General features: G+C 41.4%; 3 protein-coding genes across 3 annotated transcripts; all 3 read right to left on the bottom strand.

Annotated features, from left to right (window-relative positions):
• Nucleotides 1–53,315: 53,315 nt before the first annotated feature.
• Nucleotides 53,316–58,177, bottom strand: LOC124265361 (hybrid PKS-NRPS synthetase pytA-like). The gene is made up of 2 exons (XM_046700134.1): nt 55,122–58,177; nt 53,316–54,703 (listed from the first exon to the last, which is right to left on the bottom strand). The coding sequence occupies exons 1-2, from the start codon at nt 58,014–58,016 to the stop codon at nt 54,662–54,664; spliced, it is 2,937 nt and encodes a 978-aa protein (XP_046556090.1). The 5' UTR covers nt 58,017–58,177; the 3' UTR covers nt 53,316–54,661.
• Nucleotides 58,178–58,220: 43 nt separating this feature from the next.
• On the bottom strand, nt 58,221–62,450 carry LOC124265362 (mycoketide-CoA synthase-like). The gene is made up of 2 exons (XM_046700135.1): nt 62,275–62,450; nt 58,221–61,021 (listed from the first exon to the last, which is right to left on the bottom strand). The coding sequence occupies exon 2, from the start codon at nt 60,389–60,391 to the stop codon at nt 58,307–58,309; it is 2,085 nt and encodes a 694-aa protein (XP_046556091.1). The 5' UTR covers nt 60,392–61,021; nt 62,275–62,450; the 3' UTR covers nt 58,221–58,306.
• On the bottom strand, nt 60,619–65,333 carry LOC124265360 (6-deoxyerythronolide-B synthase EryA2, modules 3 and 4-like). The gene is made up of 6 exons (XM_046700133.1): nt 65,176–65,333; nt 64,831–64,991; nt 63,249–63,452; nt 62,616–62,765; nt 60,790–61,021; nt 60,619–60,628 (listed from the first exon to the last, which is right to left on the bottom strand). Exons 1-6 carry the CDS (start codon nt 65,247–65,249, stop codon nt 60,619–60,621), a joined length of 831 nt encoding a protein of 276 aa, XP_046556089.1. The 5' UTR covers nt 65,250–65,333.
• Between the last annotated feature and the right edge of the window lie 6,756 nt (nt 65,334–72,089).

Genomic DNA, 72,089 nt, shown 5'->3' with positions numbered 1-72,089 from the left:
CAGGCCGTGCCTCGAAACAACCCAAACTGTCATCACCAGAACCCGATGATGATGATGTAGAACAACAAGACGGCGACAAAGAACAAGACGACGAAGACGACATTTCCCCTACCATTGATGATGACGACGTTTTGGTCATTGCTCACAACTACCGTGGGTATGATGGACACTTTCTCCAACAGTACTTCCATCAACATCTCGTGAAAGCACCCCAGGTCACACTTCGAGGGAATCACATCTTGCAAATGACCGTGGGACGTCTTGTTTTCAAGGATTCACTCAACTTCCTCACGATGGCTCTGAAGCAGTTTCCAAAAACGTTTGCATTGACGGAACTCAAGAAAGGCTACTTCCCTCACTTCTTCAACACCGAAGCTCACCAAGGCTATGTGGGTCCATATCCTCCCGTGTCTACCTACGATCCTGATAGTATGTTTCCTGCTGAACGTAAAGCTTTCTTGGCCTGGTACGATGCACGGGTGGCTGAAGCGACTGTCTTTGATCTGGATGAGGAATTGTTGACCTACTGTCAGAGTGATGTGGACATTTTGCGTCGAGGTTGTGCTGCATTCCGCAACATATTCATCCAACAGAACAACGTGGACCCTTTCTATGAAGCAGTGACTCTACCCATGGCTTGTATGCTCACCTTCCGAAAACAGTTTTTGGAACCCCGTACCATCGCCATCATACCTACTCAAGGTTATCGTCCCCAGCGTCGCTACTCTCTTCAGTGTCTCCACTGGCTCAACTGGGTCATGCATCAACACCCTGGGGTCCACATCCAACATGCTCGGAATGGTGGAGAAGTAGGCTTTGACTGTGCTGACGGTAGTAGCTACATGGTGGATGGCTACGACGCCAAGACACGCACCGTGTATGAATACTTGGGCTGTTTCTGGCATGGATGTACTCGCTGTTACAAGACGGGTCGATGTGAACACCATGCTAGCTTGGGTACAGCACCTTGGGAACGATACCATCATACCATGTACCGACTGGGTGTGTTACGTCAACATCCCGACATCGACCAAGTGGTGACCCTCTGGGAATGTGATTTTCTGAAACAACAGAAAGACAACGCTGACCTGAGAGCCTTCCTGACCCCACTGCAAGGACCCCATGCCTACATGCCTGACCCATTAGATCCCAGAGATGCTTTCTTTGGAGGTCGTACCAACGCCACCAAACTGTACTACGAAGCCAAAGAAGATGAAGAAATCAAATATGTGGATGTTTGCTCGCTGTACCCCTACATCTGCAAGTATGGTACTTTTCCCGTGGGACATCCCGAGATCAAAGATCATCCTCCCGTGTCTGACTTGTTTGAGCTCCACGGCCTGATCCAGTGCCGAGTCTTGCCACCCACCGACCTCTATCATCCTGTTCTTCCTTACCGTGTCCAGGGTAAGTTGTTATTTCCTCTGTGCCGTACGTGTGCTGAAGAGCAGTTGGATGCTCCCTGCCCCCACGGGGATGAAGACCGGGTATGGATCGGTACCTATGTCAGCAAGGAGCTTCAGTTTGCTGTTGAAAAGTGTGGCTATCAGGTGCTTCATATCTTTGAGGCTTGGCACTTTGACACGCTCGCCACCTACGACCCTGACACTCAAGAGGGAGGGCTGTTTGCCAAGTATGTGAACAATTTCTTCAAGATCAAGCAAGAGGCCAGTGGATACCCCGAAGGCTGCCCAGACCCAGACGCCTACATCAACGAGATACAGCAAAAAGAGGGAGTCACCTTGGATCCTGCTCACATTCGCAAAACCCAGGACTACGTGCCTTAGCCAAGGCCTGCCTGAACAACCACTGGGGCAAGTTTGGTCAACGTGTTGGGTTTGCCAAGACGGAATATATCAGTTCCCCTGAGAGGTACTTTGCCCTCCTCCGGGATGAGCGCTGTGTGGTGAAAGACATTAACATCATCAATGAAGACCTCATCTGTGTCACTCACGAACCTCAGGCAGACTTTCATGACCCTCATCCAGCCCACAATGTGGCCATTGCAGCCTGGGTGACAGCGCAAGCCCGTCTCAAGTTGTATTCTTATTTGCAACCGTTGGATCGTTGTGTCCTCTATTTTGATACGGACAGTATCAACTACATTCACCGTCCACGAAGTTACAACCCGCCACTGGGAGATACCTTGGGGGAGCTGACTGATGAACTGGGAGGGGGCAACAGCATTCAAACCTTTGTCTCGGCAGGACCCAAGAATTATGGCTACAAGCTACGTCATCCTCAATCTGACGGTAGTGTGGGCATCAGCAAGGTCCGGGGATTTACTTTAAATCACAGGGCGAGCCAACATGTCAACTTTGACAGCATGAAGAACCTCGTCTGTCAGAGGGATCAAGCCAACATCACGGTCCCGTACCCACACCGCATCATTCGCGGAGGACTTCGCCAGGGGAACGTGTTGCTGTCCAAGGACACCACCAAAAGCTATCGCTTGGTCTACACCAAACGCCGAGTGCAGTACGACCCACAAGGTGTCCCCAGGGAAACTCTCCCCTATGGCTATAAAGAGTGAACACATCCCTCCCATGGACTTTTGTTGCAGATATGCTCTGATCTATTGATGTTTAACCCATAATATGTGATTGCCTTGTTCATCTGTTGCTCTATCATTCAATAAAATGTGATTGTATTGTACTCTTGTGTTATGACGTCTCTCTCTTCAGGGCCAGACCTGGTGGAGTCCATGGTCACCCTCAACCCTGTTGTACCCTGTTCTTAGACTCAGACCTGGTGGAGGCCATGGTCATGTTTACCATGTCATAGGTACTGTCACAAAAAGGGAAGAGAAGGGAGAGCAGAGTGGCGCAGTGGAAGCGTGCTGGGCTCATAACCCAGAGGCCCGTGGATCGAAACCACGCTCTGCTCTGTATTTCTTTCTATGTTGCGAATACAACCCCTTGAAGTGGGTTGGCGTCGTCACACACCCTATGACGTCATCACGACCCTGTGTATAAATAAAGAGACGTTTCTGTCAGAGTCATTACAGATTCTGGTGTCTAAGAAAAAGGATGGAACCCGTTCACCGCGATAGGCTTAGGGAGAATCGCTGTGGTCTCGTGCTCGCTATCAAGCAGGTCGAAGCCGTGGTCGACAAACTGATGATGTTTAAAGTCCTGACCATCCTCATGAAGGCAAAGATTATCGAAAAACCTCGGACCTCCTTTGACCGTGTCAGAGAATTGTTAGACATGCTTCCCCGACGTGGACCCCAAGCTTACTCCCTCTTCTGCAAAGCTTTGGAGGAATGTGGAGAAACAGAAGCCATGACCTTGCTGGGTCTCAAGACTCCAACTGACAAGGCACAGTCACAAGTGACAGTCCACTGGCTATTCTTCTATGGAATCCAGTCACCGTTCAGCAACTTTCATCCAGCTGTGTTTACCTTGGATGGCGTTACATTTAATCGTGTTGAACAGTGTTACATGTACTCTAAAGCCATGTACTTTGGAGATTACGACAGTGCGACGCGTATTCTGCAAGAGGCTGTTCCAGCAAAGCAAAAACGTCTGGGGCGATGTGTGAAAGGTTTCACTCAAACAGTGTGGGACACGGTCAGTCTTGAGGTGATGACCAAGGCGATCACGGCTAAATTTTCCCAGAACAAGGACTTGAAACAGAGATTGATTCAATCCTACCCTAAGTCGTTAGCTGAAGCTAGCCCCTACGATCAAAGATGGGGAATAGGAATGAGTGTATCTCATCCGAATATTGACAAGCCCTGGACATGGTCGGGGAAAAAACAAGTTGGGAAAAGCGCCATGCATCTTCGCGACACGCTGATGTTGTGAGTGACGTCATCCATGGACAAACTCCGATGACGTCATCCATGCACGAGCCACGTGACGTCACCCTGTGTATCTATATAAAAAGACTCTGGCCCCATCGTGATTCGTCATCATGCTGTTCACGCTGCTCTTTGTGCTTGCCACCTATCTAGAAGAGAGACACTTTTTAGAACAGTTCAGAGAAGCGGTGCAAGAGGCCATCCAGAAACAACACGATCGTGACGTCATTTGAAGTGACGTCATAGCTCGCGCTGCTGGTGTTGACTATAAAAACGCAGGATCGATTGAGCGGGTCATCAGTTGCATCAGTTCAGTCATTGAAGATGGCATCTCCAGGCAACCGCCCTTCTTCCTTCGTCAACTTGGCTTCGCAGGCAAAGGACCTTGCTTCTGACATGGCCCATCTCCACAACAACATGATGGCTCAAAGTCTGTTATACAAGACCAACTACATGGATCTCCAGGACCAGTTGCGTGTGATGGAACAAAAGTTGCCGTCGATCATCCGCAAGCTGGCAGGTATTCATCCGAAAAGAGAAACACTGTATGGAATGATGGGTCGCTTCTGTGAGTTGACTGAGGAAGACTATTACTGGATGGCGTATCACCAAGACCACTTAGAAATCCTCTCCGACAGCGCCAACAACTCTGTTCGCTTGATCCTCATCGGTATCAACGATGCACATGCCAAGGAAAATGCAGGGGAGACCTTCCTCAGCAAGCTGTTCCACATCATGTTCAAGTTGAGGAATGGGCGTCCTATGACCTATGACCATGGTGTACTGTACAGCAAGCTGCTGGACAAACTCCAGGTGAAACTCTGGCCTCACCCACCCAGCTATGATCTTCGATATGCCACCTGCACTCTACCTTTGTTCTCCAATGATCCAGAGGTCACCGACATGACGCCCAAGCCCGTGCCTCGAAAAAGAATACCTCCCAAGACCACTCCTGCCAAGACTTCTCCAAAGAAGAAGAAGAAGGTCTCCACCCCACCCCTTCCCAAGGCACCCACCAAGAAGACGTCACCACCCCAGGTGACCCTGGCCACGGGTTCTCCAAAGAAACAGAAGAAGAAGAAGAAGGAGGAGGCCCCCACCAAGACAGTCACCAAGAAGACGTCACCTCCCAAGACACTCACCAAGAAGGCACCCCCAAAGCCTAAGAGTCTCAAAGCACCCCAGACTCCCAAGAAACAGTTGGAGATGACTGACTTGTGGGAGAACTATCCACAAGCCAACCAGGCTAGGGTTGAAGAGAGCGAGAAGGGTCAAGGGATCAGTCCTGCTAGCCCCCAAGAGATCCCCCAGGCAGAGTTACCTCCAGATCTTCAAGACTTGTATGATCTACTCCCGATGGCTGTCACCATGGAAGCAGAGCAGACAACTCCAGAGAGGGCTCCAGAGACGACTCCAGTGAGGGCTCCAGAGACGGATCTGGTGATGGCTTCAGTGAGGGCTCCAGAGGATGAGGAGCCAGAGGACATCATCGACATCCCCATGTTTAACGATGAAAATCATTTTCATCCCGGTCAGATGGACTTTTTACGGTGTTCTACCTGCAATCCCGATGATCACCTGAACTGGTGGTGATCTGTGGATGTACTGTTGTTGTTGATCTGTTGATGCATCATTATTGTTGATCTGTTCGCCATGTTGATGTTGTTCCTCAATAAAATGTGAATTCCATTTCAAAGGGTTACGTCTTCTATATCTTCAGGGATCTTAGCTCTTGGAGGTCATTTCCGGTGCAACCCGCAGGGTGGTAAGACGATGTGTCAGTATGTCAGGGACACTATCAGGGGACACTGTTAGACTCAGACCTGGTGGAGGCCATGGTCACCCCACTCACGTTACGTCATCCCTTTACCATGTTAATTGCAGGCCCTACAGGGTCGGGTAAAACATCGTTTGTCAAAGCCTTCATGGAACATGTGTTTCAACCGGGGATCCTTGATCTTCCACCTCAGGGGATCGTGTGGGTGTACAGTGAATGGCAACCCATGCATGAGGACTTGGAAGTTCTGACCTCGAGGTTAGGGATACCCTGACGTTTGTGCAAACCATGGGGAAGCCAACACGCAGTTACCTGCAGGGTCTGGGGTAAAGGCCGAGAAGGGTTTGCCTACGCCCCATTGGTTGATCATTGATGATTTGCTGGGCGACAATACCAAAGAGGAAGAAGCCGAGGTCCTGCGATGGTTTACCAAGAAAAGTCATCATCGCAACACGTCCGTGTTGTACTTGACGCAAAACCTCTTTGCTTCATCGCCTCATCATCGCACCATTAGTCTAAATGCCCACTACATGGTGTTGTTTAAAAACCCGAGGGACGCCTCGCAAATGGATCACTTGGCCAGACAAATCTTTCCAGGACAGACGGCCTTCCTTCGGGAAGCCTATGAGGATGCCACTTTGGCTCCTTATTCTTATTTGTTTCTGGACTCTTTCGTAATCCCACCACCCTTTACATTCATGGTTGCTCATGGTTTGTTTGTTCTTTTGTTTCAGAACCCGATGATGTCGAAGCCATTCTGCATGAAGTCGTGCAAACGGTTCCCAAAACGCTACAGGCCAAGGCCAGGCAGTTGATGGCTCGTATTCGTGCTCATCCCGACTTGGGTTGGAATGAGACAGGTCAATTGTGGTGGAAGGGGAACCCATGCCTGGGACGCACATGGTGGATCTCATCAATGATCTTGTTCGACAACGTACCAAATTAGGCCCTCCACGGGGTTGGAATATTCTTGGCCAGTATCTCGCTTCCAGCAACGTACCCCATGAACTGATTGGTAACCCTCTACGTTGGTCCTGGATGATGAAAACCAAAGGGTCATCCACCCAGGCTCCTGACACCCCCGTGAAGCGTCCACACCCTCGACCCGCTGACTTGTTTTTGACACCACCCGCATCCAACCTTCCTCTGGAACCCCAGAAGAAGAAGAAAGCTGCAGAGGTCCCCTCCTCCCCTCTCAACCGGGTTCGTCAGTGGATTCACTTTTAATAAAAAGGGAGCAGAGGGTGATGTCAACGACAGTGTCACCATGAGACGTCCAAAGAGAAACAACAACATCAGCAAAGCATCATCGTCTCTGTCTCCTGCGTGGACACGATGGCTCCACCACACCTATTATGATCCCAAACACCCAGCAGGCTATGGAGGGTGGCTTGCCTTGTGGCAAGCAGCAGGACATCAAGCCAAAGCAGGACCCAGGAAGGGGGGACCCAAGAAGGGGGGACCCAGGAAGGGAGGAAGCAAAACGGGGCCAAGGCCCACACAACGTCAGGTGCGGCAATGGTTGAAAACCCAGGACACGTACACCTTGCACAAACCAGCCCGACGCTCGTTTCCCAGGGATCATTACCGTGTGGATGGCGTGGATGAATTGTGGCAAGCCGATCTGAGCGATCTCCTTGCATATCAGAAAGAGAACCAAGGCTACTGGTATTTGCTGTGTGTCATCGATGTCTTCTCCAAAATGGCTTGTGTGCAGCCCATGAAAGCCAAGACCGGTACCACTTTGATAGAGGCCTTTCAACGGATCCTGAAACAAGCCAAAGGACGTGTCCGTCCCAGTTACAGACAGACAAAGGGACTGAATTTGTCAATGCACCTTTTCAAGCCTTCCTCAAGAAGCGGGTATTCATTTCTACACCAGTCAAAACCCAGAAACCAAAGCCTCTGTGGTGGAGCGTTTTCAAAGGACGTTGAAAAACCGTATGTGGCGTTATTTCACCCAACAGGAACACGACACTACCTGAAGGCATTACCCCAACTGTTGCATTCCTACAATCATCGCATCCATCGTGACGCATTGGACAACGCCCGTGGATGTGCGTCCCTAACGCTCCCTATGATGAAATTCGGGTGTTGGATCACATGGAACGACAGAAGAAGCTGAAGCAGCGCCAACTCAAGACAAAGAAGAAGAAGAAGAAGCACCCTCTCTTGTTACCCGGGACCCGTGTCCGTTTGAACAAGACCAAGGGCACGTTTGACAAAGGGTACCTTCCCAACTGGACCACCGAACTGTTCACCGTGGATCGGGTGGTGAAAGGGCGTGTTCCTCCTGTCTACCAAGTGAAAGATGATCATGGAGAAGTGCTGCAAGGCACCTTTTACCCGCAAGAACTGCAACCCATTCAGAAAACGAATGATGTGTACAAAGTGGATCAGGTCCTGAAACGACGACGTCGTCAAAAAAAGGATGAAGTGTTGGTGAGATGGTCAGGATACCCTGCCAGCTTTGATTCATGGATCCCTGCGGCTCATCTGGTCTTTAAATAGCGTGGCCTCCAGTCTCCCACCGTCAGTGGAGCCTCCACCAACATGCAGAGTGAACCGATCTCAAGGTGCAAGGAGGGCGGCAAGTCATCCCCACGCTGGTGTTGCTTTGGCATGGACTTGCCACGAAGTGAAGTGGTGTTTTTCTCCCAAGTGTTTCTGATATATGGCGTGGTCATCATGAGCATGGTTCAGTTGGCATGGACAACGGTGAAAACAGTTGTGGACAGCTTTGTTGGCCAGTGGCTTGGGGTACTTGCTCCCACAACCCACGCTGGTGTCGTCGTCGTCGTCGTCATCCCCGTTGCCTCCCTCCTCGACTGCATCTCCAGCCCCCTCTGTATCCAGCCTGGTTCCCTAAGAGAGAGAGAGAAAGATGTCGGTGTCTGTGTTTTCCAAGCGGGACGTTTACGTGACCTTACCCAGCGATGCGTCCATGGATGTTCATCCCAACAACAGAGTGAATCATTACGAAGTCAAACTACCCTTTCCCATTCAAGTGAATCGCCAAGAGTGGGAAGTCGCCGTCAGTGAACTTCATTTCCCCATGACATGGTACAATGTGTCGTACCCCTTCAACTGGTTTGTCCTTCATGTGAACTTGGAACGCATGACCCGGATTTACAGTTTAACAGCACACGATGCGACCGTGACAGAAGAGAACCCAGGCATCGTCAGAGCCGTTAGCGAAAAGGTCATTATTCCTGAAGGAGCGTATACCAGTCGACAATTGGTCCAGAGACTGAACATCTTGCTTCAACACACCTGTACACGTCTGTTGGAAAAGTATACAGCAAATGTTCGAGGAGTATACCAACAGGATGATCGAGGTCGTTTCACCGTCACCGCGAACTACCCCAAAGAAGACCTCCGATTTGACATGCGTGGCAAAACGCATGTCAACTTTTATGCTCCCACCCCGAAAGACATGTGCAGAGCCATCACGGGTTCCCCCTGCAGAACCTCAAGCCTACCTGGCCACGATGCCATCAAGTCTGCCTACACCACCCGATTGGTGTTGCCTGCTCCTTTAGTAAGTATGCTGGGATTCATACAGCTGCCCATGGTGGACGAAGCAGAAGAAATAAGCCAAGTCTCTGCTCAGCCTGTCCAGGTGGCTGTGTTTGACCGTCCTCTCGTCGTGGGTGTAAAGGAAGCACACCATCTGGCTGGTTTTGATACCGTGTACGTCTACTCGGATGCGGTGGAAGATCAAATCGTCGGGGATACCATGGCTCCCTTACTGATGTATGTCCCCGTGTCGCGCCAGATGATGGAAGACAGCGTCGCCGATCAAAACCCCTCAGCACCTACGCTACATGGGATTGCGTCCAGGGAACCCACGGATACCATTCGAATCTATTTAACGGATGGCGTAGGGCGTCTTGTGCCATTCCAGAGTGGGAAGGCCATCGTGACACTTCATTACCTTCCCGTCGCCTGGAGTGCGTACTGAGACTCAACATGGTAGGACACCAGTGTATCAGATACCGTGGCGGCAGCGGTTTGGGTGGACAGCAGCGAGGAGGCAGCTTAACCGTGTACCCGAGGACGCATTCATCAACGAGGGAGAGGTTTCGTAACATCTTGGGAAACTTGGGACGTTCAGCACTCTCCATCCTCAAGGCGGTGGGAAAATCCGCTCAAATCAGGCGTCAAGATGTTGCGGGATTGGTGCAAGATATCAGTTCAGGACACCGAAGTGTGGGGGACAGTTTGAAACATCGTGGAAAACAAGCCTTACTCGCCACCTTGCGACAGCACCCACTACCACCACCAGGATCACCCGCTCGCAAACGAAAACGGAAACAGGGTGTGGGATTCACCAAGAAACGTAAACCCTTGTTTTGAGAGAAAGAGATAAAGACCCACCCGATGGGAAAGGAGTTCAGTTCAACACCAGACACCGTACGGTCAAGACCTGTTGTGCAGACCTGTGGTCCAGACCTGTAGTCCAGATCAGCGGTCAAGATGATGCGTCAGGATGCCTGTGAATGTTCCAAGGCCCAACTGGATCTCTTTTCTGTGCCCCCTGTGGTGACGTCCGTCCAAGAAGGTCAGTGGATTCGATACAGCCCTCTGGCACCCCCTTCGGTCGCGGGTCCCCTCCAATTTAACATTGCTAACCCTGTGAATGCCTACATCGATTTGAGCCAGTGTTACCTCCGCATCTGCCTCAAAATCAAGAATACAGATGGTACGAATGCAGTTCATGATGGCGATGGGGCACTCGCCGTGTCCACGGTGAACAACATGATGCATTCCCTCTTTAAGTGAAGTGCGTGTGCAAGTGGGACACAACCAACTGGAAATTACTCCTTCCATGGGTACCTATCCCTACCGAGCCTATTTGGAAACGTTGCTGAGTTATGGGAAGGCAGCCAAAGGGACCCATCTCCAGTGTCCAGGATGGTACACCGATGAAGCTGGAAAAATGGAGCACTTTAATGCTGTCGCCCAGAATGCCAACGCCGGACTTGTCGCACGACGAGGGGTCATTCTACCCACCAGAGACGTGGAACTGACAGGGCGTCTCCACTGTGACCTGTTTCTCCAAGACCGGTACCTGGTGGATGGAGTCCCCATGAAACTAGAACTGATTCGCAGCCCGAGTGATTTCTACTTGATGAGTGCTGGAGATGTCGAGTGCCGATTTGAACTGACCAAAGCCGAATTTTACGTGCGCCAAGTCAACATTGATCCTGCCATACGGGAACAACACGTGAAACACATGTCACCAGGAGTCACGGCCAAATATCCTTTGACCCGAGTCCAAGTCACAGCCCACGACATTTCAGGAGGAGGACGCGATTTCCACAAAGATCAACTGATTGGAGGCCAACTGCCCAAACGAGTTGTGTTGGGATTGGTGGACAATGATGCTTTTGCTGGCAGCAAGGAAAAGAACCCCTACCATTTCAAGCACAACAACGTGACCAGTCTCAAGCTGAAACTCAATGGGCAAGAAGTGCATGGCACCGAAATCAAAAGCGACTTTCAGAACAACAGTGCCTCGCTCAAACAGTTGTACATGAACCTGTTCCGCAACACGGGACACCTGTGGCAAGAACATCCCTGCAACCTCACCCTGGACGAATTCAGGAACGGATTCACTGTGTGGGTGGTGGATCTGACGGCGGATCTGGGCGCAGATGAAGGGTATAACTACCCACGACAGACGGGCAAGTTGGGACTTGAACTTCAGTTTGCAGAACCCCTACCACGCCCCGTCACGCTCGTCTGCTACGAGGAATACGAAAGCGTTTTGGAAATTGATCGGTTCCGCAATGCTCTGATGGTCTAAGGATGGACGACGACAGTGGCTTGACGACCAAACACTTGAACGCCTACGTACAACAGGATCCCCTGCTGCAAGCCCTCTACCAAGGTACCTTTGCCCGAGATCACTTTGCCACCACCGTGCTGTGTGAACAGCAGGAGGGACATTATCCTAAAGCCTACATTGTCAACACGGACCCCAGCCATCTCCCAGGACAACACTGGGTGTGCGTGTATCACCCAGCACCAGGTGTCATGGACTACTTTGACAGTTATGGACTCCATCCTTACCAACAGCATCCAGACTTTCGGGAATGTCATGACCTTCGCCGGATGGCTCCAACAACAGTGGAATCATCAATCACTTCAACCCTGGTTCAGTGCCTCTTGTGGGATGTACTGTTTGTATGTACTGGCTCATCGTGCCCGTGGATGGTCTTTTGACGAAGTGATGGAACAGTTTGATCCCTACGATACCCTCGTCAATGAAGATCGTGTAAGACGTTGGTTTCAACCCACACGCCTGACAGACAACAACGCTGGCCATGATCCACACCCCTGCCAAAGGACACAACCTTATCGTTCTGATGTGATGATGTTACAGTTATGATGTTACAGTTCTGATGTTACAGTTCATACCGTTTGTAAACAAAAGATCAGGGACGCCCCTAATCCTGTCTCTTTTGTCAAAGTGTTCTTGTTAGCGGGGGAAATAAAACGTTTGAAAAATGTCAACCTAGTGTTGTTGTTGTTGTTGTTGGCATTGAAATGAACGCTTCTTTTGAGCGAGATGGATGGCCCTGAAAAGGGCCGTTTTTTAGAGTGTACCTCACTCAAGGGACCAGAGTTGGCACCTACATTGGCAGGGATGAATGGCCATCTTTGTTTTTACGGGGCACTTGCTCCCATGAGTTAAACGCCTGATATAAGTGTCCTTTAACACGGTCTTGCAGTAGACACATTGAAAGGTACCATTGTACACAATGGTGCCATTGGCGTAGACGGGCAGGCAGCCATGGCAATGGTGGCACTGCCATGCCGGTAAGGGTGGTGATGCTGTCTCCAAGGACATGAGTTCCAGATCCCAGTTTTCTCCAGACATGATTGCTGGTTGTAACACTGCTTCGGTCATCCCTCTCATCATATATAGTGAGAACTCAGCCAATCCAAGGCCATGGGGGCGCCACCACCTCACGATCATGACGTCATCGGTACTACGTCATTACCCTCACGCGCGACCATGACGTCATGGATACCACGTCATCGACGACACGTCATCGCTGTCTCGTCGCCTGTATATAAACTCCAACATGGGTCAGTGAGGGCTATCTTGATGCAACATGGATACAAGAAAAGTGGAAGTCATGCGACCGGCGCCTTACCGGAAAAATTGTGGTAGACGGCAATGCTTGCGGTGCAGCCCTACCTTACAAGGGAAGGCTGGCATCAAAATGGAAGAGGCAGCAACAACACCTACAGAACCGGTACCAACAACGGCAACAGAAGCAGCGGCAGCCCCACCACCACCTACGACAGGAGACACGGTAGCGCCACCACCACCAACAATGGCAGCGAAAACATTACCAAAATGGTCATCAAAATGGCGACTGATTATCTGCCCTACCTGTTTTAAAGCGTATCCCTCGAATCGCTTTGATGTCGTCCCAGGAGCTGACTTCTACATATGCCTCTACTGTGGGGGAAGGCATCATCAAGAGAGGGCAACAGCAGCACGATGATGTGTGCCCCGGAAAATTTATTTTTCGGGGTCTCCATCTCCTCTGTGAATGCTAACCTGCCTGGTTCACATACCAACGGCCCTTTTCAGGGCCACCCACCTCGCTCGAAAGAAGACTACATCCAAAGCTTTTAACCACACACACACACTTGTCTAGCCACGCCATCGTCCGCCTCACCCCTCTCTCCCTCCCTCCCTCCTTCCCTCTCCTTTCCTTTCCTCTCCGTCCCTTCCCTCTCCGTCCCGTCCCGTCCGCCGCTCGTCCGTTCCGCCATCTTGAAAGGCGTCTACGCTCGCGAGATCCCGCGAGAATCCACGAGATCCCGCGAGATCTCACGCGATGTCACCGGATGGGCCGCCCTCTTGAAACGCGTCCGCCATCTTGGCCCGGAGATGACGTCATCGTCATGCGCGCACCCACCGGAACCGGTCGTGACGTCATCGCGATGCGTACGCACCCGCCGGAACCGGAACCGGAACCGGAACCCGAGTGATATCCCCCTAATGGCGGCACATCCGGTCCCCGTGGGCGTCGCCATCTTGATCCAAGATGGCGGCGCCCATGGGGACCGGATGTGCCGCCATCTTGAAAACGACGCCAGGGTGACCAGACACACTACTCATATAGCTGGAATATTGCTGAGTGCGGCGTAAAACTAAACTCACTCACTTACTCTTCAGATACGGAGCATTGAGAAGTACGATATTCTACAATGAAATATGTTTGTACCGTTTATCTATCTGTTGTCGTTGATTAAGATAAACATCAATCAAATGATGCATGGATAAAGTGGATGGCCTACTCTGCATCCTCAACTGGATATTAAAAAATCTTTAATGTATTCCGAATGTATGATGACACACTGGCACTGATCAAGGGCGATAGAATTTAACTGAAAAATTGCCATGGCTTTGTTTATAGATATTGAGGGAAATGTTACTTTCAAAATCTACTGAGGAAACTTTACAAAAAAACACATTCCATTTATGATTCCTACCATTAAAAGTATGTGTTTAAGAGTCACTGTCAAATACGAATGACATCAACTGATTGCGAAAAGGCGTGTGAATTCTTGCAAAACCGGTTGCAGGTGTCTAGTCGACGACGACCGTCTGTAGAGTTACCGATACTAGGAATTAGATACTGAAAGCTGGAAAAATAATAAACACATCCTATATTCATGCACATTCTTCACCGTTTTCGTATTACTACTACTCCACCACTCCAAAGGCCCGACTCTGCAGTTTTCCTGTTTAATACAAATGAACATATATAGTGATAAATAGGGAGAACCTTTCAGGGGCTTTATGGCTAAATCATATTATGGTTACGCCCGAACTTGGTTTCGATTCTCCTCGTGGTGTGATTACAATGTGCTTCATGTTATACACCAAGTGCCGGAAGCTCATACACATTGACACAAGTTTGGGTGATAACCACATTGTGTTCGTATCAAGTTACATCAGGTATCTTTCAACAAAATGTAGCATTAATACATGCACACACAAAATACAAATTACAAAGTTCATGAATTGTGAGCATAGACCGGTAAGAAACTATTTGATGTGCTCTTTACATACTGAATTCCTTCATAATTCTCAAGACCGTTGTTGCGAATCTGAAAATTAAGAATACTAGTTCAAATAAGGCACACATATATGTATAGTCCGTTTGGCTCATAATCGGACCGATGAATGGCAATCTAACTCGAAAAGTACTAAACATATAATACTCACTGAAACGCTGATCATAATCAAAACATCAAAACTTTGTCAAAATTTTAATGATAGTTTATTAAACAATTTTTTTATTTTTAGGACATAAATTCTGCAAATAAATCACAGAGTTGGTCTGATGTTTTGATTATGATCAGTGTTTCATTGAGTATTAAATGTTTAGTAGTTTTCCAGTTAGATTGCAATTCATCGGTCCGCTTTGAGCCAAACGGACTCTAACTCCTTTAATTCTGTGAATATATTGTACTATATACCCACTGAAAATATTGCAGGACTTACAGACAGACTAATTAATAAAGTCTCACTTCATATAAAATAACCACATACAGAATAAAATCATTAAAAGTGCGCCACCCGTCAACATACTATAGAGCAGTATTAAAATAACATAGCATGTAAAAAATCATAAAACATATATGAACAATAAAATGTAAAATCACAAAGAGCGTATTCTATGAATAATAATTTGTTTTCTTGTTGTTTAACGTCGCGCACTTTTCCATCTATATGATGGCGGTCTGTAAATGATCGAGTCTGATCGACAATCCAGTGATTGAGATCATGATAATCGATCTATGCAACTGTGATACGATGCCATGCATTAACCAAGTCGGCACAGCTGACCATCCAATCCCGGCAGTCACCTCTTACGAGTGGCTAGAGACTAAAACTAAATGGAATTTAACGGGTCTATAAATATGTTAACATACATGCGTGACATGACAAAAACAAGCGTCATCAGAAGATATCAAATTCCCCTGGTCCTTCAAATTTTAAAGAACAAATCATTTGACAGTTACTTGAAGTCCAATTTGACTAGAGAAGTTATGGAACCATCAAAACAAACACATGCAATTGGGATAGAGACAGGGAGAGGGAGGGAGGGAGGAGGGGAGAGAGAGGGTAGGGTTTGTTTTTTTAAGATTTTTACTTGCTTTTTATGTTGTTGTTTTAGGGGGGTCTTAAACGGTGTGTGTGTGTGAGAGAGACAGACAGAGAGAGATTGAGCGAGAGTGAGAGAGAGAGAGAGGAAAGGAGAGAGGGTGTGGGGGAGTTGTGGTGTGTGTTTTGTTTGTTATTTTTTTATTTGATTTTTTTGTTGGTTCTATTTTACTTGTTACTTTATGTTTAATTTTGTTTTGTTTTGGGGGGAACGGGGGGGGATCTTAAACGGTGTGTCGGTGAGACAGTGAGAAAGAGAGGGTGTGTGGGGGGTGTTAGAGAAAGAGAGAGAGCGCGCGTGGGGAGTGATTGTTTTTTCTCTTGGATGTTTTGCATTTTTATTTTGGGTGGGGGTTGGGGAGGGGGTATTTTTACTTGCAATTCTTATATTTAATTTTGTTTTTCTTTTGGGTCGGACGGGGCGGCGGTAGGGGTCTCCAACGGTGTGTGTGTGTGTGAGAGAGAGAGAGGGGGGAGTTCTTTCATATATTTTTTCCATGTCCCAGGAATATGTCATTTGTCACTACTAACCCCTTTCTGTAACCTCCAAGAAAGGGAGAGAGAGAGACACAGACAGACAGACAGACAGAGACACAGAGAGAGAGAGAGAGAGAGAGTGTGTGGGGTGTCGGGTGTTCGTTTTTTCCTTTTGGATTTGTTTTTGGACGTTTTATTTTTACCTGCTTTTGTTATGTTTCATTTTGGTTTCTTTTGGGGGGAAGAAGGGAAGGGATTTTAAACGGTGTGTGTGTGTGTGCGTGCGTGCGTGCGCGCGCGCGTGTGTGTGTGTGTGATAGAGGGAGGGAGAGAGAGATTGCAGTGTGTGGGGGTGTCAGCTGTTTGTTTTTCTTTTGGATTTGGTTTTGGGTTTTTTTATTTCTACTTGCTTTTTTATTAGTTTTTGTATTTATTTACATACTTTGGAAGGGGTTGGGGTAGGGACGTTAAACGGTGTGTGTGAGAGAGATAGAAAGAGGGAGATAGAGTGAGAGAGAGCGAGGGGGTATGGGACGGATGTTTGTATTTTCTTTGGATTTGTTTTTAGGGGTCTTATTTTACTTGCTCTTTTATGTTTAATTTTTTTTCTAGGGGTGGGGTGGAAGGGACGTTAAACGGTGTGTGTGAGATAGAGGGAGAGAGGGGGAGGAAGAAGAGAAGGATGGGGGGAATGAAGTGATTTTAAACGATGTGTGTGTGTGTGATAGAGGGAGGGAGAGAGAGATTGCAGTGTGTGGGGGTGTCAGCTGTTTGTTTTTCTTTTGGATTTGGTTTTGGTTTTTTTTATTTCTACTTGCTTTTTTATTAGTTTTTGTATTTATTTACATACTTTGGAAGGGGTTGGGGTAGGGACGTTAAACGGTGTGTGTGAGAGAGATAGAAAGAGGGAGATAGAGTGAGAGAGAGCGAGGGGGTATGGGACGGATGTTTGTATTTTCTTTTGGATTTGTTTTTTGGGTCTTATTTTTACTTGCTCTTTTATGTTTAATTTTTTTTCTAGGGGGTGGGGTGGAAGGGACGTTAAACGGTGTGTGTGAGATAGAGGGAGAGAGGGAGGAAGAAGAAGAGAAGGATGGGGAATGAAGTGATTTTAAACGATGTGTGTGTGTGTGAGAGAGAGAGAGAGACAGAGAGCGAGAGTGAGAGAGAAAGCGAGAGGGAGGCAGAGAGAGAGGTGTGTGGGGGGTGTTACAGAGAAAGAGACAGAGGGTATGGGGTTTGTTTTTCTATTGGGTGGGAGGGGGTAGGGGTCTCAAAGGGAGTGAAAGAGAGAGAGAGAGAGACGAGGAGTGGAAGGGAAGGAGGGAGGGAGAGAGAGGGGGAGGGAGAGAAGTGATCTTAAACAGTGAGAGATTTATATATATATCAGCAAAAGTGAGAGAGAGGGAGAGAGACAGAGGGTGTGGGAGGGTCTAGTGTTTGTTTTGTTTGGGTTTTTTGTTGTGAAATACACAATGCCATTTTAGAAAGTGGTCAAATGTAACATATGTTAATTTGGGATTAAACTTTCTTAGTAAAGTACAAATTTTGGGGTTGAGTCCCATCCGGGATTCGAACCCGCACCCTCAGAGTCAGGCACCTAATCGCCAGCACATGAAGTCGGACGCCTAGACCGCTCAGCCACCGCGGCTTCCACAAAAATGGACGTCGGACAACTGGCACTTAATTAACACTTATCAGAGGGGTACAGTACTTAAATCGGTTATGGCATTATGTGTTTGTTTAAAAAATCATGAAAAATATATATCGTCATAGTGAAAGCACAAAGAACGTAACTAACACAACTGTGTTGCCTCGCGTACATTTTAGTAAGGATCGTGCCGCGGACGGTGAGAGATTCAAATACACGAACGTGCGTTTGTTGACATAACGGCTCTCACTGATCCAACTGAGTGTATTTCTGACGATCTTGCGGGGCTTGTTTTGGAGATTGTACGTGCGCTACCAACATTTTTAGGAAATTAAAATTGTAAATCGCCACGAGTGAGTGAGTGAGTTTGATTGTACCCCGCTTTTAGCAATATTCCAGCAATATCACGGCAGGGGACACCAGAAATGGGCTTCACACATTTTACCCATGAGGGCAATCGAACCCGGGCCTTCGGCGTGACGGGAAATCGCCACGAGTTTCACAACAATAATTTTACATCTGCATGTAACTAATCAACTGTTATCTTTAACATTGGGCTTATATTTTGCATCTCTGTGGATATTTTAGTCTGACTTTTTTTGGTCGTCCATATTTTCTCAGCAGATTCATTGAGGGGTATGACAGCAAGGTTACACAAATGTTCAGTTTGGGAAATATTTGAAAGTTATTTTTGAGTATCTGTTTTGGGATTTAATGTATCTGAAAATAAATATATATATTTTTCGCATATTCAATAAAACTATTGCCATTTGTGATTATTAAATGGGAAATATAAGGTGAACGTGAAGAAAGTCTCAGGGCTCCTTTTTATTATATTATATTTGATTTTTCTTACTATGAACTTTTTTCTGTAAAATATGTTCATTTCAGACTAGTTGTTAGTCTATAAACATTGCTACACACCACCTCGCCTCCCTTACCACCCTCATGGCTGCCCCACCCCCCCCCTTCCTTACCCTCATCCTCACCCACAATAGGTTAAACCCTCTTTTTTATTTAGTAGGACAACTTATTGAAATTATATAGCTTAACTGTATCCCAACTACTTAAAACCCCCTGTGCTCTACCTAATTTACTCATACACTAATACTCGGGTGATTTGATGATTGAGGTGATTTGTTTGTGTTTATGTTGTCCTGGAAGTTTGTGTTGTGTGTATGTGTCTTGATGAGCTGTTTAAGTTCTCTGTTTGATGTGTGGAAGTTGATTCATGGTGATTGGTGTGTTGTTGCTAGTTTGGCTGCTATGTCTGCTATGGGGTTTGCAGTGATGTGTGAGTGACCAGGTATCCATATGAATGTTATACTATTGTTCAAGTGGTTTAGTGTATGTAGTTGGTGGACGATATTGTGGATTAAGTCTGGTCGGGATTTAGAATGCAGGTTTTGTATTTGTCTGATTGCACTGAGTGAGTCGGAGAGGATGAGGAAGTTAGTTTGTTGTAGAATGAGAATTATGTGCAGTGCTGTGTGTATATCTGTCAGTTCTGTGGTGTTGATGCTAGTATGGTTAGTGTGGTGTAGGTTTGTTGTTAGGTGTGTGGGGGTGGTGGGGTGGAGAGAGAGTTTGGATGTGTATGTCTTCGCCTGTGATTTTGTTTGTGTTGATGGATGCGTCTGTGTAAATGTGTGTAGAGGGTAGTTTGAGTTTATGTGGGTGTTTATGATGTTTAGTTTAGTGGGGTTGTCGGTAATATGGGATAGTTTTTGTGGGGTATTCACTAAGGTTGAGTCTGTATTGGGTGGGGGTTTGTCATGAATGTAGCTTGTAATGGGAGGTGTGTGAGGTATATTGTGTAATTGTTCTTCATGTAGCAGACTGTTAAGGTGTGTGCGGAAGGGTGCCTTTTGCATTTTTTTATGGTGGATTTCTTTGTGTTATTGTATTTTGTTTGGTTATCTCCCAATTGATAGACACCCATTTGACAGACACCCAATTGACAGACACTGAACTAGAAGGTTAATTAGGGTATAATGGGACAGTCCACTGTTTAATGAGGAGAGTAGGGTGAGTCTGAAACAGGTTACAGAGATGTTTGATTGTGTGTAAATAGAACTTTGTTGTGATTAAATTATAAATGATTAAATGATTTCTCTTCTCAAAATTTTTTTTACTATCATTTACTATCGAATATAAAAACAGGTTTGTCACTGAGAGGTTTGATTGTGTTCATTGATAGAAAAGCCCTCTCCCAATAATAGGATATGTACAACAGAAGTTAAGTAAGAAAACGTTTTTGTTTGAGAGATATAGACAAGTACATATTTGAAATCACTGATTTTCAGTAATCAGGAGCGTCGCTACCATTATAGAAAAAAGCCCGGGCTTGTAAATAGGGTTGTGTTAGGCCCCAGCCCAATAACTGAGTGCAGTTTGGTTTATTCTGTGTTTGACTTTGGAGGTGCCTGTCAGAAAAAGGAATGTGTTGTGGGAGGTACCATCCCTCGTCCTAGGGTGCATTTAAGGGCTTTATATTGGACTGAGTTGAGCTTTAATAAATTAATTGGAGAAAGGTTGTGGAGGACCGGAGCAGCGTAGTCCAACTTCGACATGATAAGAGTTTTATAAATGTTAATCCGTGTGTGTTTGTCGGCACCCCAGTTTGTGCCGCTGATGGCTCTCATTAAGTAAGTAGGTAAGTAAGTAAATATTTTATTTGCGTGTCACGCAGTATATATACATATAGGCATACAAACAGGACAGATTAAAATATATACCACCCGGCCAGTAGGCCTATGAGACACGAGGTATCAGTAAGTTGGTAGAATAAAGTGATTCCAGCTATAACATGGTACAGTGTGGATGTAGTTTTACAGACTGTGTGGTTAAAAAAAACAAAACACACACACAAAAAAACAACATTAACAAGCGTCAGAAGTGCACTAATTACAATGCAAACTGAAGCTTTCTTCTTTTATACATAGCAGTAACAATTGCGGCTAGGGGGAATCGCTAAACTATCATTTTGCATAATGTTTTTAAATTGATCCTCTGTGATGAGATTTCTTAGGGAATTAAATGCTGGAAAAGCGGTTTGTAGGAAGTCATATCGTAAGTCGGAATAATATTCGCATTCCGTTAAAAAACAAATAAACTTTGTTTTTTTGTACTCTTTTAATTATTACATATGAAAGATTTGTGGTTAGTCTTATGCGGAACACCAAATTCATTCTTAAAAAACTTGTGGTTGATTAATACCGAGCGATTAAAAGTTATCAAAAAGTCGCCTGCTTCACTCTCGCCCGCCAACGAAACTACAGACAGGTTACGTAACTCTGTCGCCAGAGTACTGCAGTGACGTCATATGAGGAAGGATTTTCAGTTCGTTGTATATAAAGTGTGTAGCAAGCTCGTCATTTTGATGATTTCTCGACATCAACGAAAACATGCCGAATCGTTGCGTTGTCGTCAATTGCTCCTAGGGGTCGGGCGATGGTGTCACCATGCACAGACTTCCACAGGACCCCGCAGTTCGTGCTAAATGGGTTACGTTTGTGAGTGCGAAGCGAGCGTTGTCGAAGCCTGAAACGATATCTTACTTGTGTTCAGATCGCTTCACGGAAGTTAAAAAATCAAAACTACTTACTAGTTGTAGTAAAATATGTATATGATTGATGACTAAAAAGATTTTCCATGACACAACTTGTAACATAACGATTTCTTCCTCGGAAGCGAGGTTGTGGTCGAAGTAACAATAATATTGTAAGTAGTATTATATTGACACCCACCTCGCTTCCACAAGAGAAATTGTTATGTTATAAGCTATGTCATGCAAAATCCTATTGGCCATCAATCAAATACATATTTACTACCAGTAGAAAGTAGTTTTGATTGTGTAACTCGGTGAAAACAAACCTAAATAGCATTTATCCTCAGACTGGCGGATGTTCGCGACAGGGCGCCGCCATTTTTGAAAATCATAAAGTCACGCGCTAAAGTCTGTTACAATTAATGAGATTATGGTTTGTTTTCATCAAGTTAGAAAATCAAATCTACTTTCTACTCGTAGTTAAATATGTATTTGAATCATGACCAAAAGGATTTTGCATGACACAACTTGTAACATAACGATTTCTTCCACGGAAGCGAGGTGGGGGTCGAAGGGACAATACTGCGCGATAAATTTCTTGCTACATTCACGTGGTTACAACAAACGTCCACTCACCAGTATGTAGATACTAGTCAATGTACGTCTTTATATTTGGTCATATAATCCTAATTAGTTTATTATCATACTTGTATGCATTTTGAAACTAAATAAACAGCAGACGATCTGCTGATACTTGTAGTGAATTTATAACAGGACTGTAATATCTAGACATTTCATACTTTGCCAATGTGAATCATAATTCGCACACACGCCCTAGTGTATGTTGTCTGTCTCATCATACTTCACGGCTAAAACAATGATTCTGTTGAATGCTACGACAAACGAATAAAAACAAAATGCACATATTAAAATTAAAACAGATTAAAGTTATAGGAACAATGTCAGGCTATTACCTTGTTCGAGGGATGTATCCATCAATACCTGTTGTATATACCTCTGTTTGATCGAATTTTCGATCAAAACGGTCCGGGGGACGTGGCCTATCCTGAGCGTCAGGACACAAAGAGTCGATGACCTCACGAATCACGCGATGCCAAAATACAGTCCAAGTGGAAGAAGCGGCCAATGAGAGGCAATCAACCCGACGACGTCACGAAAGACGCGATGCCAAAAATGGTCCTATAGCGTCCTTCACTATACAATGGTTTGGAGATGAGTGGTGATTGCTTTTCGATCATAATTTAGCCAAATTTAGAACAAAGCCTATAACTAACTAACTATATATGAACGTAGCGTCCCTACGTCAGCGTCATTTCCTTCGAGTCATCGTTTGAAAACTGTGTGACGGTCCCACAAATTCAATTTCAACTGAGTTTATTTATTGATTGATTTCAACTTCCTTTTTTATATAGTACATGAAACTGATGGTAATGAACTGACGGTTTGAAAGAATACAAGACAAAAACAAAGACGCAAATGGTGTAGTAACAAACCCTTATAAGCCAGTTCATTCATATGCTATTTGAGTCCGTTTACATTCCATTGGCATAAAAATGCTGTGTTAGGGCTGATAGAATAAACGACCCCCAGCCCTAAACAAGCCTCGTTGAACGTTTCCGCGAGAGCGACCCCGCGCTGCGGGAGACACAGGAAAAGTCATTCATCTCTCGCGCAAGGACCGTGATTTGAGAGCTGCCCGCCTGGGAACAAAGGAACATTCATTTCATCTCTCTCGCGAGGACCGTGATTAGTGACAGAGCTATTGACCAAAACAAATAAAAAAACACACAATACTCACAGTATGTCGATGACGTTCCAACGAATAAACAAATCCGAAAGTACAATAAATCCACTGTAAATTCCAAGAGCGTTCAGATATCTCATAACTGAGCTCCGGCAGGTAGCCACTGGAATATGTATATATAACGTTAGATTGCCATGTGTACTACTTGCTGATGATACTACACTTATTAGTTACAGCCCTAAAAAGTCTACAACTAGCTTTAGACACAGTTGTTAATTACGCATCCAAATGGCAATTAACCTATAATGCATCAAAAAGTAACATTGTTGTGTTTTCAAAAAAAAGAAGCAACTTATGCGTATGCATGCTTATCATCTTTGAGATCATGACATACCCATGTCTGATAGTGTAAAGTACGCGGGTGTTCTTCTCCAAAGTAATCTTTCTTTTAAACTATATATTGAGGAGAGCTGTACTAAAGCAAGGCGCACTGTTAATTCCCTCCTCTCTGTTGGTCTAAACAGTAGGGATTTGCATCAGTATTCAAGTATTAAGATATGGAAAAGAATTATATTATGGCTGTGAATTACTACCCAATCTCCATGGTAAAGACCTTGAACTAACTGAAAGCACTCAGCGCTACTTTGCCAGGATTGTACAAGGTTTTGATAAACGCTCTCCTACTGACGCCAACATTGCTGATCTAGGACTCTGGAGCATGGTCGGCTATATAGATAAATGCAGACTACAGCTGCTTGGGCGTCTCTGTAACTTATCATGTGTCCCAATCTGTAAAACAATCTTTTGTGCATCTACCTCACTCTATTATTCTCATACCAAGAACTTAGACAGTTTATGTGGAGTACTGCTTTCAACAGCTAAGAAATATAACTTACTTCATTATGTGTTTGACTACATCTGCACAGGAGAATTCCCGGCGAAACATAAGTGGAGAAAGATTGTAGTAAATGAAATAAGTAACCACGAGGATGAAGTTTGGAAATATAAACTATCACGCAGAGCTGACTTGTCTAGATATTCTAAAATCCATACAGCACTTTCACCTCATGTGTTATACAGCATGGCATTGTTATATCCAGAACTGAGAGAAGAATTGCAATATGTAATAAGGATTGGATCCGGAAGCAAACTATCAAAAGAATGTAAAAAATGTAATACCTTCTTCGCTAACGATTTCTATCATCATGTTATCCTAAACTGCGGATATCTACTTTCAGAGAGAGATGTATTTTTCTCAACTCTAATCGATAATCTTTATATTGACATGTATATCAAAATAGAGATGATGGAAGAGCATGACATGCTGGCATTCTTTCTTGGTGCCAATAACAATGATATTGATGAAATAACAAGGCATTTCACTATTATAGAATTCTCAAAGTATTTGTATAAACTAAAAGATATCCTCAATTACCTGTGGTAATAATCTAGCCAATACCTGACTGTTAATAACCTGTATATATTTGGGGAAATGTTCCCATATTCTATGTATGTACATGTGTATATATATGTGTGTGTGTGTTTGTGTGCGTGTGTGTGCGTGCGTGCGTGTGTGTGTGTGTGTGTATGTTTGTTGAGTATTCTGTTAATTATATAATTATATAACCATGATGTTTTGAGGATCTTCGGACCTATCTGGAGGAAATAAAGACATTCATTCATTCATTCATTCATTCATTCAGAGACCGTATGCATTGTATCGCACAGAACAGAAAAAAGACTACCATTAAATCAAGCGAATGCTTTCTATGGGTTGGTTTAATAAAGAACGTGGTATCGTACGAGAAGTCGTTGAATAAAACGCCTAAGCATCAAAACTATCGACAAACCCCAAGCACAAAAATGTATACGAGTATACCGCGCATTAAAAGCAATTTCTAGATGCAAAATGTAGTAAAATAGCGACTTACACGGGGGATGGCACTTCTGCCTCGTAAAAGAGACGCCGCTTGAGTGTCTTCACTCCTGGACGTCCAGCAGTGCTGCTCCAGAGACTATAAATGAAATTAAAATGAAATAAAAAGGGGCAAAGATGAACACGACTCATTAAAAATTGTAATCCAATGATCCTTCGTTCGTAAAAGTCTTTTGTTGACATTACATTCTAATAAAATTTACCTAAGAAATGAAAGAAAAAAGTACTTACGGATAATTCAAAGTTGTAGCCAGCAATGACACGCTGGTGGGAGAGGAGGTGCCGTCAACGCTGTTGAACAAACAAAAAACATAGGAAAAAACAGTCAAACCAAATTAATTGCAATTAATAACAATATTATAAGGTAATAATGTTATCGTGTTTCCAGAAGTAAAACAAATACCGAAATACTCACATAGGAAATGACGAATTCATTCTGAATGCAGACCACGAGATGTACTTAAGTCGGAAGCCAAAACGCAAGTGACGCCAAAGTCGCGGAAGAGGTACTATAAGATTTCAAGTTTCAAAAATGAAAATGGTCCTTGCTGACGTTGCCATTGGTTAAAAAAATGTTATGAAATCATGGGTGCGGCCAACGCAACTCGCGGTGTAATTAGCGTTCACGTAACAAAGACATACCAGGTCGTACTAAGCGATAAACATAGATCGGGAAGAATCTTTTCGGGTTTTTTGTTTTGTTTTTTGTTTTAAATGTAACTTTTCAAACAATTGCAGCTGTCATTTTGAGATACGAAAATCCAAATAGGCAAAATAATGGGAATGACCCTGAAAAAGAGTGTTCTCTTGATTTTTGTATGTTTGCGAATTGCGTTGAATAACATATGAAATAATAGGACGCCGATCATGTAAAAATGTCTCTGAAACGAACGTGTTTGGTAGCACCGATGAATAAACAGTTCGTTCAATATTGGAAATAATGCAAAAAGTTTCATTAAAATCGATCATCTAGAACTCCAGTTACAGTCATCGAAAGCTATTCAATGTCGTAAATTATAGGTACCGTAATAATTTTTTAAAATGCACCATATTAACGCTCTAAACTAAGAAATATTCTCACTACCTTACCTTGGGGGTCGATTTCCAATTTTATTGAATCATTTGTTTTTTAAACAAAACGCGAGTATTTATACCAACCTCATCGTCGGATACGAGCTCGTTATGACGTCATCACTTTCGTCATATCTCGTAGTTATAGACCGATGCCGACGATATAGCGCGAAACGGAAGCGGCTAGACAAGGCGACTCCAACGCACTAATCCGCATCGAGATCGGACCCATACAGACCGAGTAATGATCGATCTAAGTTAGAAGTGGGTCACGTGACCACACGTGACGTCATAAAAAACCGTCTTTTTTATTTTCGTCGATTTCTCGCCTCCTTTTCGTCCGACTTTAGAAAATTTTTTTTTTAAGGACAACTACTCCCAGAGACATTTCCCGTGAACATGCCGGCGGCGTCGTACGACGTCATCTTCTATTGTAGTTGGGTTATGAGACTGTTACATCGTTTCTATGCTATAGAATCGAGCGAAAATAATGGCATCGTGAATGTCTTGACCTAATCTACTGTTTCCTTTAGTATAACACCAATTTGAATAACTGTATCATGAAATATATTTATTTTAGGCATGGTATCATTAATGTTTCAGATGGACAAGTACCGTTCTATTTATAAAAAAATAGTGAAATCGTTCACATCGAGCGAGGATCACAGAGCTTGGCCCCTAAGACATGACCTTGAGAATGAAGAGTACGTCATCCTGCACGAATTTAAACTCATGTGCAATGAAATTGCTCTGGATCAAGCACATATACCACTCCCCATGGATTTTGGTATCCATTGTCCGGTCAACTGGCCGACTTCTCCAACCTCCGTTGTCACACCCAAGAGGCCTCGTTCACATCGAGCGAGGATCTCAGAGCTTGGCCCCTAAGACATGACCTTGAGAATGAAGAGTACGTCATCCTGCACGAATTTAAACACATGTGCGATGAAATTGCTCTGGATCAAGCACATATACCACTCCCCATGGATTTTGGTATCCATTGTCCGGTCAACTGGCCGACTTCTCCAACCTCCGTTGTCACACCCAAGAGGCCTCGTTCACATCGAAAGAGGTTTAGATATGCGTCTTCTGGACAGCCTGTCCTTTTATAATACCCGTCTCGCTGACCTACCAAAGATGTTTCACTTAACCGAGCTGAAAAAGGGTTATTTCCCACACTTCTTTAATACTCACGAACATCAAAACTACATAGGACCAATTCCGGACCCCGCATACTATGGTATTGATTTTATGGGGCCCAAAGACAGAATAACTTTTCTGGACTGGCACGGGGCCCAAGGAGACAAAATCTTCGATTTCGCCACTGAAATGGAAACCTACTGCCGTTCTGATGTTGATATCCTGAGGCGTTCCCACCCAAAGCATTACCATTGCCAGTGTCTGTATGAAAGTCTTTACGGAAAAGTTTCTGAAACCCTATCGTCACATCAAATTAGACTGTGACGATGAGAACTGGCTCCAACTGAGGGAGAATGATGAAGGAATGAAATTTGTTCAACGAGGCAATGAATGGGTACTGCTGGAGGATTTACTACAAGAGCTGGGAGCTACCATCGTCGAAGAGGAAACCTTACCCAGTCCAATAGCCCAAGTCCCACACGAAGGCTACACAAAAAGGATCAATACAGCCGAGTGTCTATTCAATGGCTGGAATGGCTGGCTCATTCCAAAGGCATTCGCGCATACAACACGTTGAGCGATGGTAAATTTCGCATCCCGGTCACAAATACTCAGCGGATGGGTATTGTAGGGAGACAAATACTATCTATCAGTTCGGCGGTTGTATGTTTCATGGATGTCAAGCATGTTACCCTCACAAACCGTGACACAACAGTTCTGCCCTTAACGCAACAGTCCATTTCAGAACCGCGTGCGCACTCACCATGAAAAGGAATGAATTTTGGAAATCTCAAAGGTACAATTTGGTCATGCGCTGTAGGAGCGCTGTCATTTACCGAAAAGGTAAGAAGCAAGCCTGAGCTGAAAAACTATGTAGAGAAACTGGATCTGCAGGAACGCTTGGATGTCAGAGACAGCTTTTCAGGAGGTCGCACCAATGCCATCAAACTCTACAAGGGAAGCCAGTGAGGATGAAGACATTCTGTATCAAGGTTTTACTTCATTATACCCGAGTGTCAACAAGTATGGAAGATATCCAGTTGGTCACCCTACCATCATCACGGAACTTTGAAGGCTTTGGACCAATACTTTGGCATTGCCAAAGTGAAAATCAACCTCCCAGAGGCCTTTATCATCCCGTTCCAATGGGAAACTCAAGTTCCGCTCTGCCGTGCTAGCGTGCGGATATGGAACAACGAGAGGATTAGCGAGCATCTGAAGTGGAGCGGTGTTTCATAGGTACATTCTGCACTCCAGAACTTCAAAGCCTTAGAAAGGCTACGAAATAGTAAAAATGTATTAAGTGTACCATTGGTCCAAAAGCACTCAATACGATCCAGACACCAGAACGGGGGTCTGTTCGCGGATTATATCAATACCTTCCTAAACATCAAACAGGAATCTTCTGGATGGCCCGCTTGGTGTAAAGATGAGTCTGACAAGCAAAAGTACATCGCAGACTATCTCCGACATGAAGGAATACAGCTAGAATATGAAAAAATTCAAAAGAATCCAGGACTAAGAGCCTCGTCAAAACTGTCTTTAAATAGTTTCTGGGGTAAGTTTGTGCAGCGTTCCAATATGAAACAGACCAAATTCATCAATCACAATGACCGCGAGACTTTTTACAGTTTTCTCACAGATCCATCAAAATCCATTCAGAATTTCCACATTCTTACCCGGAGAGTCTTACAACTGCATTGGTCCCATGCTGATACATTCTTCGTACCCGGACAACGAATCTACCAACATATTCATAGCTTCCTTCACCACATGCTATGCCCGTTTAAAACTGTACGGTCTCTTGGACATGTTGCAAGAGCGTGTACTCTACATGGACACAGACAGGGTCATCTTCAAGGGTATACCCGGTGACATCAATCCACCCCTTGGCGATTATCTCGGGGAATTAACCGATGAGTCAGAAGGGGATCCCATCAACATTTTTGTCAGCGGTGGAGCCAAAAATTATGCCTACAAAACCAGAAGCGGCAAGGAAACCTGCAAAGTACGCGGATTCACGTTGAACCATATGAACTCTCAACTCATCAATTTTGGAACCATCCGTGAGACAGTGTTGCAACCATTCAGGGATGGAAACAACTTAGTCACCAACCCTTCCAAAATATCACGTGACCAAATCAACTAAAAAATATATAACAGAGTCGAAAAGAAGAAATATCGGATGGTATATACCAAAAGGGTAATCCCAACCCGATTTAGATACTCTACCCTATGGCTATTAGATCATCGATGTGTCTCTGACATTATATATGTCACGCTCAGATTTCGATGGTGACATCCATGAGTGAACAAAAGTTCCATTTCTTTGGAAGCCATTACTTGCTGCAGGAGATCGTCAATCAACCCGTGCGATCCTGTAGCGAATGGGAGGGTCCTTCATGTACATCCCTGGTAAATGTTTCTGTAGTCTGTACACCCACTGAGTCTTTCCCGCTCCTGTAGGTCCAGACTCACAAATACTGGAGCATGGTTCAAAAGGTGTTAAACTTTGCATTTCCCACCAAGGTTTGGTGGGATCTACGACTGCATCAGGACTCCAGGTTATCGCACTCTTGGGGGTGGTTGTTGTTATGGCATCTTTGTTCGGTTTGAGCCAGGGAGAGCGTTCTGTTATGTGGTGAACTTGAGTGAGATGATTGGAAAGTTTTGAAAGCTGTTTCGATGAGCATCCGGGTACGTTACAGTCCTTTCTGATTCGACCCATTGCGTTGCTCGAAATATGAGGACTGACCCTGTGTTGGAAGAGTTTTCATATTTATACCTTCATTCATATCTTTTATATCCCGAAGAAACTTATGAGGGTCACTAGAGGGACACAACAGGGACATTGGAGGGACAAATGAGGGACACTAAAGGGACACTAGAGGGACACTGGTGGGACACTATAATGTCAGAGACACATCGATGATCTAATAGCCATAGGGTAGAGTATCTAAATCGGGTTGGATTACCCTTTTGGTATATACCATCCGATATTTCTTCTTTTCGACTCTGTTATATATTTTTTAGTTGATTTGGTCACGTGATATTTTGGAAGGGTTGGTGACTAAGATGTTTCCATCCCTGAATGGTTGCAACACTGTCTCACGGATGGTTCCAAAATTGATGAGTTGAGAGTTCATATGGTTCAACGTGAATCCGCGTACTTTGCAGGTTTCCTTGCCGCTTCTGGTTTTGTAGGCATAATTTTTGGCTCCACCGCTGACAAAAATGTTGATGGGATCCCCTTCTAACTCATCGGTTAATTCCCCGAGATAATCGCCAAGGGGTGGATTGATGTCACCGGGTATACCCTTGAAGATGACCCTGTCTGTGTCCATGTAGAGTACACGCTCTTGCAACATGTCCAAGAGACCGTACAGTTTTAAACGGGCATAGCATGTGGTGAAGGAAGCTATGAATATGTTGGTAGATTCGTTGTCCGGTACGAAGAATGTATCAGCATGGGACCAATGCAGTTGTAAGACTCTCCGGGTAAGAATGTGGAAATTCTGAATGGATTTTGATGGATCTGTGAGAAAACTGTAAAATTTCTCGCGGTCATTGTGATTGATGGATTTGGTCTGTTTCATATTGGAACGCTGCACAAACTTACCCCAGAAACTATTTAAAGACAGTTTTGACGAGGCTCTTAGTCCTGGATTCTTTTGAATTTTTTCATATTCTAGCTGTATTCCTTCGTGTCGGAGATAGTCTGCGATGTACTTTTGCTTGTCAGACTCATCTTTACACCAAGCGGGCCATCCAGAAGATTCCTGTTTGATGTTTAGGAAGGTATTGATATAATCCACGAACAGACCCCCGTTCTGGTGTCTGGATCGTATTGAGTGCTTTTGGACCAATGGTACACTTAATACATTTTTACTATTTCGTAGCCTTTCTCTAAGGCTTTGAGAAGTTCTGGAGTGCAGAATGTACCTATGAAACACCGTTCCACTTCCGTATGCTCGCAATCCTCTCGTTGTTCCATATCCGCGCAAGTACGGCAGAGCGGGAACTTGAGTTTCCCATTGGAACGGGATGATAAAGGCCTCTGGGAGGTTGGATTTTCACTTTGGCAATGCCAAAGTATTGGTCCAAAGCCTTAAAGTTCCGCGTGATGATGGTAGGGTGACCAACTGGATATCTTCCATACTTGTTGACACTCGGGTATAATGAAGTAAAACCTTGATACAGAATGTCTTCATCCTCACTGGCTTCCTTGTAGAGTTTGATGGCATTGGTGCGACCTCCAAAAAGCTGTCTCTGACATCCAAGCGTTCCTGCAGATCCAGTTTCTCTACATAGTTTTTCAGCTCAGGCTTGCTTCTTACCTTTTCGGTAAATTCGTGCTCCCACAGCGTGACCAAATTGTACCCTTGAGATTTCCAAAATTCATTCCTTTTCATGGTGAGTGCGTACGGTTCTGAAATGGACTGCTGCATTCGTGGCAGAACTGTTGTGTCACGGTTGTGAGGGTTACATGCGCGACATCCATGAAACATACAACCGTCGAACTGATAGATAGTATTTGTCTCCCTACAATACCCATCCGCTGAGTATTTGTGACCCGGGATGCGAAATTTACCATCGTTCAATGCGTGTTGTATGCGAATGCCTTTGGAATGAGCCAGCCATTCCAGCCATTGAATAGACACTCGGCTGTATTGATCCTTTTTGGTGTAGCCTTCATGTGGGACTTGGGCTATTGGACTGGGTAAGGTTTCCTCTTCGACGATGGTAGCTCCCAGCTCTTGTAGTAAATCCTCCAGCAGTACCCATTCATTGCCTCGTTGAACAAATTTCATTCCTTCATCATTCTCCCTCAGTTGGAGCCAGTTCTCATCGTCACAGTCTAATTTGATGTGACGATAGGGTTTCAGAAACTTTTCCGTAAAGACTTTCATACAGACACTGGCAATGGTAATGCTTTGGGTGGGAACGCCTCAGGATATCAACATCAGAACGGCAGTAGGTTTCCATTTCAGTGGCGAAATCGAAGATTTTGTCTCCTTGGGCCCCGTGCCAGTCCAGAAAAGTTATTCTGTCTTTGGGCCCCATAAAATCAATACCATAGTATGCGGGGTCCGGAATTGGTCCTATGTAGTTTTGATGTTCGTGAGTATTAAAGAAGTGTGGGAAATAACCCTTTTTCAGCTCGGTTAAGTGAAACATCTTTGGTAGGTCAGCGAGACGGGTATTAAAAAAGGACAGGCTGTCCAGAAGACGCATATCTAAACCTCTTTCGATGTGAACGAGGCCTCTTGGGTGTGACAACGGAGGTTGGAGAAATTGACCAGTTGACGGACAATGGATACCAAAATCCATGGGGAGTGGTATATGTGCTTGATCCAGAGCAATTTCATCAGCACATGAGTTTAAATTCGTGCAGGATGGCCAAACACTCTTCATTCTCAAGGTCATGTCTTAGGGGCCAAGCTCTGAGATCCTCGCTCGATGTGAACGAGGCCTCTTGGGTGTGACAACGGAGGTTGGAGAAGTCGGCCAGTTGACCAGACAATGGATACCAAAATCCATGGGGAGTGGTATATGTGCTTGATCCAGAGCAATTTCATCGCACATGAGTTTAAATTCGTGCAGGATGACGTACTCTTCATTCTCAAGGTCATGTCTTAGGGGCCAAGCTCTGTGATCCTCGCTCGATGTGAACGATTTCACTATTTTTTTATAAATAGAACGGTACTTGTCCATCTGAAACATTAATGATACCATGCCTAAAATAAATATATTTCATGATACAGTTATTCAAATTGGTGTTATACTAAAGGAAACAGTAGATTAGGTCAAGACATTCACGATGCCATTATTTTCGCTCGATTCTATAGCATAGAAACGATGTAACAGTCTCATAACCCAACTACAATAGAAGATGACGTCGTACGACGCCGCCGGCATGTTCACGGGAAATGTCTCTGGGAGTAGTTGTCCTTAAAAAAAAAATTTTCTAAAGTCGGACGAAAAGGAGGCGAGAAATCGACGAAAATAAAAAAGACGGTTTTTTATGACGTCACGTGTGGTCACGTGACCCACTTCTAACTTAGATCGATCATTACTCGGTCTGTATGGGTCCGATCTCGATGCGGATTAGTGCGTTGGAGTCGCCTTGTCTAGCCGCTTCCGTTTCGCGCTATATCGTCGGCATCGGTCTATAACTACGAGATATGACGAAAGTGATGACGTCATAACGAGCTCGTATCCGATGATGAGGTTGGTATAAATACTCGCGTTTTGTTTAAAAAACAAATGATTCAATAAAATTGGAAATCGACCCCCAAGGTAAGGTAGTGAGAATATTTCTTAGTTCAGAGCGTTAATACGGCGCATTTTTAAAAATTATTACGGTACCTATAATTTACGACAGTGAATAGCTTTCGATGACTGTAACTGGAGTTCTAGATGATCGATTTTAACGAAACTTTTTGCATTATTTCCAATATTGAACGAACTGTTTATTCATCGGTGCTACCAAACACGTTCGTTTCAGAGACATTTTTACATGATCGGCGTCCTATTATTTCATATGTTATTCAACGCAATTCGCAAACAAACAAAAATCAAGAGAACACTCTTTTTCAGGGTCATTCCCATTATTTTGCCTATTTGCATTTCGTATCTCAAAATGACAGCTGCAATTGTTTGAAAAGTTACATTTAAAACAAAAAACAAAACAAAAAAAACCGAAAAGATTCTTCCGATTTATGTTCATCGCTTAGTACGACCTGGTATGTCTTTGTTACGTGAACGCTAATTACACCGCGAGTTGCGTTGGCCGTACCCCATGATTTCATAACATTTTTTAACCAATGGCAACGTCGCAAAGACCATTTTCATTTTTTGAAACTTGAAATCTTATAGTACCTCTTCGCGACTTTGGCGTCACTTGCGTTTTGGCTTCCGACTTAAGTACATCTCGTGGTCTGCATTCAGAATGAATTCGTCATTTCCTATGTGAGTATTTCGGTATTTGTTTTACTTCTGGAAACACGATAACATTATTACCTTATAATATTGTTATTAATTGCAATTAATTTGGTTTGACTGTTTTTTCCTATGTTTTTTGTTTGTTTAACAGCGTTGACGGCACCTCCTCTCCCACCAGCGTGTCATTGCTGGCTACAACTTTGAATTATCCGTAAGTACTTTTTTCTTTCATTTCTTAGGTAAATTTTATTTAGAATGTAATGTCAACAAAAGACTTTTACGAACGAAGGATCATTGGATTACAATTTTTAATGAGTCGTGTTCATCTTTGCCCCTTTTTATTTCATTTTAATTTCATTTGTAGTCTCTGGAGCAGCACTGCTGGACGTCCAGGAGTGAAGACACTCAAGCGGCGTCTCTTTTACGAGGCAGAAGTGCCATCCCCCGTGTAAGTCGCTATTTTACTACATTTTGCATCTAGAAATTGCTTTTAATGCGCGGTATACTCGTATACATTTTTGCGCTTGGGGTTTGTCGATAGTTTTGATGCTTAGGCGTTTTATTCAACGACTTCTCGTACGATACCACGTTCTTTATTAAACCAACCCATAGAAAGCATTCGCTTGATTTAATGGTAGTCTTTTTTCTGTTCTGTGCGATACAATGCATACGGTCTCTGAATGAATGAATGAATGAATGAATGAATGAATGTCTAAATTTCCTCCAGATAGGTCCGAAGATCCTCAAAACATCATGGTTATATAATTATATAATTAACAGAATACTCAACAAACATACACACACACACACACACACGCACGCACACACGCACGCACACACACACACACACACACATATATATATATATACACATGTACATACATAGAATATGGGAACATTTCCCCAAATATATACAGGTTATTAACAGTCAGGTATTGGCTAGATTATTACCACAGGTAATTGAGGATATCTTTTAGTTTATACAAATACTTTGAGAATTCTATAATAGTGAAATGCCTTGTTATTTCATCAATATCATTGTTATTGGCACCAAGAAAGAATGCCAGCATGTCATGCTCTTCCATCATCTCTATTTTGATATACATGTCAATATAAAGATTATCGATTAGAGTTGAGAAAAATACATCACTCTCTGAAAGTAGATATCCACAGTTTAGGATAACATGATGATAGAAATCGTTAGCGAAGGTATTACATTTTTTACATTCTTTTGATAGTTTGCTTCCGGATCCAATCCTTATTACATATTGCAATTCTTCTCTCAGTTCTGGATATAACAATGCCATGCTGTATAACACATGAGGTGAAAGTGCTGTATGGATTTTAGAATATCTAGACAAGTCAGCTCTGCGTGATAATTTATATTTCCAAACTTCATCCTCGTGGTTACTTATTTCATTTACTACAATCTTTCTCCACTTATGTTTCGCCGGGAATTCTCCCGTGCAGATGTAGTCAAACACATAATGAAGTAAGTTATATTTCTTAGCTGTTGAAAGCAGTACTCCACATAAACTGTCTAAGTTCTTGGTATGAGAATAATAGAGTGAGGTAGATGCACAAAAGATTGTTTTACAGATTGGGACACATGATAAGTTACAGAGACGCCCAAGCAGCTGTAGTCTGCATTTATCTATATAGCCGACCATGCTCCAGAGTCCTATAGATCAGCAATGTTGGCGTCAGTAGGAAGGAAACGTTTATCAAAACCTTGTACAATCCTGGCAAAGTAGCGCTGAGTGCTTTCAGTTAGTTCAAGGTCTTTACCATGGAGATCGGGTAGTAATTCACAGCCATAATATAATTCTTTTCCATATCTTAATACTTGAATACTGATGCAAATCCCTACTGTTTAGACCAACAGAGAGGAGGGAATTAACAGTGCGCCTTGCTTTAGTACAGCTCTCCTCAATATATAGTTTAAAAGAAAGATTACTTTGGAGAAGAACACCCGCGTACTTTACACTATCAGACAGGGGTATGTCATGATCTCCAAAATGATAAGCATGCATACGCATAAGTTGCTTCTTTTTTTTGAAAACACAACAATGTTACTTTTTGATGCATTATAGGTTAATTGCCATTTGGATGCGTAATTAACAACTGTGTCTAAAGCTAGTTGTAGACTTTTAGGGCTGTAACTAATAAGTGTAGTATCATCAGCAAGTAGTACACATGGCAATCTAACGTTATATATACATATTCCAGTGGCTACCTGCCGGAGCTCAGTTATGAGATATCTGAACGCTCTTGGAATTTACAGTGGATTTATTGTGCTTTCGGATTTGTTTATTCGTTGGAACGTCATCGACATACTGTGAGTATTGTGTGTTTTTTTATTTTGTTATGGTCAATAGCGCTGTCACAAATCACGGTCCTCGCGAGAGAGATGAAATGAATGTTCCTTTGTTCCCACGCGGGCAGCCCTCAAATCACGGTCCTTGCGCGAGAGATGAATGACTTTTCCTGTGTCTCGCTCTCGCGGAAACGTTCAACGAGGCTTGTTTAGGGCTGGGGGTCGTTTATTCTATCAGCCCTAACACAGCATACTTATGCCAATGGAATGTAAACGGACTCAAATAGCATATGAATGAACTGGCTTATAAGGGTTTGTTACTACACCGTTTGCGTCTTTGTTTTTGTCTTGTATTCTTTCAAACCGTCAGTTCATTACCATCAGTTTCATGAACTATATCAAAAAGGAAGTTGAAATCAATCAATAAATAAACTCAGTTGAAATTGAATTTGTGGGACCGTCACACAGTTTTCAAACGATGACTCGAAGGAAATGACGCTGACGTAGGGACGCTACGTTCATATATAGCTAGTTAGTTAGTTATAGGCTTTGTTCTATCGGTACTCCTTTTGATTGGCTAAATTATGATCGAAAACCAAACACCACTCATCTCCAAACCATTGTATAGTGAAGGACGCTATGGGACGATTTTTTGGAATCGCGTCTTTCGTGACGTCATCGGGTTGATTGCCTCTCATTGGCCGCTTCTTCCACTTGGACTGTATTTTGGCATCGCGTGATTCGTGACGTCATCAACTCTTTGTGTCCTGACGCTCGGGATAGGCCACGTCCCCCGGACCGTTTTGATCGAAAATTCGATCAAACAGAGGTATATACAACAAATACCCACAAAAACGAGTGATATGCCATTCATCTGCAGCTGTTCCAACAGTTTAATATACGAAAAAGTGATATATCGTTTCAGGTATTTCACATTGGTGTATAGTCTCATTGGTCACCCGAGATAGCACACCTGGCAACTAATTGCATAATGTCCGCCATTGTTTAAAAAAAAGTAATTTAGTTAGCCAATAATGAGCAATCAATCAATGTATTGGCGGTTAATCCTTTGAAAGAAGGATGTTGTTTTTACGCAGACACAGACACGACAGACTGTATTCTGTATAGATTAGTAAATCTACATACATAAACACTACCTTTTGACAAACCCGCTGTGCAAGATAAAAGTAATTAATCAATCGGTCTACTCCCATTTGTGAGAACTCCCACTTGTGAGACTCCCAGTTATGAGACAGTGGAGTAGGTAATTAACAACGAAAACACACCATACTCCCCTGTCTGATAGAATGGATTCACCCTAGCTAATTACTGATTTGCTATGTAACTGAATCTTGTGGAGGTAACTAAATGAAACTTTATAAGATAAATTGATTAACATACTCAGGTGAATATCTTTAATAATTAAACACTTTGTGTAGTTAACTTCGTGATCAAAGAGAAATTAATTTACCTACTCAGATTTACTCCGTCTCCGAAACTACAAGCTATAGTTTAAGAAATAACTCTGAAATAACTCTGAAATTTACAGTCGAAATGACCCTTATGCCAAACCCTCTCTACCCGACACAATAAATTTATGGAATGCCCTACCAAATTCCAAAGAGTCATGCAGTCTCAAAGAATTTTAAAACCTAATTACAAAAACTGAAAACAAGATTTATATTGATCTTAATTATGGCTCTTGTTTTTGTCAAATCGTTCACTGCTGCCTCAGGCTCGGATCTAGCGACCCAAACGCCGATAAGTATAACAGACATTTAATAGACAGTGCATTTTGCTCTTGTGGATATCAACTACCCGTTATAATCTGGATAATTTTCAGACTTCATAATAGTCAATAAAAATGTGTTTACATAATTACATATTCTTCTGAATAAATAAAATATAATGAACTATATCTTCTGTGTAAATATAATCTTTGATAATCTATATATTTCATTAATCAACTCATCCATGAACTATGCCTCCTGTGGGTACTGGGCTTGGCTGATCCCACTTTCATTGTAGGGATGTGGAAACACCACCTATGAGCACTGAACCATTAATTAATGTGTCTCACAACTGGGAGTTCTCACAAATGGGAGGACACCAATCAATCCTTTGATCGATGTTTATAATGCTGAGTATTTACTCCAGACACAAGAAATGCCAAATGGGAACCTTTGTCGGGTAATGTAAGTGGTGTTACCACTAATTATACCTGTTATAAATTCATTAACTGACCATCAAGTGAATGATGACAAATAACATGTGTAGGTTTATACCACTTAACACGGGTTACAACAATGGAGTATTAATTGCTGTATTGCATGTGAAAACTTATGGGCCGACACTGTTTTGAGAATACGAACAGAACTTCATTGTTGCATAAGAAATACATATAAGTATTTTCTGTGTGCTAAAACTGTATGTACCTATTTACCTAAGTAAATTTTCAGATTCTTCCAGCAATGGCAAAGTAAAGTTGTTTAGTTTACGGATTCAAATATATCAAATGTCAATTTTTAATATCAATACGTAATAGACGTCATATTTTTACATGACATGATTAAATATCGAGGTAAAAAAAAACAGAAATGGGATCAATTTGGATCAGTCATTATACCGCCCAGGCATTTGAAAACCTGAAACGCCCACACTGCTATGATACTTTATTACAATCAGACAAGAACTATCGGGGATATTTTCAAATAACTGCATCTGATGGGCATCCACCCTTCTTAATGTCGCACTGTTTAGGTTGAAGAAATCAACCGTAGCCGTGATGAGCGAGGCTGATCATCGTTTTCGCTATCACTAGCTATCGCTATCAAATAACGCCTAGCGACACCAAGCGATTTTGACAGAATCGTCTATGAAAACAAGTTGTAACTCGGAAACTAGGCAAAGCAGGAGACAAAATTAAATAACAGTAGATTGTGAGAACATATAGCTTTCATTTTTCAAAACAGTTGTCACGATTTCAGGTTTATACAAACCTGTAAACAAGATAATTTACCCCCAGAAATGTACATGAATTCTGCATCGGCCCTCATATCTACATCTATTCCTCATATGACGTCTCAGAGACGCGCCCCTCTGATTGGTTGAAATATCGTTCTCGAGTGAGAATTGTGCACTGTTGTCAAAAAGGTCGATTAAGTTAATTAAAGATCGAAATGAGTAGTTTTAATGACGGGGTTTCATTTATAACAATGCCAATAAGTGATTTATGTAGTTGTACCCCCCTAGAGCATATGTGATCTTTAAGAAATGTATCTCATCCTCGACGCACGAGCGATCACACAGCCTACATACACGGGGATGGAGTTGTGTCTTGAGGCGGGAGTACCGGCCAACCTCAACTTATAAGGGGAGAGGACTACAGCGAAGCTTAGCCAAGATACTACGTTGTTGACTGTCTAAGACCGACCGAACATAGGTCGACGTACTTAGTGAACTCTTAAAGAGTCTGAAGGTCCTCAGCTTGTTTCCATTTGATTGACCAGTATCGTTCCAAATATCCCGTAACCAACATTCTGCGTCATTGATGAAATTCACTGGACGAGAAATTATAAATGTCTATAGCTGGGAATCCTAGGGAGGTTAACATGATACTAATCGTCCTAACCCATGACTTTCGAAAGGCATAAGACCAAGTTCGTATCTGTGCTACTAGTCTAGAGGCCGGGACAGAGTTTATCCTACTCCCAAATCGGAAGACTTCTATTTTCTGCTTAGTGAGTTGCGCATACAAGCCCATCTCACCACGGACAGCCAGGTTTGGAGTATATTTTCCAACCCCCCAAAAGAAACGGCATGCTTTATTTTGAACCGCATTTATACAACTGAATTCTAGGCTGCCAAAAATAACCGAGCCATATGACAGGATTGGCTGGACCAGATTATTGAATAAAGTGTTAAAAACGTCATATGGCATTCCTCCAAATGATTTAAATTTGCATATTATTACACCCAATGCTCTGCTCGCTGATTTGGCGATTTCTTTGGCTGTATAGTTTAAATGTTCTTCTAACCATAAACACAGATATTTATATGACGAACAAATGTAAATGCTCTCACTTCCACACTGAAACCCAAATAATGTTCAATTTACTGGAGGACGATAGTGAACTATCTTGGTTTTGTTAATATTAATTTGAATTCTCCACCTCTTAATTGTAATGAATGTTCGTTTGGCGCAATTAGTGCAATGTCATCAACATACAACAAGAGACTAAGAAGATTGCCACCAATATCAACACCACAATTTAGACTATTTATCTCGCAAGCAAAATCGTTAATAAATACAGAAAACAGTGATGGAGATAAGATGCACCCGTGTCTAACCCCGCTCAGTGTATTAAACCCATCTGTAAGCCGACCATTAACTGACACACGGGATATACTGTTATTATATAGGGGTTTTACGGCAAGATAAAACTTACCATTAATTCCTAGCTTCATTAGTTTGTACCACAGGCAGTATCGGTTAACGCGATCACAGACCTTCATGACATCAATATAGCATACAAATGTTGAAGACTGAACCGATTTCCTATTATTGATTACTGAAAATAGAGTATATATACTGAACATCATTGAAAAAGCACCAGTCTAAAATTGTCCATATTTTCATCAAGATGGATTTCAGCATGACAATGATCAATGAATATAACGAACATAAAGTCGAAGGGCATGTCCAGTTGAAAAAATGTTTAGAAACAAATTCCTGTCCACAGTATGACTCTTAATTCTAAAATGCATCAACATGCAGCCACGCCATGAAAAAAAAAATTCATTCTGAAATCAGACTGACTGTGACATTAAAAGCAGGTGTATGAGGACCGATTCTCATTGCTTCACTAACGATTTTGAAACGAGGACAGAGATGCCGAGGTTAACACCTCACGAAAGAGAACGTGCACTAGGCATGATTCAGGTTGGCACCAGCAGCAGGGATATTGTTCGACAACTTTGACTTGGCCACTCCACCATCGTTAGGCTTCATAGACGACATCAGTAGACAGGCAGCACCAGTGACCTTCAATGACCTTGGAAACAACGTGTTGCGACGCTCCATCAGGATCGCCATATTGGCCTTGTCCATATCAGTGATTGAACACTGACGACTGCCAGGACTGCTGCACTAGTTCAAGGTTGACGTGGGGGTCTTCAGCGTTGACTCCATGCGACGCCGTCTACATGCTACAGGGCCCCATGCTCGACGTCCTTACGTTGGACCAATTCTGACTGACAGACACTGTGATGAGCGTATACAATGGGCTAGCAGGCATTTTCAGTAAAGGTTACAACAATGGCATGGTGTGGTAGTCACTGACGAGTCACGTCTTCATCTACGTAATGCTGACGGCCGATTACGTGTTTGACGTAGACGTGGTGAACGTTATGCTGATGAGTGTGTGGTTCAGACAGACCTTTGGGTGGTGGGAGTGTCATGGTCTGGGGTGGAATGAATTACAATCACAGGACTGCCTTCATGTCTGTCAAGGGAGAGTTAATGCCCTTTATTACCGTGAGCAGATTCTTCAGAATCACATCGTATCTGTCTTCAATCACCACCAAGATGTCCATACCTTTCAACAGGACAACGCACGGGCACACACAAGACTTTCCATGCAATATCTGGCCCAGCAACACATCCAGGTTATTCATTGGCCAGCACTGTCGCCAGATGTATCCCCCCATGGAGCACTTGTGGGACGAAATTGGTCAAAGTCTACAGAAGTGGAATGCCATCCTCAAGAACTCTATTCGGACGCTTATTGACTCAATGAGGAGACGTTGAACTGCATGTGTCAATGCAAATGGCGGTCACACTCGATCGATATTGACTTTTCGATTTGACCCCAAGTGTGTTTGATCCTTTCTGACTGTGGAACATTTCAATGAATGAGCGTCTTTTCCGTGTTCTTGTTTTTTGTCAGTCGTCCATCTGTTATTATCCACTCAAAAAATATCAATTCCTTACACGTGCTTTTAATAATCTGAACGTTTATAAGTGGTGCGTTTTCAATGATGTTCAGTATATATGTTCGACTGTACTACGCTTGCTTCGGAACCCATTTTGCTCCTCAGCCAAGGTATCATTTATATAGCTTCTAACCAGTTTGTGAAACGGGTATTCAATATATCTGAATAGATCTTACAGGGGCTAGAGAGTAGTGAAATGCCACGATACCCTCAAGGGTCCCTCGGATCGCTTAAGTTTAAATCTTTTTGACATGTGTTGACCAAGTTATAAATATGGGGTGTCCATATGTTGGTAAAAAATTACTTTTAGGAATTTTGCTTCTTTTTTAAATTGAATTTCTTGATTATTTAGGTGAAGTTTGGGTGTATAATTTCTCATATGTTGGATTTTGAAGAGTATGCCCACGATGTTTAACGTAAGTATGGGTCCGAAACAGTGTTGTGAGATTTGATAGTTATTTGTCTGTTATTGAGGAAAGAGCGAATGAAATTTAGAATTCTCCCGTGTATGGCACTTTTTGAAGTTTTTGAATAAGACCGTTGTACCAAACCATGTCAAAAGCTTTGCTAAGGTCAATTAAAAGTGGCATTGTGTATTGTATCTGTGTATAGTGTATGGGCGATGGTCTTTTTATTTTCGGGAAGTGGGCAGAAACGGAATTGGCTTTGTCTTTGCTTGTGGCTAAGTCCGGGGCATTTGGATAAATGATTTTTTTTTATTTCCCTGTATGGCTTTAAGTTTGTCCCACATTTTTCTAGAATTTTGGTTATTTAGCCCGACAGATGAGCAAAAGTTTCTTTTCCAGTGGTGAATCTTTGCTGCCCTGATAATTTGTTTCTGAGTTTTTTAGCAAAATGTAATTTTGAACGGTCTCTTTTAGATTGGTTAAGGGCATTTATTTCTTGCTTTTCTGGCATTCATAATTTCGGAGCTCCACCATGGGACTGTTTTTTTGTGAGGGGTTGGTCCGAAAGGCGGGAATGCATTTATTTGTAATATCTATAATGGTGTTAATGTAGTTAGAGTTGAATATGTTTGTATCTGTGTTATATGTATATGTATATTTATTGGCCGAGGTCTGTCTTGTCGAATAATATGGTAGCCTGGAAGTTTGAACCCAGGTTTGGGGAATAATTTTGTTTCTTGTACAAATATTAATTGGGGGTTAATTTTTGTTTTGGGCGGTGAGTGCCTTAAGTTCATGCCCACTATATTAGGGCCATGGCTGCTGTAATTTGCAATTGGACTTTATAAAAGGCCATGGGTGGTGCATAACTTTGGATATTGTCGCACTGTCGCGCATTTTAAGGCTTCTCTTTGACATCTCAGATAGGGCGACAATGCGACAACGTGACATATTTTGACCTTGAAAATTATCGCTCTGTCACCCTTTGAATGAATAATGAAATATGATTTAAAGCGCGACAAGCCGACATAGCGACAATGCGACAAATGGCCAAACTGTCGCATTGTCTCTATGTCGCGCTTTCGTTAATTTGGCCACTTTTTGCTTGTTTTTGTGAGGGCGAAAATGTCCCTTCTCGGATTCCATAGAAACATTCCCCGCGTAGCTCCGGGATCCAGCTATCAAACGACACGTAGCATGCGCATGTAAGGCGACGAATGCAGCTCCCAAGGGGGCCGTGCTGAAATCTGTGTAACAATCTGGGAGAATTGGTTTTGCACATGGTGCATTTATTTACCTTCGCAGTGACTACAGAGCCCCTTAACTAAGACCTTCGCCACAGATCTGAAATCAGACGCAAAGATATTTGCCACATGGAAGGTTCTTTACAATTGATGAAGTCTCTGGTTGATGATTCTAATTATTATTTACCAGGAGTTTATGGTGCATACGCGCCAAAAACAATACATGAAAGAAAAAGAATGGCGTGTGGTGTATACAACAAACATTTATCAACAGAAAAGAGAAATCATCATATTCATATTTCAATTGAGTTTCATCTCAGTACCTGCAATGTAGAATTGTTGCTAGACCTGTATGGTCACGAAGACCACAGCATTCCACGACTATTTAACGGTTTTCTATATATGCACATTCATTTTTTAATAATACAATACATGTATGTGCATGTGGAACTGTGGAACTTGCACATCACCACATGAAAACAAATGCTCATCATATGTGATCTCGTGATCAAAGCGAGTCCTTCATACCACGTGACACACAGAACCATATTTTACATAATAAACCCAGCATAACGACTCGTACATTAACCATTGACATGCACGCTAGATGTAGTCGAGTGTGTATCCGGTTATGTCTTGCGACACGATTTTAAATAGCATAGGTGGGGTAGGACATGCAAAGGCAAGTCAGTTGTTTATCAGAAGTTAAAACAGGGAATGACACCGAACATAATGTTTATCGCTGAGACGTCGATTCTGGACATGTCCCCTTCATTTACAATAAGACATTTTTAATGCTCTGCTGAGGTATTGAACGTTGTAACCATGATCAAACAACATTTTCGAATAATTTGACATGATAAGACGCTCTTTGAAGTCAAGTTCGATAATATATCAACAGTTGTGGAAATAAGACATCAAATAGAAGCGACAAAACCCTTTCCACATTCATAAGAAATCTCAATTGTATAATTGTATAATCATGAGCAGATATTTGTTTCAGCAGTATTTCAGCTGCATCATGTTGTTTGTAAACAAAGGCTGGCGATGATGGAATATTGCACGGCGTACAGCGATAGTTTTTTTTATATCCCCAAGATTGACTTTTCAGGTGAACAATTGACTTGCCTTTGCATGTCCTTGTGACGAGTGGCAGGAATGAAAATGCTCAGCTTTTGATAGTTAGTAATAAACGCATGCTTATGAAATTTGTGCTTTATCGGACAAGAAACTGTTCTTTGTCCTTTTCATCAAGTTGCTGCGTTGTTTAAGACGGTTCATGTAAACTATTAACAGTGTACATCCTTGCAAACGCTATGTAAAGCGTTGGATAAAGACTCATGGTTGTTATTATACATCATGAGCCAGAGTGAGTGAGTGAATAAGGTTTTACGCCACTTTTGGCAATATGTGAACTCTGTGAAAGACACTGTTATGACTATGACTGCCATATAATTCTACATTGTGAACACTATGTGTACAACAGGAATCAGTTCTTTTCAAAACTTTTAGATCTTTTTCACGTCAATGTATCTGTACAAATAGAATTACTCCCAGAAGATGAAATGCTGTCTCTCTTTTCTGGAGGTGAAATACCGGTTACTGAGCACACAGATATATGATGGTCATTTATTCATTCATTCATTCATTCATGAGTGAGTGAGTGAGTGAGTGAGTGAGTGAGTGAGTGAGTGAGTGAGTGAGTGAGTGAGTGAAATATTTCTCACTTGAACCTTGGCCCCAGTCTGTGGTCAGTGGTCACAAGTTTCAATGTTCATTCCCCACAGAATTGTATATAATACAATGGGTTTTCGCCACTCGAACCCCTGTGCCTGTAATGAAGGCTTAAACTCGGTTGGGGCATCAGATATGCTGTAGAGCAGGACGGTATTGCATTATATTTAAGCAATGGTTCATCTAAGTTCTGGACAACTATTTAGAATAGAGAAAGGTTTTATTGGTTCAGGAAGACCCCTTTGCAATCTCAGCGAAGATCCAAGAACAGTTCCGTCAAAATATTTAATTATTCACGTTTGTAAACAAGTTTCCCGTATAGCAAACGTACTTGCCATTCATTCTCTTTTATCCATGAGGAATGTGTTCACCTTTAAAAATGATATGGAAACTAATGGTACAAGTTAAAATTGAGAATTCCTGTTTTGCACCACTTGATAATGGAGACAATCAATACTATGTCCCAGTGAATTCGAAATTGCTATTGAATCTCAAACACTTAGGCAATTTTCAGACAAGTTGTATATTGAAGTGGCACTGTCTATGGTGACTGTTTTTTTGTCGTGAAAGAAATCAAATTCCACATGCAATACACAAGGCCATCTGCAAATGTGTTGTACATTCCATTGTCGTCAGAAATATTGGAGTCGGCACACGGTAGAGAGAATTGAAATAAACATTTAAATATAAGTGCTTCAAATAATTTGAATAAGAACAATATAAATGTGGAGAGGAATCAGAATAATGTAACACAATAAAGAAGGACAAGGGTGTCACAATGGAGCGGTGGGACCGGTACGAGCCAACTGATCTAGATTCTGTGGTGACAACTTAACATTCATTGAAAGGAATAACGTGATTCTGAAATGGGGTCTAAGGGTAACTTCAGTCAGGGTTGTAATTGAATAGAATACACGTTAATTGTGTCAAAAAAGACGAGTTCTGTGTCATCATGCCTTGCTTAAACGTTTGTATTATGAACCCTATTTGTATAAGAGTGTTTCAGCTTCTTGTTGAAGGGAACCCCAAGGAGACCATTTGTTGTGAAGCCTTCTGGCACTGGCACGGTGCTGACAAACCGGGAATCATTATCAGGATCAACCTGAGATTCGAACCCAGAATCAAGGGATCCTGGTCAGTCTAAACGTTGCAACCCTGTGCAAAGAACCGTGACGTATGAGACGATTTAGCAACGCGCGTCCTCCCTCGGTATAATGGATATGTGTGTAAAATTAATTTCACATCGGCAGCTTATCAGTCATATTGTGACTATCACAAGTTCAGTAACATACGTAAACGTTCTTCGTATTATAGACATTTTCCGTTCTGCTTCTATCTTCGCCGACCACTCTTACATGGTTTCTTCCTTATATGATGACCTGATGACTTGGGCTAGCTCAACGTTTATATTTTCTTCCTCGTACAATGCCGTTCTGAGTAGCGCTCGCCCAACGTTTAAAGTTCTTTGAACATGCCAGTCGCTTTGTAAAATCGTAATGTGATCTGCCTAAGACAATTATTTAAATGTAATATTCATATTCGATGGCTCCTAAGCTTGTTAGTCGTACATCTTTGTAATGGCAAGTACAAGCTTGCTGGCCATGAGTGGCCGTCTAATGTACGCCACAATTCGTTCTGTAGAGAATCGTTTCTTATTTGTGCCAGAAATCCTGTTCGCCAAATCAATGTTTCAGGGTTTGTCTAAGTTTATCAAAGTCTCTTCAGGCTCCTCCCCCAAACCAAGATGTCATGTCATCATGTTTGCTGACAAGCGGAAGCTTAACTCCTAAATCACTCACAAACTCGAAGTACATTAAGAATGATTTCGAGTCTCGTGAAATTAAAATTAATAAAACCAATTGAGTATTATCATTACATCGCCAGGATTTGATGCTGACTTTAAATGAAGGCAAAAAGTATAAAGAATGCAATATCTATCTTGCAATTATATCTAAATGTCTTTTTCCCTTTTTACTAAACTAATCAAACAATGTTTCAAACAAATTTCGCAATGTTCCCTAAAACCAAACGGAATATGTTTAACATGAAATTTTAAAAAACGGGTATTCCTTTGCACTAGCGTTCTATATTTAGATTAAGGCATGCGACATATAACAATTTCAAGAACACATGTAAAACGTATGAGGTAAGTCACAAATTGCCAGTACATGTATACATGTATAGGTTAATTAATTAAATGTTAACTCTTATGCGTGTAGATAGGATACAATCCTATTGTACCAAATGGGGAGTAGCAGTAAATCTTAGCAAAACCAAAGTTATGGTTTTTAGAAATAATGGGGTTTTTGCAAAAAATTAAAATGGTTTCTTGGTTCATTTTCCTTAAATGTAATCTCTAATTACAAATATTTAGGTGTTATGTTTCTTCTATACTGACGTGGTCTGCAGCATGTAAGTAATTCGCTACCCAGGCAAACACATGCATTATGCCCCTTTATAATTTATTCAAGAATAAACAGATTTGTATCCTTCCTCACAGCGAGTTCCATTTTTGAAGAAAATATTGTGCCTGTTATCCTAAATGACTCTGAAATATGGGGTGCTAAGTATTATCTTGTGATTGAAAAGGTCCATACTTCATATTTTAAACATTTTTAAGGTGTTGGTAAGTTTGCTTCTAATAAGGCAATCCTTGGTGAAACTGGTCCCATTTTTGTAGACAGCCAATTAAGGGTAATTAAATATTGGATTAAGTTACTAAGAATGTCTCCAGATAGATATCTACATCAGTGTTATATAATTCTGAAGACACTTGATGATAAAGGCAAGAATATTTGGGTTTCAGGTGTTAGGAATTTAGTATTTGTAACCGGCTTTTCATATGTATGGGTATCTCAAGATGTGGGGGGTTCACAATTATTTCTATTTTCATTTAAACAAACTTTGAAGGATATATTTGTCAACAATGACACTGTGATATTTGTTCATAGCTCTACCTCAGTAATTATAGTAAGGTGAAACCATTGTTTCAAACGGAATGATATGTAACGCGTTTACTCCATAAGAATTCAGAATTTCTCTGCATAATTTTAATGTAAATGTATGTCGCAGGTCCAAAAATAGTGATATCATGGACGCTATTTGTACAAACTCTCCATTTATTAGAAGGAGAGGGCGAATATCATGTATTATTAATGTGTGAAACATATTCTAATTTAAGGTATAAATATCTCCCTATGGTGCAGGATAGATTCAAACACCGCCAGATAATGCTAAATCTTTTAAACTCTGATACTCGAGATCTGATACATGCTGTTCCTGTATATATTTTTAAAATGTGTTTGTATTTAGAAATGTGTAAACAATTACCTGACGAAGGGAAAAAGAAAAGCCCAGAAACGTTGTGTATACAATAAAAAAGAAGTTGACTACCATAATATTTTGTCTTATAGTAAAAAAGTAATCGAATTTCAATATCTGAATCACGTGGCAAATGTTAATTTGTTATCTGCATTCGTACCAGGAGCCTTGAGTCTGAGGTACTGAAATAAACTGTCTGTGTTGATATTGAAGAATAGAGGTCCAGTAGTGGTTGCTAATGAACATCGTATGTACCTTTGTGAAAGTAAGAGATAAAGAAATGCAGCTAGCAGTGGATTAAAGAAAAAAATCTGAATGTAGTGTTCAAAACGTCATTTAATGTAAGGATGAAAGTGAGTTAACTGCCCTGAGGAGCATGGGTGGGAATTTGAAAATGTGAACAAATGAATGAAATTTATCAATTACACGCTCCATACCGCACAAGAGGTCACCTTAGACATCAAAGCACCAACCGGATATAAAAGGTTGAGTTCATCATTACGGACGAGCCCCTATTTGAATTTTCAACAAATATTTAGCCCTTTAGTTCTATAAAGCAAAGATTTGTCTCCCAGACAACCATTTGTATTCTAATTATAGTGTTTTGTGTTAATATTTATATATGATTTCAGTGACTTTAATCTGCTCAGTGAAGTACATGTCACACACCAACTTCTTTGAGAGGCATTTAGAGGTTCGAGCAGCAAGGAAGGATTACGATATATAGATACGGTTAATTAGAAATGATCTTCAGTAACCCATGCTTGTCGTAAGAGGTGACTAACGGGATCGGGTGGTCAGACACGCTGACTTGGTTGACACATGACATTGTATCCCAGTTTTCACCGCGAAGATCGATGCTCATGATGTTGATCACTGGATCGTCTGGTCCAGACTCGATTATTTACAGACCGTCGCCATATAACTTGAATATTGCTGAGTTCGGCGTAAAACTAAACTCACTCACTCACTCACTCAAATGTAACAATGTTTATTTGGGATTAGACTTTCTTAGTAAAGTACAGATTCTAGTACTTTTGTTGGGTTGATTTGGCGATAAGGTGCCTGACTCTGACGGTGTGGATTCAACGGATGGGACTCAACCCAACAAAAGTACTAGAATCTGTACTGTACTAAGAAAGTGTAATCCCAAATATAACATATGTTACTTGTTCATCCATTTATTGTAATACTTCCGTGATGTTACACCCATACTCTATTTGAAGTACTGACCAAACATCACATAGCCACGAATGGAAAGTGAAACGAAACTGGAGATTGAGAACATCGTCAAGGAATTGTGGTGTCGGTGTACATACATATTAAACCAGGTTAACACTTTCTTATCTGTGATGTAGTAGATAGAGCGTCTTTACATTGAGCGGAAGGTCGGTGGTTCTCAAACATGACATGTTTAACATCATGTCTACGTTATCTCATTACACCCAGCTCTTCTAAATATACATGACATCTTTTTTTCATTTTTAAATTATTCTTTTATGGCATTATTACATGACATCAACGCCAGAGAATAACTGCCCTTCATGATCCTTTGAACAGTTTCCATTAGGCGTAAACAATAGTGATGAAAATTTCATGCGTGTAACAATAAAATTCAACAGTGGCAGCAGGTGCTCGCAATGTGCATTGCGTCATCACAGACATCCGCTACTTCACTGATTTTGAACGTATGGAAAGACTCCATATGTACAAATATCATTAATGTGCATTATCTATCAACACATAAATATAAGAAAGAGGCAAAATACAATCATCATATTTATTTTATCAAACATCATACACGCTATGCCTAAACTATTTTGAGACAACATTTATCAGAATGTACCTCCTATTGCCTTTTTTAACAAATTAGAAATGCATTTGTGTGATGTAGGCACGTACATTTATGACACTATCCATATTTCAACAAACGAGGGTTAGATGGATGAACGTGGACATACATGTTTACCTGATATTGGATAAGGTCAACTTGAATTCAAAGAATATGCAGTCGGGTAAAGGTATTAGACACCAGATATATAAGGGCAAACAAACTGGGGATGAGCGTAGGGATTCAATTAATGTTAATTACGTCCATTATCGTCTCACTAATTAGAAGATGAATGTTGGTAAAATGCCATATCCACTCTTGAATGAGAACAGATTGATTTAGTATATTTATCATTCATAAATATGTGTTAAATTCGAATGCATGATCATAGCGATACATAAACATAAAATAAAATGAGATAGAAAGAATCTATTCATGAAAGTGACAATCGTCCGTAATAATTGTATTTTAGCATGAAGGAGTTTTTCTAGATATTTAGGACTGCTTTGAAACAGTACAATAACTTGTTTTGTAGGTTGTTTCTTTACATTTTGAGTTGGGTATTGGATGGAGTCTAAAATAGTAATAAAACATTACTCAGAAATGAGTGTCAACAAGTCAAGTGCCATATCAAATCCGCCCAGGCTATTTATTTTTAAAGTCATCCTCCTCACTTTATTGAATTTATGTAAAGTGTGCTGAGATGGACACAATTTCTGCAGACATCTAAACATGAATAAGTAGTATAGAATTTTCGAGTTTTGATAGTAGGCAGTTGCAGTTTTTAGGAAACAATATTTTGACAGAGGTCAATAGCAGCTAGCAAAGTTCTTAATACACTATAGAGTTTATAGCTAGTCTCTTTAGCTTGTACAGTCATAGTTTCATACACTTTGAGCCCCATTAACCACGAAGAAAATATAATGCCTATATATTCATAATAAGTCACAGTTTTCTTTTCAGTCTCAGCCATTATTATCATTCTCTAATCCCCATTTCAAACTATAGACAGAAACATCCCTTTTTCATTTAGAAACCAATCACAGAGAAAATCTATCAAAAGAAGATCATCTTTAACTGACAGTAACAATTGTTTCAAAAACATATTTACCTCTAGCAGCCCTCTGCTTAAACCCCAAACTAACTCATTTTTAACGAGAATAAATAGAAATGGGCTCAACATGTGCTAAATACATCTGACCTTCTATAATCAGATTTCACACAAGCCTTAAGCTTTGAATATATGTCACTTAAATCGTTAAATATATATCTTCCCACCTATTCCTTTATTGGGCAAAATAAATAACAATTTCTGTCTATTCTGGTAAGACTTTCTTCCCTTTTAGGACATAGCGACTGAAGGGTAAATGTATTATCCACGGAATCCACCCAGAGAATCTAAAATATAACAATCCCTTTCATCCAATTTCTAACCTCCAAAAAATAGACTGATAGAAGAATAATGATATGGACGTAACTGATAATTGACAATTGTGTAATCTCGAGATATGTTTTGGACTGCTTAGATAAAGGTCGACGTCCATATGGCTGCATGGAAAAATATGCTCTCATGAATAGTGAGTAATCCATAAGTTACATGGGTTGTTTTTATTAAACACCATAAAGAGTAAGGCACATGTATGGAATGCCATTTAGGACGTCTAGAACCTATCTCAAATGTTGAATGTATTTGAACAGTTGCCACGTTATTTATATAATTAATAATACGTGATAAAATCATTTACAGCCGATATACCAACGTCGGTAAAGTGACTGAAGCATTTAGTTTCATGAACTGTACATAGAGTGCTAACACCATAAATCCCATCTTACAAACATGAAAATTATCGGCTAACTTTTTGTGTGCTGGCGATTAAGTACTAGAATCTGTACTTTACTAAGAAAGTGTAATCCCAAATATAACATATGTTACAAAATATCAATAATATCATAAAATATGAACATTCTGGTTGTAAAAGTAATCTACGTCATCAAATGTACTAGAATACACTGTATACAAATACGGGGGTACGTATACAGGGGTTGATGGTTTGTGTCAACAAGAAAACAGTAATTCAATAAAGAAATATATAGATCAACACAACAAGTCAATGAACAAATAACAGTGTTCAATGTAACATTCAGGACACGGAAAGTGCAAGTTTGCCATTCACCCGTTGCATGTTTGAAACCATAATGTATATGTTTGACTAACTAAACCAAGATATAAAGTATAGCTCCATTGCAAGTGTGAGCAGTATCCACAGTTTAATTCAGTTATTATCTTAGACTTTGTTGACATAGCATACCTGAGTTTCTACGTTAGTGAATGCACACAAAGTCAATATACTTCCAAAGTGACTTTCGTCTGCTTGTGATACCACTTGTGATACCACCAATTTCAAAATGACACATTACACTCCATATCTCTGCTCTGTCAGGATATCATAAACATTGACGAGAAGGTTATGTATATGTTTAGATTTGAGACACCACCTTCCACATGTAAGTAGAAGTATATGAAAATAGTCATAAAATAAGAACATATTTGTGTTTACAAAAATCTCCATCTGATGTAGGACATACAAACATTTTGTGTTCAAAATATATCATGTACACGAGAAGACAATATGAAATAAGAGTGTCCTGTATAATATTCAAGATACTAGACGTAGACATAGACTAGTATGTATGTATGTATGTATGTATGTATGTATGTATGTATGTATGTATGTATGTATGTATGTATGTATGTATGTATGTATGTATGTATGTATGCATGCATGCATGTATGTGCCTGCGTGCGTGAGCATGCATGTATGTTTGTTTGTTCAAGGCTACAATCGTGATACATAACATAGCTATAATACAAATGTGTACAATAATATTCATGTCATAGTACAGATCCAGCTGAACACCTATTAGCAAAAATACATAGGAAAAAGTACATATGTGAGTTTCTTACCTCACTTGATATTAATTCCATGACATTAACGAACATGAAGTAAATACACTTTCAGCGTGTATATATCCGTTTTCTTTGGTGGGTCTTACCCATCTGTGACTGTTTGACACTTTCTATCCACTCTCTTTCAACATCGTAGTAAAATATACCCATGCATTAGCAGCATCGCTATTCTTTCACAAAGTAAACGCCAGCATTATTGATGTGAGAGAAAACAATGAACTAACAATGTAGTCAATCTCTATAGTATATGCTACAACGTCACATATTGATTGAAGTACTTAGTCAGAAACGAGTTTTCTTGTCTTGAAGTTGTGTGATGTATGGTTTAGAGTGTAGTGTCCGGACTGTAATCTGTGGATTTGCTACAGTGTCTTCAAGTAAGCCCAAAAATGCGTTGAGGATCATATGAATGCGTTTCTCTGTGAAACAATCTTTCCGGGCATACAAGACAATGGCTATTGTCTTGGACATTTTCCTGTTGAGGATGTCAAAATAAAGTTCTGTGTTAGGGCCAAACAATGCTTTCACCCGAACAGTGGCACCAAAGTCACCTCGCATATCGTTTCCTTCACCCATGTTCCTCATCTCATCACTCCCAAATGTGACAAAAGACGTCATTACATTGTTGTAGTGATCCTCTGGAAGGAAATGCTTTAGATCCCCAAAAGGAAATATTCCATTCTCTATGCACTTTTCAAGCATGATACTGTTCTCTCTGAGAAATGTAACAACTGTCAATTTGTAATCATCTGTTACTTCACAGGACAGTGGTGTAAAATTGACACCTCTTCCTACAGATGTTGTTAACTTTGGGCTAAAGATTCTTTGATCAACGTATGTTGACATGGCAAATTTCTGACCATTTGCTCTGGTTGACCAAAGAAGTTGAACGAGTCCTACGAGGCACTTGAACCGTGACAAACGTTCTTTGTCAGTGAAAGATTTCAACTTCTGGAACAGATCAGCTGATACAACTTTCTGTACACTTATACTGTCCATTTGTGGTGTGGATGACACGGCCTTATCTGCAAAGGAAATGTATGGAACTGTTTCAAGTGTTTTTTTCCAAAATTCCTTAATGTGTTCATATCTTGGTTGAAGGATTGTCCTTATTTCTGGACCAATGGACATATCTGGAGAACTTTGTACATCGCCCAGAGACTGTCCCTGTGAGAAAGCTTGACCTATATTCATGAAGTCATTTACGAAGACTGTAATTCCATGGTGGTCAAAGCCAATTCTGTGAAAGATAATGATGAGATGTGGGGGATTTCCTTTCACAAAGACAAATCGTATTGGCCCTTGGCGGTCAAGATAAAACCGTTCCTCTGTGAGACGTGTTACGTCAGGATGGTTTGTCAGATCACCTATCCTGTAGTCAATATCAGCCCCAGCACTCAGTATTGATTTTCTTGCTTCTCCATTCACATCATGAAAAGTTGTCCTGCAGATTGGGTGTCGTCTGACGTTTTCCTGGAGCATTTTCTTGATAGACGTTGGCTCTAAAACATCAGGCAATTCCACTTCCGCAATCAATAAATGTGATATATGGTTTGGATCTCTCATGTAGTTGTCAAAAACAAACTGTTCTCCTGGGAGAAGAACTGAGTCAGATTCTGATGAATCTTTGACTGGAAGAGACTGCTCATGTTTCTCATCACCATTCCCTTTGATCATCCAGTCATCATAAATGTACTGTGAGATTTGAGTCACCGATGCGTTTTCAACATTCAATTTTGTTGATGATAGCTGAACGTGTGTGTCATCCATGATTTTCCCAGTAATTTGCATGAAATTCATTGAGTCAACTCCCTGATCTCTGGTTCCCTGCTCCACATCTAGAGAGGATTCGTCAAGCATAGCTACATCAATAACCACAGTCTTCACGTACTTCACAAGTTTGGCTAGAACATTTTCCTTTGACATTTTCTTCATTTCCTCAAAGTCAAATGTTTCCACATTACTAGGTGCAGCTGAAGACACTGCTGCCTTAAATGGATACAAGACCGATCTAAATCGAGACTCCAGTTCCACATTGTTCTCTCTTTGAAGGCTTGGTCCAAATTTTACCAACTCGAGACCGCACATAATGATCTGTGGCTTATTCAACATAAGGATGTGTGTGAGGCAGTCAGGTATACTTCTCTTGTGTATCAGAAAGTATCCATACGATTCCATTTGTTTTAAAAGTCTTTCTTGCAGCATGCCCATATTCAGAGGACCCCAGTTTACAGTCTGACCACACTTGCCATTTTGCCTCCTGACATGGGCTAGGGCATCCATGAATCCATTTCCAGCACCATAGTTTGCCTGTCCAGCATTTCCAAAGAGAGATGTTACTGATGAAAACAGCACAAAATAGTCCAGTGGGAGATGCTCTGTCAGGATATGCAGGTTCCAGGATCCAGCAACCTTGGGAGAAGACGCTGTCTTGAACTTGTCTCTCGTCATTTCCAGAAGAAGTGCATCTTTCAGAACAGCAGCTCCAAAGAAAATTCCTTTCAGAGTATAGGCAGGGAAACGGGTTCCGAGCTTCTTCAAAGCTGATCCTATTTCTTTGATATCTTGAACATCAGCTGACTGTGATGTTACAATGCATCCATACATCTCGGACAAATGCTTCATTTCATCTTGTTTGTTTGGATCTGGATTACGTCTGCTGATAATAGTAATGCACCCAGCACCTTTGGATGCAAGATACAAGACACATTCCCATCCTAGTCCTGTCATTCCACCCACAACAAGGTACATTCCCTTCCTGTCAAACAAGAGAATCTCAGGGACCTTTAACTGTGTTGTGGTGACGCTGCTGTTCTCTTGCATGTTGAACTCCCATGTTCCTAGGACTTCTGCTATGTTAATAGGAGCACTATGGTGGTGTTTCAAGGCAATGTCGTTGCAGTCCCTGAATGAAATGCATATCTTTGTGATATTCTGTTTATTTTTCTTTATCCATGTGTATAGCTTTGGAATATGTTCATCCATTTGACAGAAGGCTAGGAACTCTTGGGTCCTGACAATTGCTATATTCAGTCTTGGCTTTACAGACTTTAGCAAATTTATCACTTTGAGTGATATCAGCTTCTCTAAGGATATAAGCTGTTCAAGACAGTCCCATGCAAGGACAATCTGTTGTGCTAGTTCTGTTGTAATTTGAGTAGTTGATATGAGAACATGATGTCCTTTGTGGCTTGGTATTTCTTCTGGAGTCAGTAAAGAAACTGTCCTGGTTTGTTTTGACAACAATATGATTTCCATCGCTTCTGCATATTTCCTTGTTTGGTGTGAGTAGAGTATAACCACATCTTTCATGCTGCACTCACCACACATTCGCCATAGACAGTACAGCTTCAGCATAAATCCTGTCTCAAAATGACCTCCTAAGTGTTTGACATTCAGTGCAAATTTCATTGGGACATAGTGTTCATATCTCACCTGTTGTGGATAGCAGGCAATGTACATCTTTCTTCTGCTTTTTCCGTGTGCAAAGCCAGTTGATTCAAATGTAACTACAGGATTTCCCTTGCTGGTTCCCATGTAGCCTCCATTGTCAAGAGGATACAGAACTTGTTCAGACAGGAATTTAGAGTGAACTGCTACACACTGTGCAGAAAGCAAAATGTCATCTTTGCCCCTTTCTTGCATGTTTCTTGACATTGTAAAGAAAGGCTGTGATATTTCTTCGGACGAAGTTGAATAGAGTACAGTGTCCAGACTGGCCATCTTCCTGTCCAGTCTAAATGGCGGTGTTGAGTCGGTTTCCTTTTGAAACGTCTGTCCATACAATCGTCTATGAAGGCTTTCGAATTCAGCATGACCCTTGACATTCAAGACTTGCGAAATTTCAGACATTATGATAGTTGCATCGTATTGGTCCATGTTACCAACATTGAGATCCAGTGATTTTACATTTAGCCTTGTGAATTCCTTCTAACACATCTGATGAATGCCCGAATACTTTCGTGAATGCAAGCAAGTGCATGAGATTTTCTATCTGGGCTTTGGTAGTCTAATGGTGTTGCCATTGTGACAATGAGCAAAGGGTGTCTTGATGGCATGCTGTGACATTTTAAGTATAAGAGATCTTAAAGGCATGATCTTCTCCTCCAATTCTTTCTCCATTTCCATTCCATTGTGAACGAAGTGAGGCTTGGATTGAAACATTACTACTATTCAGATGACTCTCGAAGGTCTGGAACATAGCTATCGCCATATAAAATGGACATATGGTGAACTGTCCATGGATAGTTTGGGGTCTTTGACAAAGACATCTCATCACTAAACATAACAAGGTTTGTTATGCTGTCAGTGTCATGCTCAGGATGTATTTCTTCTGCTTCAATTGTGTATGCAACACTCCTGACATCAAAGGACTCTATACCCATGGCTTTCAATGTAAATTTTCCAACGTGTGCAATGACATACCCTTCGGTTGTCAGCAGTGACGAGCTATAGCACACATACCATTCACTTTCATGTAACACTTTCAAATGCACAAACATCTTTCTGTCTGTCTTCCTCTTGACTATCACATGTTCTACAGAGTATGGAAGCATATCTTTGATCACTTGCGTGACAGTTGCAGGCGTCTGTAGCATGCCATCTAGTATTGCAGGGTGAAGAATTGTGTGACGTGCTTCTCTCTGGAGCTTAGATCCAACTTCAAGTACAGTGAGGCTTTCATTTCCAGCTGTTTGGCTACCTGAAATAACGGACATCATTTCACCGTAGTTGAAACCATTGGCTGCCAAATGTTGATACACTTCCTCTCCAGTTAAGTAGTGTTTACATCTTTCTTTGATTGGCCCAAGGTCAACTCTCTCTGGAGATTCATCCGCAGGTGTTTGCCTTATTATTGCTTCTGCGTGGACTGTCCTTCCATTCTTCAAAACAAATGTACTCAAAATGCTGGAGTCAACTTCACTGTGAGATTGTTTTATATCCAGGTTTGTCACTTTTCCAGATTTAAGATTGACTGGGCTTTTGAAGGCCACAGAAACACTGATTGTACATAGGTGGTACATGTCAATCATTCTGGCTAAAGCAAGTGCTGCCTCAGCATGGACGGCACCTGGTAAAATGATTGCTCCTTTCACTTTGTGTTCAAAAACACTCTTGAATCTCTGAGGGTCAATGACTAAGCTTGCTGACTCTGTGTTGCCTTTGATAAACAAGTGATCTCCTTCAGTTTCCTTCTGACCCTTGAGCATCTGTTGTTTACTTTCAGACACCAGTAACAGGGGCTTAGTATTGAAGACATAAGATGGATAGCTTGTTATTTGCATCTTATCAGGAAAGAAAGTGTCCCATTTGACGTTAACTCCATAGTCATACAACAAGAGGAGTGACTGCAGAATGTCACCGTAACTCGCTTTGGGGTGAAGAGAAGGAATGGATGTGACAGAGGGGGTAGAATCTCTGAAGATGTCCCGTAGATGTGATTTTAGTACAGTCCGTGGGCCTATTTCAACAAAAATGTTCATTTTGGATGTTTGTGTGGCGCTTTTGATTGCATCACAAAGTCTAACAGGACTTCTTACATTTATGCCCCAATAGATCTTTGACATAACTGTACTTTCATCCATATCAGGATCAACTGTCGAGACAAATCTGCTTGTCATCTTAGATGTCTTGATATCGGATAAGATTTCATCAAGCTGAACTCTTGCTGAGTCCATAAAGTGACTGTGGAACGCACTTGTAACAGGGAGCTCATGAAACAGTGCATTACTATCTGAAGAATGCTTCAAATCCTCTTTGACTAACTGAACGGACCTCTCATCCCCACTGATAGTGCACGACACTGGGCTGTAATAAAGAGCTACATCTATCTTACTCTGAATTTTCCTACAGGCTGTCTTTACTTGTTCTGTCTCAACATTCCGGACAAGCATCATCTTTCCGCCCGTGGCTTCAGCCAGGATCCGAGTCCTGTGGTAGATGACCCTCACAGCTTCATCCAAGGACAGGATTCCTGCAACATGTGCTGCAGCCACCTCCCCAACTGACTGACCTACAACAGCTGCAGGCTTCACCCCCCAGGTTTCCCACAGGTGAGCGAGAGACACCTGACAAGCAAAAATGGCTATTGGACCGAACAGCGGGTCGTTCACATCATCACATTCAAGGAGCCGCTTCATCAGGGACCACTGAACAAACCTGGAGAGGGATTTGTCAATTTCCAAAATGCTTTCCTTAAACTGATCATTGTTGGAGATGAGATCATTGCACATTCCTTCCCAGGCTGTCCCCATGCCACAAAAAACAAATACAATGTTTTCTTTTTCCGAAAAAGATGGCTGGTTTCTCTTTTTGTAACTCTTCTTGTATTTGAGATTTCAGATTAGCATGATTGTTTGCAAAGAAAGCTTTTCTTAACGGAAAATGTTCTCTTGCCATACATGAAGTGTAAGCAACAGCACTGAAAGGAGAACTGTTACCACTTTCAATGAATTTTGCTATTGATGTGTTTAACGTTTTCTCAGTGGAGCCTGAAAAACAAACTGGTAGAGCAATGTCACTTATTACTGGTGTTTCCATTGTAAATGATGTTAACACAGCATGGCTGTTGCTACCCCCAAAGCCAAATGAGTTGACACTTGCAATCTTTTTATGACGTTTCCAGTCAGAAGTTTTTGTTGGTACTACAAACTGAAATCTGTCAAAGTCTATTTCTTCATTGGGCTTGTCAAAGTGTAGGGACGGCACAATGGTGTCGTGTTTCATCATCAACAGGACCTTGATGAGTCCGGCAACACCTGCAGCTGCTTCTAGATGGCCGATGTTGGTCTTCACTGACCCGATGTGGCGCTGGCGTGGATATTTCTCAAAGAAGGTTCCCAGAGCTGAAGCTTCTACTGGATCACCTCTTTTGGTTCCAGTACCTGAAGTGACAATGTTTTGAGTTGACAACTTTCGACATCAGATATGTCATAAAAACATATACATAAGCCACTTTAAGCTAATGCAAGAACAAATATGTCAGTTATGTTTGTTTATACGTGCTGATATCTCAATACTGAATAAGAAATAAAGAATGATCAAACCATTGGAGCCTTTCTGATGGTTCATTAGGAATTCCACAATGAAGGAGGAAAGTACTATTTAAGAAAACCTTCTTTGTTTGGAACACAAGGTATATTTAAGGTCACTGCTGCGAAGCATGCAAGATTTTTGTGCGATACAATAGTATATTTTTTCTAATAGTTTACACAGAAAAAATAACAAGGATTCCAGATTTCCGGAAACCTACATGAAACTGGGTAATGCCAGAATCATGTAGGTTTCCGCTCTAAAAACATTGATTGTTGGTTTCAGACAGTTTTCTGTTGCTGAATCAAGGTTAGTTTCAGCGACTGGAAATTGCCAGCAACCAACAAGGTTAGTTTCAGCGACTGGAAACTGCCAGCAACCAACAAGGTTAGTTTCAGCGACTGGAAACTGCCAGCAACCAACAAGGTTAGTTTTCAGAAATGGAAATTTACAGTAAACTACCATTGTTGGTTTCCATTCCATAAAGCAACTGGAAACGATCACTTTCCATTAGTGAGAACTCCAATGAAACGATCATAGAAGAAATAAATTTGACTCCATATATTTATATATCCATGACTCCAGAAACCTATATTAACCTACGTTAAACTGCATTACATAGGTTTCGGTTAAGTGATCTCAGTGTTTGTGTAGACCAGAATTCAAATAAAACATAGTGTCACATAAAATAAATTAATTTCAGGAAAACGGAAACCAAAATGAAGAATATGGAAACTTAAGATTCCACTCCAGTCTCCTTAACGTTTTGTTTGGTAAATTTACGGAAAACTGAAACTTACATATCGCTGAGAAACCGATAAGGCTCCATTGCCACCGTCAGCAATATTCTAGTAATGTCACAGTGGTCTGTAAATAATCGAGTCCTTATTAGATAAGTCACTATATATCTGCAATAATGCTGATGTGACTTTAAAGATAACCTTATTAGACAATCAAGTGATTGGCATCATCTACGTATCTGGAAATGGATGAAACAAATCAGTGATCCTGCCATTTCGAACTCGTAAATAACTGAAGGCCAAATATAACCTTGGTATTCACTAGGGCCCCATACCTCGGGAAAAGACGAAAAACTCATACGTACCATGAGCTTCAATATAATCTACTTCAGTCGGGTCGATCCCATGCCGTGTGTAGATGTCATTCAGCAGTTCCTGCTGTTGTTTCCCTGATGGGGCTGTGATGGGCGTAACCTGGTGGCCATCTTGATTCAACCCCGTGACAATAGTTCCCCAAATATTGTCACCATCTTGCTAAAGCCTGAAATATATAATTAACGGGATAATTGCTTTTGCTTTACTTTGAGGGATTGAGGGTTGACATGGTGGTCTCATGGTTATGTCAAAACAGATCCGTTACGTTATTAATCAGGAATGCCTATACAAGTGTCATACCTGACTTAGGAGTTTGACGATGATAACCCACATCCCTCTCCTCTGGTGTAAACCATCTGCATTTGCTGAGAAGGCGTGGCACTGTCAGTGGGAGACAACATCTGAGCTTTGCTTAACTTGATAAAATATGCTGGGTGAATTAACATGTTCACACCTCCGCAAATTGCAATAGAACAGTCACCTGTAAGTTATAAACATAAACAAAAGGTTAAAGAAAGAAACACATATATACATATGCACTTGTCAGGCAACATAAGGTGCGAGACTAGTGATGAACAGTGGTCAGCGTTTCTAATATCGAGACCCTGAAATGTAAAGGAGGATAAATGAAAACAGCTCATTACATGTTGACTGATTCTTTCCCTCACATATGTGATCCTTAGGAGACTGGATATCACATAACCTATCTCACTTGGAGATATATAGTCACCTTAGTTTGAGTCACTGAAATAGTTCGACTGCCTTTGTTGGTTCGTGCAATGCCACATAATATTCTGTTTCATGGCAGGAGCTGACTACAGTACTACTCTGAATTCAAGTCATGATATTTTGTACCAAGCTGCATTGAGTACCCGTGTTATGCTTTACCCACCTCCTCTGATTAGCTTTAATTATCTGGTATTCCCATCTACTCTGAATGCTCGTCATGTGAATCTTCACCCACCTGCCCTGAGTGCAAGTCCTGCCTGGTGTAATGCCACGATGGATGAGGAACACGCTGTGTCTATGGTCATGGAAGGTCCTGTTAGGTTGAACACGTAGGACACCCTGTTCGATATTATAGCCCTGGCCTGGCCTGTCACAGTGTGGTTGGTGACGTCTTGTGATTTGGTAGAGATCAAATCCCCATAATCCACCGTCATGGAACCTTTAATAATTTATTTTTACTGTTTAGAATATACAGGTTTTACATATGATTATACACCCTTAAAATATTGTTTGTTTACAGCAATCGTCATTAACACAATTCCTATGTTTGAATCTCGTTAATCATGCCGTGGTTGTTGTGCATTGCGCGCAAACGCATCCCAAAATGGTTTGTAAACGTTTGTCTTTAAATATGAAAACATTCATCCGGGTGTTTCACCTACGTCACCGATTTGCTACGGCCACTGCAAGACAGGTGCCTGGTCTTTGAAGAATTTGCGACCAAACCATCAGAAATCGTCTGAGAGAAGTGGGAATTCGGGCATATCGACAAAAAGATGGACCTGTCCTGACACGACTACACTTACAACGTGTCCTATGGTGCAACATGGTACAGTCATGGAATCTGGGGAAGTGGTGACGCCTTGAGTTCAGCGATGAATCGCGTTTCTTCCTGCGACGAGACAACGTGTCTATCGACACCGACGCGAACGTTTGGCGGTGGACTGCATTCGACAGGTGAACAGATTTGGTGGAGATAGCATTATGGTGTGGGGTGCCATGCACTACACGGGTGGATCAGAGCTGTGGTGGTTCATGGCATTCAGCAAATCGTAACATCGACCAAATCTTGCGACTTCACCTCCTCCCACTTTTTGACCGCCAGAGGGAGCTGTTTTAACACGACAATGCTCGACCCCACACAGCTCGTGTAACAGGTGCGTATCTGGCCAATGCAAACGTCACTAATCTTCCCTAGCCTTCCAAATCGCCGGATTTGAACCCGACCGAGCATCTATAGGACGAACTTGATCGACGCGTCTGTAAACGTCACCATCGTCCTCAGATACTCAGAAGAATTCCCCAAGCAAAATCCGACGAATTGTGTAATCCCTTCCAAAGTGGTGTCGAACAGTGACGGCTGCTAGGTACTGACCTGAACGCCCCCTGTGCCGAATTTCCTTGATCTATGTTCAAGCTTAAGCGACCTATGTACACTTAAATACATTTAACGTATCTTATTTCTGGCCCGTGTGTGTCTTTTTTAGATATATACTTATGCAATACCAAGAACATTTAAGCATATCACTATGACAAAGATGACTGTTTCGAATGACTTATAAAACTTAATGAATGACAACGTCATTATAATCTGAATACTTGACATTGTTGTTGAGTGGTGTTTATTGGTTTGGTGAATCAAATTCATGCCTTCACTCACAGGCTTATCGTCCCCTAATTCGACAGTCAATAAATGAAAATGTAATGAGACTAAAACTTTGAGTTGCTTAACTTTTTGTAAAGAATATATATTGAATATGAGTACTAAACAACACACGACCAAAATCTAAATTCCGAACTCTTTGCTACGAACAAACCTATGTAGACTCCCACTTTCTGTCCTGCTATTTGTTGTCTGGTGATGCCGGCGTCCTCCAGAGCCATGTACGTGCACTCCAACACCTGGCGCTGCTGGGGGTCCATCTGGGCAGCCTCGGTTTCGTTGATTTTAAAAAGTTTGTTGTCGAAGTGATCAAAGCTGAAGGATTATATATCAGTTCTATATTATTTGTATATTCGTACAGGGCACAATGTTTATGTTAGTACAAACTCATACAAAACTTCACCTGGGCATCACTTTGTATTGAATTAATAAACGTCTCTCTAAATTATTTTATGCAAGCGTTTTGGGGATGACTGACATATAATTCTTTTGTACTCACTTCTTTAATAGCCCTGCTTTCGTAGCATAGCTCTTCCCTGCAGCATTGACATCAGAGTCATAGAAGGCATCCATGTTCCATCTCTCAGGGGGGATGTCAACCACATGGTTCTCTCCCTTTGCAAGGATATCCCAAAATTCCTCCAGGCAGGTGGCGCCAGGGAAACCGGCACCCAATGCCAACAATGGCTATTCCATCAGCCATTGTTCAATATAGCAAGTTCCTGCTTTAATAAGAAGTAATGAATTAAAAGTAAGTTTGACATTGTTCACCAGAAACTTTTGGAAATATTTGTTATATACAGGGGTATAGGACAGCCTGTGGCGGCCTTTGGAGAATGTAGTAGAGTGTCATGGCATAACATATTTCATGTATGAAGTAATGGCTTCAAATGTACATGAAACCATTTCCATTTCAATGTTATAATGTTACTGTTGACGGCCGACAGAAAACGCCCTAATTGGGCAACTTATGTATAACATTTTTTTATGGTTTTGGCTACGTCTGGTTTGCACAAGATGTAGGTGATACTAATCTATTCGTTTATATGTTCAGTCAAAGGGTCTTTGACTGTGCACTTCGCGAGATCACATCACATCACATGAATTCACTTTGTCTCGTAGATTCAATTTAATTTCTGAACAGTATCTGTTAAATAGTAATATTTGTGAGCATAAACGACTGCTAAATTAAGAATTGGTCATAACACCCTCAGTGTCCAGTTGGTCCGCAGAGGCTTATGAAGCTGTAATGATCAAACTGTTTTGAGTAAGCATTGTAATGAAACTGAAGACGAAATACATGTTATTTACCGCTGTGTGATCTACGATCGTGAATGGAAATATTTAATTCCCAGAACTGCAAATGATGATTACTACATTTTACAAAGAATATGTCAACATGTCCTGTTAAATAATGCCAGGTTCCTGAATTATATCTTAACAGTAACATTAATTGTTTGTTATCCGTTATGAAATAACTTTCTTTATCATCTTACTTGTAAACCTTTTTCTGTAAAACTAGGGATGGCCTTCATGCAAATAAACTGTCTATATGTCTGTCTGGTTTCAGCTTATTTGTTTGGAAGTGCTGGCTAACTGTGCTTATACATACATGCCCGGAGATCTTGTTTTCGAGAAACCTACCACCCGCATGGTTATGTTCAATAACGTCAGGGTAAAAATAAATGAACACTAAATGGATAAACCCTGAAATTGCTGACTAAGGAGAAACATGGTTTCATTTTATTTTTCAAAATCATAATTGAAAAACAACAGCGACTACTTCAAGTAAAGGTTGATGAAAAAGACGTTTCGACGCATCCTGACGACAAAACATTATTCTAATATATTTATTCCTTTTAATTTACATAAATCTTTAAATACATTGTTAAAAGTCCAAGAACTTGATTTCATCAATATTTCATATTGATTCATAAACACATCCTTATTATATAACCATATCTTGCAATCAACCTTTGGCATAGTTAGTTTTGAGAAAATGGAAAGTTTTTTGGTTTTGTTGTTTTGCAGGGTTTTTTTGAAAATCACAATTGCAAAAACAGAATCTTCTTCCAAACATAAATGTTGTTCAAATGGATTACTATAAGCAATATGTACAGGCAAACACAACATAAACTATTACATATAAAAATGGAATTGTTTGTATTCATTTCATTTTAGCGACATAATCCATTTGCATCATGATCTATTCAATAGTCTATGATAATGTTCACAATCGGTGTCATGTTTGTTGAAACATTATCCTACGTTTTAAAACACGAAAGGTGTTGTTGAAGCTAGTTTACTTCAGATAATGAAATTGTGCTCACAGAAGCACTTCCAGGTACTGTTTTATCTTCAGTGGTACATATATTCCTGTCCTTTTGTTCACTTACATCACGATGGCTTAAATTGCCCCTTTAGGCATAGGCCCAAACAGTGATAACATAACTGGCATAAAGTAAAACAGCATTCCCCATAACAAAGATTATAACAAATATCATAATTTTAAAAGGATTGAAACACATACGATTGCGATCTAATCAATGTTAGTATGCCAATAAATGTTGACAATCCTCCATTAAAGATGGGCCCCGCCGCATGTATGATAGCCTGTCTAACTCTTTCATCTCTTGTTTCTCCCTCAGCCAACATGTACGCTGTCGACATGGACTGTAGAAATCTACAGAGAAGCCGACTCCAAGTCCCACAGAGGCATGAAACCAAAGATTCCTAGTAAAATCAACATTATGTTGATGCATACTAAACCGACAATTAAAGGAAAAGCATAGTGAGTAAAACCATGACCGGCGACTGCAATGCCCAACGTCTGTAAAACAAGTGAGGCAGCTTACTAGGACAAACTGTTCAAAGAAAATGAATGTTGAGTGGTAAGGGAATACTGGTAGTGGAGATTCAGCTGCCAGATTTCGCATACAGACATAAGATTGGCTTGATCCATCGAGGTCAGGGGACATTCATTGAAATCATGTGACACCTTAAAAGCCATTGATATTGTTGTCAGTTCACTAAACACTACGTCGTTCTTAGCATACAGATTGACAGTGAGGAATGACTTGAAATTGGCTACAAAATCAGAACCAAAGTGCCCTATTGAGATACTGAGGTTCACATGATCAAGAGTCCTAAAATCTGTGTTGCATTGTTCATGTGTTCATCCCTACCCGTCTTCACAAAGAACAGCATTTTGAAAGAGTTTTTTGTCTCCACATTTTTCATCAAAATAAAGTGGTTTCCTTTTTTAAGGCTCGTGGCTTTGCGAATTCGTGTTCCCGCAAAAACTTATTCCAATTGTTTTAGGCTGTAATTAGAGTAGTAGGACGTTGGCGTTTTGAGGGTTTTCTAGAAGAGTCCTTGTTCTAGTTTGGTCACTCCCACAAACTAACACCGATATATGTTAAGAATATCGAGTATTGTTACTACTTTTCCACTCACGTGGTTATAAGGCATTTATTCAAAATGAAAGTGGTGGCAATCTTTCCAAACCAAAGGAGTCTTGTCTTTCTCTTGACGGTTTTCCTGAACAACAGCAACAGAACAAGCCGCATTTCTGTTTTAGTGCTTCTTCTGTAAGAACTGGTTGACATGTCAAACAATGGCGAGAGTTCTCAACACGGCGTCCATGTTTTACAAAACATCAGCCAAGAACGTCCACTGAGAGCAGTATGTGAAAATATGATGGTCGTACCTGTGGAAAATATGGAAACTTGGGAATAATAAATATATATTCGTTTCGCCAATACCAGGGGGATGGGATATTGATATATAAACAAATGTTGAATGCGCTATACAGGGATAAGGAAAATTAGGACCATTTATCATCAGATGTATCAGCACTAATGACACAAGTGCACAAGAATATATTTTTACATTACTGTTAACTTTGTAGTTATGATCCCTGCCGCAGCTATAGAGACAAAAGTTCTTTACACTCAGAAACACTGATGAATATCCAACCAAGGAAGGCGACAAGATCAGTGAGAGACGTGATAGTTATCCCTACACCTGCCAATCGGAAAGTGTGACCCAGCCGTTTTGGAATATCCCAGTCATCGGCATGCTGGTTGGTGTCGAAAGCCCAAAGCTGATTCCATCATCGGAAACTATGTCATCTACACCAGCAGCTGAAAGCAGATTTATAATTTCATTGAATCTGGACACTATACGTAAACAAACTGGATAATCGTGCTTTAGCAACTACTTTTTGATAATCGTATTATGTTATTTCAAGAGACAATGTCATACTCTCACAGAACAAGAAATGGCATTATCCCAACAATGCTGACACATTTGTACCATGAGAGACACATAAGGCCAATCGATCAGAGTATTCCCCTGACCAGGCAGCCATGAAGGCCCCAGCCCTAGCCACGTGACTTCTTGAGGGCACACAGTCTCCACCTGAGACGAAACTGGCATACGCTTTATAAGCAATGTGAAGGACAGTAAAAACCAAAAAGACATCTCCGTTGGTATTCTCATTCAGTTCATCTCAAGTGACTGTGATGTGGCAAGGGACACACTAATCGGAAGTATGTCAGAGACAACGATGACATGTTCGATATGAAAGGTGTCTTCCACACAAGGAGCGCATATTCTTTCATCATTATCATTAGTACTGCCTCAAGATGGAATGTAGGTTTCATCACTGGCCGCTGCCTCAGGCACCTCACAGGGAGACATTCACACCTGCCACAAAGAAGGAGATCTCGACGTCATTCTATAGCGGGTGGGTGACCTCCCTTGCGCAAGTGAGGGACAGGAAGTCATCTTAGCCAAGAGGAGTCCACCGCTAATGACACAAAGTTTGATGCCCGTGCTGTACATCTGTATGGTGGAGAGTCTTGCCTTGAAATTCCACTGTAAAACTGTTTAATCGTACCTACCAAGTTCCTCATCTCACCAATGCTGGTATTGGAAGATGTTTTCGATTTCTGAGATGGCGATGATCGCACCGTACCTGTCCTCGGTGTTTAGACTGTATGTGTTGTTGTTGTTTGTTCCTGTCCAGTCTGGGAAGCTGGCCTTCATCTTGTCTCTGTCCTGAGCAGCCTGTCTATTAATGGGTGTGTACTGGCGCTCCAAATCCTTCTCCGTCTCCGTCTTCAGGATCCCGTTCCAAAAAGAGAACAAAGACCAACAGAGTTATAACTATGAAAACAACCGCACGGTCACCAACAAACTGCCCGTAGCTGTTGGAAACGATCACCATACCATCTTTGGTTCTGTTTGTAAGAACCTGTGACGCTCTATAGCAACCCATAATCCTCTTGCTATCCTTGCTCCTGTGTAATGTGAGGTAATGAGATGGGTAAGACCTGTGCAAAACTTCATGATGGGTGAGTGAATCTATAAAACATAAATATAGTTGAGACCAGTATACATTTGCTTACATTATTAGGCATAAAACAAACATAAAACAACCTTTTACCTTTCACTCCCTTGGGTAAAATAGTAATAATGCTCCACCCGAGTCTTGCTTTAGAATTGGTAACAGCAGAAACGACTTACCCTAGATAGAAAGACGTCTATCGAGGCAATGTTCGTAACAGTTATCAGTACTGTGATTATAAACCAACCTTTTGATACCGACGTATCCTTGAATTTCTTCATTCAACGGGAATTTAATTGCATTCCTTGATTGATTATATAAAGATTGAGTGTGTTTCCCTTGCCCTCTATATTTTGCTCCAGCTAACCTTTGGTTCGATTTACATTTCACAACTTGAGCATGTTCTTTGAACATTTCAAAACAGCTCTTGCTGAGAAGCGCTATTCGATCAAAGGATAAACATTTAAGGCCTCAGTAAAACATTGGCAAATTGACCGTGGATCACATTTCCTAATTCAGCGATTTAATGACAAACATACCCAATGCAATTTAGTAGTATTTTCAGACTTCTAATTCCACATGAATTTAGATATCCATTACACCTTTTAGTCCATATATTTAATTACCATTTTGTTAGAATGTATCATAAGTGCTTGATAATTTATGTGCTTCGGCGTTCTTCCAAATATTTAATTTCATAGATCAAAACTATCTTGCATCAAAAGAATTTAGTGTATTGTCTGATATGTGTATGGGTGAGAACGGGCAAATAGCCTCCTCTCTTAACAGAAGATCAACTGAAGATTTGTATTTATTTATTCAACAACTATATCAGTATCAAACGCCTCAAATTCAAAGGAACCAAAATGCTTTACTTTCAAGTTCTATGAATAGAAAATACCCCGTTATTCATCCTCATAAGTATGTACTATGTCAGAGTATTATCCATGCAGAATTATCCTCAGATATATCTGATTTTAATATATCCAGCTTGGTATTATATATATCATTTGGCCCAATATACCAACTAACAACTTAACTCTTTTAGGATATGGTCCACACTCTTCTTCAAAGAAACAGATCTGTAGCTACAGCTACCAATAAGTAATAATTCCTCGACAAATACACCCGTTTCAAACGACCAATTTACGTCAATCTTATGATGATGACTGTTTAGATAATTTCACGAAATAAGTTGCATAAAAACTCTGACTAGAAGAAGCAGCTCACAGCCAGGTTATGTTATGTTATCCATCATTTCATATAAGGCGTCTTGCTTTTCATGAACAGCGTTTACAGGTATAACAAAATCCCCCAAATAAGGTTATCATCAGCTTCATCGTTTTTCAGAGTGTATAATTTTTACAAACTGTATTAAATCTATTTAAGAATGCTCAAATTCGTCGTAAATAGTCAATACCATCATCAGTTACAATCTTTCAAATGGCCTCTTTGGCAGAATCCTCTCTTTTCAATGTTATCAGTTATTTGGTGATCTATAGCCCGTTTTTCATAGTTGTAAATTGTCTGTAGTGATTTCATTTTGCGGCAAGCAGACTAGTTTTAAGTGTATATCTGTGATACTCTAGTATTTTTACTCGTCTTTCATTGACGGGTTTTATTGTTCTAAATTTATTGATTTTCATATTGATATAAATAAAATTGTTCTCGTCACTGATATGGCTTGAAATATTGCAGATGTGACGCTGAATATTACCTCACTCACTCACTCACTTTCAATGTTATAAGAAAATGTTATAAAAATATTTGGTACCTTTCTCACCCTTTTCTAACTAACCAGGTACTGGGCGATATAATATACCTGTAGCCATTATAAGCATTCTGAATAAAAACAGTCCAAAGTTTTCAATAGTCATTCATTTTATCTTAGACAAATCATCTTGGGTCATATTATATATTACTGAGGCTCCAGCTCTATCTACTCTTCAGCTAACGAATAATATCTGGCCTGGTGCTTGTAACGCTTTCATCACTTTCGCAAATATATATACTGAGTCAAACAAGAAACTTCACAAAATGTAATTTGAAAAATAATGAAT

This window comes from Haliotis rubra, unplaced genomic scaffold, assembly GCF_003918875.1.
Source record: "Haliotis rubra isolate DU_JTF1 unplaced genomic scaffold, ASM391887v1 Scf974, whole genome shotgun sequence".
NCBI classification, from domain to species: domain Eukaryota; kingdom Metazoa; phylum Mollusca; class Gastropoda; order Lepetellida; family Haliotidae; genus Haliotis; species Haliotis rubra.
This window is presented reverse-complemented; position numbering and strand designations above follow the sequence as displayed.

Excerpts from the sequence above, each read along its gene's own strand:
- LOC124265362 (XM_046700135.1), bottom strand. The coding sequence starts at position 60,391 with ATGGGGACAGCCTGGGAAGGAATGTGCAATGATCTCATCTCCAACAAT.
- LOC124265360 (XM_046700133.1), bottom strand. The coding sequence starts at position 65,249 with ATGGATGCCTTCTATGACTCTGATGTCAATGCTGCAGGGAAGAGCTAT. Across the intron at positions 63,453-64,830 it reads GAAAGTGGGAGTCTACATAG|GTTCCATGACGGTGGATTAT; the intron begins GTTTGTTCGTAG and ends AAATTATTAAAG. Across the intron at positions 62,766-63,248 it reads AGGACTTGCACTCAGGGCAG|GTGACTGTTCTATTGCAATT; the intron begins GTGGGTGAAGAT and ends TATAACTTACAG.
- LOC124265361 (XM_046700134.1), bottom strand. The coding sequence starts at position 58,016 with ATGGACCAATACGATGCAACTATCATAATGTCTGAAATTTCGCAAGTC. Across the intron at positions 54,704-55,121 it reads CACAAATGGACAGTATAAGT|GAAACGATATGCGAGGTGAC; the intron begins GTACAGAAAGTT and ends ACATGGGTGAAG.